This window comes from Myzus persicae, unplaced genomic scaffold (genome assembly GCF_001856785.1).
Source record: "Myzus persicae strain clone G006 unplaced genomic scaffold, MPER_G0061.0, whole genome shotgun sequence".
NCBI classification, from domain to species: Eukaryota; Metazoa; Arthropoda; class Insecta; order Hemiptera; family Aphididae; genus Myzus; species Myzus persicae.
The window spans coordinates 497,131-561,108 of record NW_019104156.1 but is presented as its reverse complement, the minus strand read 5'-3'; the positions used below and the strand labels follow the sequence as shown (position 1 = coordinate 561,108).

The window sequence follows — 63,978 nt, the reverse complement described above, 5'->3', positions numbered from 1 at the left end:
AATTGTATTATAATTCTCACATAATATATTCAACATTATTGTTATTTATAGATAGGATTACCGTAGATTGTGCCAGTTACAATTATTACAATTATAAGTCTTCTGCTGCTATTTTTCTCTTACTATGTATTTATAATTGGAGTACCAATTCTATATAGGTAGTTATATAATATATTCATTATTCATTCAGTTGCAGTATCTTAACACAACCATATAACTTTTAAATACTATAAGTATTTACTACAGAAAATGAACTTTCAATATATGCAATTATTATTCAAGTGCTTATAATTTATTTCAGAAGTGGTTGTTAGGTTAAAATGATAGTTAGCAAAACTGAAATAGACGTTTTTCTTGCTACACTTATTTTTGATTCGTGACAAACGTTAAAAGACCTTCTTGCTATAATCAGCTACTTGGGCCCTACAACAAAATATAGACAAAGGCTATGTACAAATTTTCCAACTCAACGACCAATTCTAATTTCGAATAACCACCACTGTTTCACTATTTGGTTAGTAAATGAGAAAAATGAATTTCAATTTTTTTTTTTAATTAAAGAATGTATACAAATAACAATTGATATAATTGGAAAAATATTTGACTCAAATTAATTGAGATATTTATATGATGTCATTAACTTACCCAGAATTGCATAATATTGATAATGTACTATCTTAATTTATTTTATATTATTTCTCTTCATAATTCACCATTCAGACTCACACTTTTGTTGCACTGAAACAACCATAACTTATACTTTTGCTATTCCATATAAACAGCCATTAAAAAGAAAAAAATATCAATTAATACATAACCTAACCATTTAATCTAAAAAAAACTATGCAATTTAATTATTAGACTGAAAATATATTTTACCACTAAAGGTTTTGTGAGGTACCATAGTAATAATATGGCATTTTGACTTTTCCTTATTTGTTGATTGGTTGAAAATTAAAATAACAATGGTAACAAGGCTAAAAAATTATTGAAAATTATCCAGTTTAAAATAATAAATATCACATAATATATATTTTAAGTAATAAAACACCACATTTATATATTTTATAAACACGTAGCGTTGTATATGCAATTTTGACACAAAAGCATAGCTTGTTTTAAATTATGTATCATTATCATTTAATAGAGACTGGGTTGTCTACATTTGGATCACTTTTCTGAGACTCAAAAAAATAAATCAAACTTAAAACTTAAAATATTTTTCTGTGATTTAAATAACTAATTAATAGAGCTAATATTATACTATTTAAATATAATACATTATGATTATGTTTGAGGTAAATGCATTATTCTTATTACAACATTTGTTTATTCAATATTTTTAATGTTCTTGAACATTTCTTTTTAGAACAAGAATTCAGTATCATTTACTTATATTATATCAATCTATAATTCACTAATTTCATTTTAAACAATAATCATACTGACATATTATGCATTACATTATATTACATTATTATCACAATGAATTTAGGTTTTTCGGTAAATATTATACTTGGTGCCTTGACATATGGTGCATATTGACTTCATAACAAACCAGTTACAATCTAAAATATATATTGTAGGTTAGGTTAGGTTCATTTTTATTTTTTAAATACATCTGAGTATTTAAATTGTTTGAAAAACAATTTTTTTACTTAGGGGAGCCAACCTGACCTAGCCCTCCCTCCTCTTTAACTTAGGAACAGTGTTGAGACTTATCTAGATAATTATTTAGTTATCTATTATCTTATAATTATACTATTATTAAATAGTTGCATTTTATCTAAATAATTATCTAAGATAAAAAATTCATTCATCTAGATAAATTCGTCTCTATGCAAAAAAATAAAATACCCATTTTTATTGTCAATTTATTTTTTTGATGATTAATACTTTAAATTTGAATTGTCAACAAATTTCGGTAAACACATCGAATGTTCATAATAATATTCTTTATTCGGTATCATTTATAATTGATCTTTTCGTTAGGGGCCCGGACCCGGTGTACAAATTACCCGGTGTTCATTGTTATGGCGTGTTGGTAAGGTACTCGTAAATTGCAAATTAATTGAAAAATGATTATAATTTATTTTTACGAACAGTAAGCTACTTAGTCAGGGTTATACACGGCGGTATAAATAGGCGTATTTAATTGTGTTTTCCTAGTTCATGCAATGTACATAGTATAAATTATATTATTTATATTATTAATTAACAATTTTATTTTGCCTTTTTTTTGCATATTTAAAGATTTTTTAGTTTTTACTACTTTTTTGGGGGTTTTTGAGACTTTTTTCTATTTTTACCTGCGTTTGAATCAAAATCTGTCATATTTTATGAAATTATAATTAAATGTACCTATAGATTAAGTAAATAGACCGATTACGATGATGTAACGTATAATCTAATAATACCTATATTATATGGGTATAATATAATATACTAAGATATTTTTGTTATAATATGCTGATTTTGTTGGGTTTTTTTTATCGATTTCTACTGCGATTATTAATCGCCGATTATCAACATCGTATACCTAGTGAATTCATTTTATACAGTCGTCTCTGTGCCCGTACTCGTGTGTTAAGTTGTATTTTCACCTTTCGGTTTAACGTGTAGTTTTAAAATGCCAAAAGTGAATATATACATATATATATATACATCGAAGAAACACTGAAAACACTGAATGGTGAACATGGTAAACCAATTTATCTCAAATTAAAAAACGTTTTAGAAAAAAATAGTAGTTTGTCTAAATTAAAACATATTTCAAATATCTTGGATGGTGAAGAAAATAAAAATATTGGTGAATTACTTGGTGAACTTACATGTAGCGATATTGTATATTTCAAATATGCACCAATTGTATTAGTGGACGTCGAACGTTTATTTTCGACGTACAATAAGACTTTGTTGGCAGACAACCACCGTAAATTCAAATTCGATAATCTGGCTAAGTATTTAATAATTCAAAGTAACACTCGAGGTAAACATTTTAAATCGCTTACTTTTTATTTAAAATTTGTTTAAAATAATTAAATATGTCATTCTTCTACAGAACTTCAGGATTCTTCAGGAGTGATTAAACTACGTATAATAATTTCAAACTTGTAAGTGATTATTGATTAATTAATATAGATTTCCTTTCTTTTCTTCATATTTTGTTGTTTTTATTGCATATTTTTAACGCATATTTAGAGATAGTTAAGGTTATATTATAGCTCATATTTAAGCAATTTTAAATGCTATAAAATCCGAACCCTCCTCATCACAAATTATTGTGGATTATTGCTTAACTTTTATTTTAATTTTCATTGTCAAAAACTATAGAGAAACATTGTATTACAATTTCAAATTTTTTGCCCGAGTAAATATTTTTTTATCGACAGTGGTTTTAAAAAAATTTAACGAATATCAAAACCTAATGGCAACCTCAAACATGTTTTATACAAAGTCTACTTTACAGGGTGATTCACCAAGCATGCTCGTCCCCTTTTTCTTCAATAATGCAATTATTCAAAATCTTATTTTTTAATTTTTAAATAATATACTTTATAAGACTATATTTTCAAATTCTTGAGACTTTTAAGAAGTGTCCTGAGATAACTATAAATTATACAGAAAATATTGTTTCTGATATCTTCGGAGTATCAAAATCAAAATTAGTACTAGTAGTTTTTAAGTTAATTCACTTTTGTGTTCTAAGGACAAAAGGTCCATAGTAATGCATTTATACGATGTGGGGGTTATGGTTTTTTGAAAATTATAGTAATTTATATTAATCTATTGATGTTAATAATTTGTAAAAATGGTAGAAGTATAGTAAATACTAGATCCAATTTTACGTATATTGATCCTTAATACAAACATTTTAGTAGGCAACTAAGAAACTACTCATTCAAATTTTGAATGTGGTGCATTCAAATTGTATTTGCAATTTGAATTTCATGCATTTTGTAAAATTTACGAAACAATTTTAAACTTATTGATACATTTACAGTAAAAGAGGAGGGCTCTCATTTGAGAAACAGAAGATAGTATCACAACAAGATACCCATTTAGTAGAACAAAAAAATTTGAAAATTCGAAAATATGTCTTCGAGTATATTTAAAAATTCTAAAAATCAGAACTTTAATAAATTCATTATTAAAGAAAAAATGGGGGATGAGCATGCTTGGTGAATCTCTCTGTATATTTGAGAACTTTCAAGGGTTTTTTCCATCCAAACGTATGTAACATATTATTATAATAACATTCAAATATAAGTTTTTATTTATTTTCACTCGAACTAAGACACTATAATACGTTTTAAAAGCAGACCTATTTAGTTTGAAACAAATTATAATAATTTATCGTTATTGAGTATCTTTTATATTTAATTATTTTAGATCACGAAAACGAAAAAAAAATAGTTTATGAAACTTCCATGTTAGCATGAAATTTGAATCACTATTATTTCTAGAAATACAGTCAAATATTTAAAAACAATAAGGTTGTACATAATTATTTTAATTATTATTTCTTATTAAATAATAACAAAAAAATTATTATATTTTACAACCATACGACAATAATGTGATGATCGATAGTGCATTTTATAAATTAATGTAAAACGTACTATACTTTTTATTAGTACCCTCTAATATCGTAACAAAATGACACTCAATAGAACATTATAAAAATAAAAAATAGATGAACGACGAATAAACTATTAAAACATTGTATTGTCCTATAATATTAGTACAAAAACAGCAATTCATTGAAATATTATAAATAATATTTTGCGTAGGTACCGTGGTACTGTGATGTTAGGTCTCGGATGTTTATTGCATACTATAAAGATGGATGAAATAAGCGTTTTATAAACGAACAACAATAATGATGATGATGATAAATAATAATAAATACTACTAATTAATATAATAAATAATCGTGTCATATGTACAGTGCATGACGTGCACACGGTGTCGAATGACACGTTGATTTGAACTTTTGTAATTCAAATTTTATATAATAAATTATGGCGTGTTGTAAGATCTGTAGGCCAACATCTGACTTGCAGCAGCAGCAGCCTCCGACGACAAAGACGACGACGAAGACCTCTTGTCCCAACCTCCATGGCCGCCCTAACTTCCGCCCGATGGCCAGCCGGAACCGGAAGACGAGTGGGACTCGTGGATCATGTGTTCACCGCCGCCGCCTCCACCTGACTTGGACAAGAGCTTCTTGAGCGTGATGATCAGCGACAGGACCAGCGCTATTTTGCTGATTATCAACGCCTTTCCGGCCATCAGAAACAGTATGCCGAGCGCCAGCGGTATGATCATCATCGCCTTCATGGCACCCATCGTCATCATCATTCCCATGGTTTTCTTCATTTTTCCACGACCTTTGCAAACATTTACCGAGAAATATCATTAGTAAGTTATTATTATTGTTAATTATAACTAAATTTAGTACTTTAAGTTGTAACACGTGAAACAAATAAGACTAATTCCAAATAATAAATTCAGTAAATTAGTAAAAATATTCTTGTTTGTATTTTTAAAATGCATATTTTGGGCATTCAAATGCATATTTAATGACCTCTTATGGCTATGTGTCCTCTCCTCTAATTGATATTATATTATATTGTTTGTAACTAAAATATACAAATATTGTTTTTACGTTTATTTCATCCGAATATTATAGGAAGTCTGAGAAGTTTTCAAAACTAATGAGCATTGTACTGTTACCTCGAATACATAGAGTATATGTATATTATTTTTTATAGCGTTTCCAAACTCAATTGAAACGAAACAAGTTGCTGCGGCGGAAAACGATCGGGACGAACATTCGGAAAAACCAAATACCCATATGGAAAAATAAAAGTTCGAGCCCATCGGACCAGGACGACTCGATTTTTTGCGCGCCGAGAGAGATTCAATAATGATATATTTATCTAGGTGCGCGAAAAGGAAAATCGCATAATATTATTGTAACAAATAACGATCCACAGCCCTAGATTTGTCGTTATTGTTGTCGTCGTCTCCATTGTATGTTGCTCATATCGCGTGTAATTAGCGCCCCGGCGAAAGGATAATAATATATATATTATACACACACACACACACACACACACACACACACACACACACACACACACATAATTACATATTTTTATTATTGTAAAATCGTTTAAATGTAGGTGCAAAACGTGCGGTATGTCTGTCCGAATGGAGTCCGCTCTCGTATTAGTGACGGACTGACACACACACACACTATCGCGCGCGTGCGATATTGTTGTAATACCATTTTCATATTTATGTATATAGTATTATATACAATACATACCTACGGTACACTAATTCCGTTTCGGTTTTCATTTGTTTAGTTTTTTTTTTTTTTATACATTTGCATTTGATATTTGAAAAATCGCTACGCGTCAATTGTGCTGTACCGTCCGAATGAAACACACGACGAGCCACCCGTCTGTGAAAATATGTAGCACAAACAGGCACTCATGCCTCGAAATTCTATGGTTCCCTCCCGATAGACGCATAATGCAATAACGATAATATCGGTACGCGTTGGTCGCCGCCGGCCAATCCGATAGACCAATTAATCTATGCACACTACCCTTAGCCCTATATAATATTACCATTTACCACCCCATTGTGGTTACGTCTACTGCAAATATTCGATATGGTAAACCAAATGTCCAAAACTATAATTATTTTGAATGATAAAATAATATTATTTACATTTTTTTTTATCATTGCTGCAGATGATGAAATGACTAGAAAACAATATTTTGCAGCATTAAAGATATATTCATTATATAATATATTACATTAAATTACTGTTTTGGCCGATTCAATCCATATTATTTGCACTATTTTTTAACCCAAATACATTTTTATAAAGTTATTGTGTCTTACGAAAATTTGAAGTTATCCACTATCTGAACGCTGACTAAAGCGTGAACGGACGCACGACTGTCTAAATTATAATACTAATTATATACATAATTATAATAACATCTTATTGTAAAATGTATTTAACTGTTAATGCATTAATATATTTTTCACTAATATCATATTCTAGACTACGGAACATGATATTTTTAAACATATTGAAACATTATAATATTTTACTAATTTATATTATCGATATCTATTTACCTCAATGTCAAAAATGTGTAAAATGTATTAACAATACGTTTAGACGACAATGTCAGGTTTAAAAAAAAAAAAAAATTACTTAGTTGTATATTAATATGTATGAGGAATTTCATGGTTTTTATTTAATGAGTAGTATTTTATATTTAGTAGACTATTTTAACATTATGTACCTAGATATTATATTTGAATGATTAATACTGCATATTTTTTTAATTTAATTTTTGGTAAGTATAGGTTAGTTATTTTACTTGTGTAAATACAATTAATATTTAAAGTTTATAATATTTTTCAGTAAAAATTTATCGAGGTATATTTCACTATTTTGAAACGCAGACATTTGAGATTTCCAATCGAAAGTATAAATTCTAAAACTCCGGTGAATAAAACAAATAGTAATGTTTTTTTTTTATCGTTAAATCTATTATTGTGTTTATAGCTGTGGACTGAGTATTATAAACTGAGTGTTTTATATCTGAAAACTACTCTAAATCTATTAATTAAGTTAAAAAAAAATTAGAAATCTGCATTTAACCAAATGTCAATTTTTGAAAATAAAAATAGGAGTTGTTTACACTTTTCTCAACATTTTGACTCTTTGCTTGTGAATCGTCAGTAAGATTTTTAGTTTCTACATAGATAGACATAACATATATTTATATTGCCTATGTCTATGGGACTATATACGTATTTGTTTCAAATCATTTTTACCTTCTTCCAGAGCTGTCCTCAACTGGTCTGGTGTGACTTCGGGCAAACCGACCTTGACGACTCGACCACTGAGAAGTCCGATCGCCTTGTCGTAAAGCATGCGGTTGAGTGCGTCGTCTGGTTTCGACTGGAGTTCACGTTCTGAAACCACTGGGCCCTGGTCCGACCGTTGTCTGCGGTGAGTTGAGTCGCCGTGGACCAGGGTAACTGATCCGGTTAGGGGTAACGAATCGTCTCGAGACATGCGGTCCAGTGTGACGATTGCCTTGGCTTTGAGACACGTGATGAAGTCGTCTACGCTGCCTCCTTCGTCGCTGTCGCCGGATCGTAACCCGCAGAAAGCTTTGGATCGGCCGCCCAACGCCAAAATGACCATCACGCACACCGACACCGTTTGTAACCGACTCATAATACTATAGTTTTCCAAACGAACTGTCACTGGACCCGGTCGTATCGATTTATTGCGAAAATTAATGCACGGCGTGTAGTACGACCTATAATATTATGGTAAATAATATGAGATAAACGTGAATATATCGAATTTCACTGTTGGCGGTGTGTGAAATCTCCCCAATAGTAGCTGCTGTAGATGCTTCGACGCCGGAACGTGCACTGACAGCTGGGTTTCCCGGACATTCGGTATATATACCGCCGCCGCGTCGCGGGGAGCGGAAAACGCTCGCGAGTCTCGACTACGGGCCTGGTCCGCTCTTGGGCGGCGCCCCTCCGAACGCGCACTTGACCTCTAACACTGTGCTTTCTTCTTATTCTCTCACGATCTGAGAAGTCGACGACAACGGCAGATGATTATAATATTGTTTCAGCAGGGTCGCCTCGGCGAGAGGGTGTGTGCGGGGTAATAGTTTCCGGAGTAGTAGAGTGTAATATGTTATTATTTCACCTCGGGCGCACGCCGATATACTACTTACTTGGCCGTTTTCGCGAAATAAATGTCCATTTAATTTGAGGCTACCCAATAAGCGTCTGTATGGTAGGTAATAGGTGTACTCGTATTAATTGTTTCTTGTGATGATGCGTTTTTATAACGTGTAGACGGAAAGACTTTCACTCGTTGTGAGTGTTGGTCATACGAATATTACCGAAATAAAATTCGAGAACCTCAGTAAAGTAGTATAACAGAGCTTTTTTTCCAAATGAAATGATTTCTCCCACATTGCCCATATTTATTTTACCATTTTTTCACGTTGTTAAAAGTATTAATATACGCGTACATAATATTATAATTTATAACTAATTAATTGTCTTAAAAAATTATGACAGTACAGTGGCGAGTCTATATGATATGATGTCTAGTACTTGATACATTAGGATGTAATGTAATATCATGTATGACATAAATGTATAAAAGTACGTGTTTATTCGACTCAATTATGATATTTAATTTATATTAAATCTACTTGATAAAAAAAAAATGTATAGTATATTTGTTATTTTATTTTTAAGTTGAATTAAAACCTATTTTGTACAATTTTATTGTATTAAATTTGAATTAATTCATGTTTTCATAAAAACAAAAACAAAATGAAGAAAGTTTAACGATTAAAGTTTAATTTTAAAATAAAAACTATTTTTCCCAACCCTGAGTTCATATTATAGCTCTTCTTTCACTACCGATGTAAGCACAGCTACACACAATTGTCAAAAAGTATATTTCTAGTGGACGACTAATAACATTATTAATCATTAAAACCGTATAGCCACAATAACTGTATGCGTCATTGTCGTGTAAACCGGGCATGTGAAATAAACACCGTACAATATAAGTTGTACTCGATTCAGGAAATCTGCCACGTAAATCTCTCGTTTTGAGCATTTCAGATTCCTGGATGATAATAATATTATATCTCGGATGAACATCAACCGACGACGATGTCCACACGATCACAGGTTTTCTGTCTCGTTATATTGTTTTATTTCCACGTCCGCCTGAGCGGGATCAGAATGCACTGCGTCTTATATTACCCAACCCGAAAATAGTTCTCTTCTGCTGGCAAGGTATTCGCACTGTTCATTTTATTCGGCTACAAAAGTTTGGTTTTTGTCTCTTGAACGTCGACTACCGTGTTTTGTCAGTATATCGAAACAATTTTACTGCCTTGCAATATTACAGGGTAATATAATGACGTATATGACAACATATCTTATTGATGCGTGATAGATTATTAAATAATATATCTATTAATTTGATGTAAACAGATATTCTAAATACATCTGCAGATTGATATTATGTGAGTGACTTTATATATGCCATATAATATGTACATTACTAGACATTTGAACTTGGCTATAAGTTGAATACAAAAATATATGCATAAATATATCTGATCCATATTATATTACAATAGTGTTGATATAAATTTAATATTTGTATTTGGATGTCAGTTGAATCTTAAAACATGTTCATACAAATCTATCCACTATTCGTACTATATTATGCTGTTGCCTGTTGATATAAATTAAATATTTATATTCTGATATTTATCAGATGAATAAAGTTGGTTCATGAGACATTCATACAATTTTTTTTTTTGTATAACTCGTTAATATTCACATATTGTTTATTTTATTTTGTTTAGTTGTAAGATACTTTAATCGTTGAGCTAATTTTTTTTATTAAGGCTGATAAAAAAGAAAAAGAAAAGACATTCATATAATATCTAATTGATACATTAAGTTTTGTAGGGAAGTTAAAGATATTTTTGGATATCAACGTTCAATTAATATACTAATGATATTTTATGGTTACTATACCTAATGATAATATTGTATTCTATCTGTTTATGTACCTATGTGAAACGATAATATATATTTTTTAATGATGACTTTTCATTAATATTGATTTATGTTGAATTAATTATACTACTTTTTTTGGTAATACATATATTTTAATAAGATTATTTGTAATATATTTTCTCTACTACCAAAATAATATGTTTATTAACCCAAAACACACATATATCTAATGGGTTTTTTTTTTTACAAATTCGATCAAGGTTAAGATTGTAGAACAAAATATGAGATTAAAAATTGTTCATACATTTCACATGGAAATATAATAATACAATAACATAATAGTTATGACCTAAAATAAATATATCATTTAGTAGGTAGACACGTTACCTATTATTAAACCGTAATTAAATTCCTTGGGATCGTACGTTGTGTATGCTTTACGCGTATAAACGCGCAAACTATTTAATCGAGGAATATTATAGACTCCAAAGGATGTTGTACACTTTCCATCCTGTACGGTAGTGCAGTTTTTTTATAATAGGTGGATAGGCATATTCATATAGCTGTACCTAACATTATATTATACGTTGTATTTATGCGTTGAATTGTGTTTATTCTTGGGAACATGTCCCGAAACAAGATAGGCTACCTAGCGTTGTACGAGTCTCCGACAAAGACAAACGATGCACAATATATAATATGTAATATAACTATCCTCTGTATAACAACATGTGAAAATTTTATTCTCACGTGTGCAGCGACAAAACGATTAAGAAGTGCTGTAGATGTAAGTACGAATAAGAATATTGTTATAATCGCAAGTGATTTCTCTGCGCAGGTTAGGTATAATATATTATATTGTTATAAATTATAATATAATATTACACTGGGCACGTTTATTATGTTTTTGTATTCGAAACCGCGAGCGCCCAGCTGTATACTCCTAGGTAGTAGGTACATTGTAATATTTATCAAATAATTTAAAATATTTATCGAAAATGTGCGTTATTATTATTATTTTATTATCCCGTCGAATAATATAGGTACCGAAAACGATTTCGCACAATGACACCCGGATAAAGAAGAAGAGACGCAAATAAGTACCTACACCTACGTGCACACGACGTATTGTTGGTGGTCATATACTCGTATATAGCGAAGAAATTTCTTCCGGTGAGAATATTCACAAATATAATACAAATTCAAACTGAAAGTCCGAAAACATAGTTTTATATTACACGGGCCGTAAACGGTGTACCGGCGAGATTAGGTGCCTACCTCGGAGTTGATTAGAAATACTTTCTACTGCGCACATAATACCTATACTATATGATTTTATTATAGTTATATTATTAATATCGATAACAAACAGCCGCCGTTATACTATGGGCGTACATTATACCTAATCGTAATATGTGACGCCGCCGCCGCTCGATGCATGCAAATCGGACAGCGTTATTCGTCGGATTCGATATTTTATAAACGGCTGGTACGTATATCTATATCGCCACGATACAACGCGAAATCCGTTTGATCTGAAACGGAAAATCGGAAAATGATTTTCTAGACGCCAGTTGTACGGCTGCAACTACCCATAACACTCGTTGTGTAGAAATTTAATTGGGAATCACTACGATATACCGTTATCGCCGCCGACCAGCCATCGTAATAATATAGGAAAAATATTACAATATTATATTATTATTATACTGTTCATGGTTTCCAGATGCGCGCCTAGCAATGAAATTTAGAGTAAATCGACCAAAACTGATCCGCAAAATACAAAATATATTATGTTCGACACGCTATTATTGATCTGCGTGAGCAGTTCTATAACATACTGCTGCTGGGTGAACGTACTTGTATATTTACAAAAACAATGAAAACGAAATTTATTTTCAAAAGATTTTATGACGTAACAAAGAGGTTGAACGAGTATGTATTTGAGAGTACTTTAACTCGCAGAGTAAGTTATCTAAGATGATTTAATTTTATTTCATATTATTGTAAAGGTACTATTTGAATTCATAATCAAAAACATAAAATGTGTTCATAAATTGTATTAATCAATATTATGTTTTATTGATATTGTCAATAATCTAAATAAATACGAACAAAAAAAAAAACTTCAATATTCAAGTACCTCAAATGGGTAATCGTTAATTTGATAATATTATAAAATATGAACAAATTGTGTCTATTAAGAATTGACTTGTAATAGCGGTGTGGGCAAATTTAATGACCAAAGCTTTCATAGTTTCAATAATATTTTCCATCTGTTCGGAAACATCAACGAATTCGTTGTTGGTTTGTTATAATATTTAGACACATTATAAACAAGTATATGTATATAATTCGATATAGTTATGTATTATAGCAGTATCTAGTACTTATATATTATAAGTTATAACGTATATACAGTTTATTTGCATTATCAATAATAATTCATATAATATTCAGTATCGTGTGAAAATTGTATTTATAAATTTGCAGTTGTTCGCTTAATCGCATTAGGTTATAACTTAAAATGATTTATCGCGAGCGTTTTAGTAGTTCTGACAATAATTGCGCAGCCGTCAAACAAAGACTGAAACACAAAGTGAGAGTTATGATGAACGATTTACGTTTAATAATTTTCAATGAAAACAAAATGCCCACATACGCCATAGAGCACCCATTATTATGACTTGTTAAGTCCACCAAACTCTTTAGTGGTATTTTCAAAAACATAATACAGATAACGGATGTATCGATTGGATGTAACCTACTAACCCGGAGATGTGTTAAAAAGACTTATCTACTAAACGTTGCACAGGTAATGTTTCAATCTATTAGACCACTGAGGCGTACATCAATTTTAGTAAAAGAAAAAATGTAGCGTCATGAATACGGTGGTAATCAATAGTGGGGTCTAAATTATTTTCGAGATGTTTGCAGCGCTGAACACGATAACTTGATTACTTTTCGGGATTTAATTCTTTCCTAATCGTTTTTTCTTTTTTTTAAACTGTAGAAACTCACATTCTTTACTTCACAATTTTAGTAGCCCTATACATACGATGTCTTCTCGATGGTTGGTACTACGAATAATTTTTTTAATATTACGCAACACAATTTACATTCAATAAGAGTACGAGTACCGACGTATGAGAGACTTATTATTTAAAAATCTCGTCTTAAATTGCATAGGTACTCGCGACGGCGGGATAATCATATACCTACACGGTGACTGTCCATATTTTAATGATATTAATTGTATTCGATTTTTACGTTGTATTAATATTTTTATCATGGTTAATTATGTTCACAAGTGAAGATTAGATACTGTTATAGAAATGTGTCTTCAAAAAAATTAAGGTAAGTATAGTAATCGACCGGAGAATAATAAAATTGTTTTAATCCCGACTGGGTTCCATAGAATAGGTACCTACCGGCGTGGTTCGTTAACCATATAATAATTTGTTTTTTTTTTTATTCTTGAGTTAAGATTCAAACATCTGCGATTATTAGTGTCCCGAAGTTTCTTTGTGGGTTGTTACTGCGCGGGAAAGTACGGTTATTTTGAAACACATGTGAGGATTCGACACTAAAAAACCCTGGTGGTCACCCATCAAGGAGCCAAGGACGCCGGCCGATGCTTGTAACAACTATAATATTTCGTATTATCGTTTATACGGTTATGTCTGTACATATGAATGATGAACAAAAAATAAAATACTGAACGAAACAAAATGTAGCGCCTCGTCACATTAAGCGATGATAAAATAAAATAATGATAGGCCGGAGAAAGCCCGCTGCTGATGATACGTGTTTGACTGTTAGACCAAATCCAAATACTCTGTTTGTATAATGAAAATATCATTGTACATTTATAAATATATTATTTTGTAGGTAACGTAAAAAACAGTAACACGCTGGACTACAGACCCACACAAACAATTCGCTTTTTAGTGCGACGACAGCAGCAGCAGCAGCCGGCAGCAATTAGCGTACCTCCGATGAATTCAGTGGGACGATTTATTTATTTGTTTATTTATTTTTACAACGCCGACGACGTTGAATTATTCTTTAGTGCTGGAAGGAACGGCCTGTTGTTACACGATAATATCGTACTCACGAGGTTTTTTTGTCGGAGGGGGGGGGGAGAGGAGATAAAATTATTTATAAAATATTTTCAACTCTTTACTCGAATATTTATGAAAAATAGAAAATTCGTAATATTTATAACACCACACCCAGCAAATGTCCCGAATGATTTGAAAATTCTTTTTTTTCATCTCGCAATTGCACAGGGGAAGCCGCAAGTCATATTTTCGCATGGTTGCCCATTATATTATGTAGGTAAGTACACGCGTCATGAGAACCCCGTTAAACTGGTAAAGGGATTATTGTCGGGCTGCAAACACCAATCGTGTTCGAAATTAAATCGGCAGACCGACAAACCGGTATGAATAGAACCTATGTTGCAATACGTTGCTCAGCTGCAGGTGTTGTTTGTTAGGTATGCAATAACCTGATTTATTTATTCTCTCAAATACACAACATCTGGCCCGTTACATTCATCGGGGGGCGTAGCTCAGATGGTAGAGCGCTCGCTTAGCATGCGAGAGGTACCGGGATCGATGCCCGGCGCCTCCAGTGTCAAAATTTTTGCTTACATTAAATATTGTTTTTATTTGATTTAACGTAAAATACGAGGCCTTTAATTGAATTATTCTAAAAACAGTTATTATTTTTAAGTGCCACGAAGATTTGTTTGTCCATTGAAAAAAAACCGTACATTTCGGAACTTATTAGACGAGTTGTAACAGAAAGACGGGACTACTAGTGAAAAATAGTATATTATATATAAATAATAATAATATACTGTTGGTGTATTTGGTACAGTGGTCAATGGCACTGCTATAGTTTTTACGAAACTAACTCCACTTAGAATCGTTTTTCCTTCGCAATGTGATTTGTCGCTCCAAGCCTCGCGTGTACGTACCTTCAACCTTGTGCCATCACGTTCGGCTGAAAGTTTGCAGTAGTCTGCACCTAAAAGCGCACCCACCGTGCCATACATATTATATTAATAACGTATAACATCATAATATTAACAACGCTCATTTCGCATTTTTTGCAAAACCACACTGCTGGTACAAATCGATAAAAAATCGTTATGCTAAGTGATAAATATGCATAATATAATATATTGTATTCGTCGGGGATCCTCTTCGTCGTATCGTTCCCGTCAGAGCAGACCAGCGCTACGAAACGAACGGACGATCGTCACAATTTCTTTTCCGCGAATATTTATTACTAGTATACGCATATGTTATATTATTCAGCACCGAAAGACACACTGTTCTACTATACGTCCATACAATGGTAACAATATATATCATAATATACAATCGACTACCATAATGTGCACATTATACCTATATAATCTATGCACACACATATATATATATAATATGTCCGGTATTTAATATATATATATATATCATCGTCCGTATGATTGTGTATGTAACTATATATACATATATTATACGGCGACAGCGGTGTTATATACTTATACATGGCTATATCACATATTATTATTGTGTTTATAAATGACATGCACAGGCTAGGCGTTTCTGTGACATTGTAAAGGTATCGCCAGCGAACGCGACGTTATTCGCGAATATGACTCTCCGACCGTTCCGGTACATTGGTTGGTATGTACGCACATTCGCATCACCACACGTGGGTGAGCACTATGATATGTATAACTTTGATGCTTGCCTTTATTAGGTGTCTAGGGCGCACAACAGTTTTGGAGACGGTCATTGGACTAATATGGCTGAAGATTTTTATGTACAGAGATGACAATTTTTGCATAATATTATGTTCCAACGCGGTATAAAACCTTTAGGCTTTTTTTGGATGAGAGGGGGTGTGGCCACAGTGGTTAGGTGGCTTAACCCACAACCCAACTAGTACTTTTGCGAACAGAAATACGTGCACGATAAAAAAATAAACTATTAAATAATTATTAGACTTATGAATTTCATTTTTTTGTTCTCAGAAGTTTCAAAACGAATTGTACTTCTTTTTTTTTTTTTCTCTTCGATGCGGCTTAAGATCGTACCTTAATTCCCTACGTGAAATTTAAGGTGTTAAATGACGAAATAAATGTGAATTTCCAACAAAAGATGTATAGGTGCACAATACAGCATCTGTTTTTCGACTCGACATTAGTGTTGAAAGCATAAAACGTCCTTTGAGTGTTTTTTTGTCGTAGCTATTTGATATCGAACAACGAGAACACGACCTGCAAACAGTGTCATTTTACTAGAACTGTATTTAAAATGTAAAAAAGTTAGTTTTCATTTTCAACTAGCCTACGATGACAATCGCTGTTATTTCATTTCAACTGTACATCACTAACAACGTTTAGACGAATAGTATTATTAACTCTCATTTTTTTCTGGACACACTTTTTCCAAACCGATTTTTTTACTACGATGACTATACAAACGTATTTTACAACTTTAAACATTTTTATATAATTAGTATTGTCGGATTGGCGTTCTCTTTTCGTTTTAGGGTCACATAATGATTATTCTTTAAGTTGTTTCATTTTGGGATTTTTGTACTTAATATTTTTAACATCCACAACATTTGAAAATCAATAATTTAGTTTAGTTTCATGTATACATTGCAGTCAGTTTCTAATCTGAGATATTTTGTTAAATTTATCTTTGTATTAATGATATTATTATTTATTATCATTAGGTAGGTATTATACAAATGTCGATTTTTAATCTATAAAATAAATTAATCAACTAGCCAATAACTACATGCAATGTGTAATAATTAATGGACTAACGTTGAACGGAATATCAGAAGTCAAGTTTTGAATTCTACGTGCATCATAACATCAGCGTCACTCTTACCTACTTTCATTTGATTAAATCGTTAAAAATACATTCAATTTAATTACCTTTTCTACCGAAGTGACGAAGATGTTAAAAATGATCTAGATATCTTCCCTGGTCTAGACACACTACAGTATTGTCTGACTTACACCAGTAAAAAATAAATTATAATGCACGAGTGTAGTACTGTGTACCCTATATATTTGTTAAAAGAAAATTGAAAATACTCATATGTATTCCGACAATGCATTCACACGCGTATAAAAAGAACACATGTGTGTCAGTGTATATTGTACTTATTAGTTTTATAATAATATGTTCATATGGACGATGTATTTAACATTGATAAATATAATTATTTATGTGTGTGTATATATATATATATATATAATATATATACACAAAATACTAGTACCTACTGTTATTTAAGATATTTATTGGACTAGGTAACTAATAACTATTTTTGTTTTTCAAATCATACACTTTTCCTTTTCACCTCGTACAATGGTTAAAATTGTCCATGCTTCATAAATATTTAATTTAAACAAGAGCGGTGTATTATACTGTTATACTCATTTACAATTGTTCTCTACATTAATAGTATATGTAATATATATAGGTGCTACTTATAAGTATTGAACATGGAATAAGTTTCATTTGTTGTACAATCAATATTATATTTTATGTAATACTTAAAATATTTATAATTGTATTAGTATTTTGGAGATAGGACCAAAACATTTAAAAAACATTGTAAAATAATATTCGTATTTCACATCTCATTTTTCAAACATAAATACATAATATAATCTTAAATTATTTTAATGATTATTGTAAACTTGCGATAGTGCCAGTGTGCTAATGTAAAAGTATTATTCAATGGTGTAATAAAATGCATAGTATAATATTATGATAATACAATTTCTTGAAGTACTGCAGTGGTCGCTGCTTATTGGACTCATTTTGGGACCTGACCATTTGAGTCCATTAACCGAATGAGTCAATAAGGTGAATAACATCAAAAAAATTTTTTTTAAATCTTTAAATTTTAAAAAATATTTATTGAGATTCAAAATATGTATGTACAAAAATAAAAATGTAGCTATACGCAATTGAAAATAAAATAATATGTAATATAATAATGCATGTGAAATCTAATAAATTTTTCGATAAAAATCTATCTAGGGTTGATTGGATTTTCCCTTCTTCGGCCAACTTCATAATCATATCTTTGTAGGATTTATGTTGCTCGAATACGTAAAAATCGCTTCTTTGATGAATCCCTCTACATAAAATTTGAAGCTCAAAATACCGATACCGACTTATTTCACATTCATAACAAGTTTTTTCAGTGTATGTACCTACAATGTACATATTTTATTTATTTATCTAATTTTCAAATGACCCCATTAACCGGTGTGTGAGTCGAATAGACGAATTGTTTTCTGTGTGTTAGTATATGTGCAAATTGGGACCAGCCGTTTTGAGTCTAATAGACGAATGAGTCAATTAACCGTGAGTCCAATAAGCGGTGATCATTGTATATGTATTTAAAACTGACCTTCTAAGATATATGTCAGGTTATGGTTATGCTAATATACATCTTTATAATATAAAAGACATTAAAATAATGTTATATACATAATACATTCATAAATATTATCTATGAATCATTCTATAACCGAACTTCTTATATGATTTGAACATAAAGTTTATTTTCGACAAAACTGTTGTCTAACAATGTTTAAATAAAAACAAAAATAACTTTAAAAAATGTTGGGTTTTTTAGTAAGATTTAGTATGAGTGAACAGAAAAACCAGTTCATCATTAATCAGGCATGTAAGTACATTGTGTGAGAAGTTTCTGTAAATAATAATAGAGTTAAAAACGTTTTAGAGTAAGTTAAGAACAAAGTACAACATTAATACTTTTCGATAGGATAAGTACAACATTAACTGAAGAGATAAAAAACTGGATAAAAGTAGTGATAAAAACGAAAAGCTGCAAATTTCAATAAGTTGATTTTACACACGTCTGACTCATTTTACATCAATTGTCATAAATCATAATTTTAAAATAATGATATTATGGAACTAGTTCGTAGTTTAGAGACTTTAACGGTGGTGTAAGCTTAAAAACATTATATTTGGAAATCTTTGCTTTACATGGCTTCAATATACGTATTATGTGATATCATAATTTATTAATATAAACACATATAGAATTATACTGGTACCAGAGAAGTCACTCTTTATAGTTGATATGGAATCTACTTCGTCATCGAGTAAGCCAATTTATTGATGTATGAAATATTTACATTTTAATTAATTGTTAACTGATGAATCATTGCATGCGAAAAACAATTTCAAGTAGAAACAATCGTCAACACCTATTTTAAGAGTATTTGTATACTTTAATTGTATTAAGATTACCTTATAGAAATTTATTTTTCTATTGAACGTTATACTGTGTGCTGAACTAATAGTTTCCAATAACATCAAATGTATTATATATTATAATTACAAAAATGTAAATGCTTTTAAACAGCTTAATAGCTTATAGCTGTTATGGATTATATTAAAAGCTAATATAATAGGTTTAGGAGTTAGGTTATTATAACCTAGATAATACTTTTAAATTTGAGTTTTTTTTTTGTGAATTATGAACAATAGGTCATTGCTAATGCTTATGGACGATATGAGGGCTATGGAGATTTGAAAATGTTTTAACTTTTAATATTAAATTACCCACATAAATAATTTGTAAAAATAATTCATATACGTTAAAATAATGGATTTAATATTACATCCACAATTTTATATTTTGTATAACCATTTGAATGGACCAAAAAAATTAGAACAATAATTTTAATGACAGAAAAAAATGCAGTCAAATTTTTAATTAGGTATCTCAACATTTTCAAAAAAAACTATTCACTAAATAATATAAAGTAAATAATTGGGGTCTCATTTAAAAACAGAATTTTGTATCAGCACAATGTACACTTTCAGTAGTACAAAACAATTTAAGCAGTTGAAATAAAGTCTTTGAGTGTATTTAAAAATTCCAAAATTAAGAATTTGAATAAGCCCATAATTAAAAGACAATATAGAAGGTAAGCTCCTTAGTGAATTAGTCTATATCCGTATAGAATATTATGATTTTTGTAACAGTCGAATTAGTATGTTACTACGATTAATATTTTTTTAATTACAGTTTACAACATTAATTTGTGGAGAAAACGTTATTTACCTTTAAATAATCTTCAATTTCATCAAATTTTGAAATTTTGACGTTCATGAAAAATGAAAGTGGCTGGACCTAGCATTTATTTTTAATTCCAGAAAGATTAAAGTATGAGAACACATTTTATATTACATTTTTGAACCTTGGTCTTTCAGTGTACAAATTAAAAACTGTATACATTTTTAACTATAAATAAATCAAAAAAAAATAATATTCGTGATTTTGATGAATTTTGTTAAAATATAAACTCTAAACGCTTGTAAAATGAGTTGAAAATATGTATTTCTATGATGAATGCACATAACGATCAATACACGAATTTTTAAATGTTCAAAATTTAAACTTTTTTTAAAAATGTTATCAGCATAAATCAGAAAAAACTAAAAAAAAATCATTTCAGACGTCTATGAATATATCAAAAATTATTTATTATATCCCAGTGATTTAGAAAATTGTAGTTTATCTAGAAAAGGTAATATTATTATACATAAATTTAGTGAACATTTCAAGTAAGAATCCCTGGTTATTCTTTTTTTAATTACAACAGAAATATTAAATCGATTAGTTCTGAACTAATGACTTACTTAATAAATTATAAAATTACAAGCATATTCCATTTTTTCCCTCTAGTTTTTTTTTTTAGTTATTCATTAAAAAAATTAAAATACAATGTATTTTTTAACATTTTCTTTGACGAGTGGGGAAGAAGAGTTTACTACATTTAATTTGCTTTGAGGAATCACAATCAATGTCGGACATTGAAGTAATTAGAATTTCATAATGCTCCAAAACTTGATCATAGATACGAAAAATATATAAAAATAAATACTTTCATCATTGTCAAACAAATTTATATATGAATTGCTCCGCTGAGGATCTAAAATATTTTAACGGCGCAACCACTAGACCACAAATACTTACGAACGTTGAATGTAAAGTGAATTTAAATTTGGGACAGGAAACAAATATATATTTCTAGTCATCTTAAATTAATGGTTTATTATACTTATCATAACAAACAATATTTTTTGAGTCTCGTTGGTAATATTTTACAATGTATTTGCATTTCAAATTATTAAAAAGCAAGTACTTTCTATTAATACAGATCATAGTTATTTGTTTATTTCATAACAAGATCCAAATAAATAAATACAATAATTATACACGAGAAATGTAACTTTTTAATTTTTGTAGGTTTTCAAAACCTTATCATAACTTAAAATTAAATTAGCTCTTTAACATATGAAACATATTTGAAATTTGTATTTCTTCTTATAATTATTCAACTAAGGAATATTTTTTATCATCAGAAATAATTATAAAACAAATATTATGTTGTTAATACATTTTTTTACTGATTACAATATAATATAAATATACATAAGTATAATATGTTTTATTAACATTCAAAATTTTTGCTTATAAATCCTATGAAATTGTAGATAAATCATGTAGTTGATACCTATTCGATTTTTACTATGAATTTACAATGTATTCGTAGCATCTCACTTAGTTTAATGCTTTTCGTGGAAATCTATAAACGTTGAAGTTTTTTAAAAATAAGTGATTAAAAATGATTATACTGACAGTTCAATGCATTTATCACTAGTGTATAACTCACTGATTATTTATAATTTTATGTCTTATTATTTATCTTTACCCATGGGGTTTTGCCCCTAACAAGTTAAAACTGAAATCGCCTTATCGATAATTATTGAGGTGAACACTTTTTAGACTCTCGAAACCAGATTATAATGAACGTTAGAAACATTTTTTTTACACCTTATAAACGAGTATCTATTATATCCACTCACAATAATTTTCATATATTATAACAAATATATTATAATATCATAAGGTAAATCAACAAGTATGAGTGTCATTGAAAATTTAACGCTTAGAGAGTTTAAGTTATTGCAATGCCTCGAGTTAGTAAGTCTTGGCTTAATAGGCACTCGTTTTAATTAATAATTATTGAAGTAAGTACAGTTTTTTGTCTGAGAAACAGAAAAATTCGATAACTAACCAACTCGTGGTAATTTATGTAATTAAAAGTAAAAATAATGTGTATATATTTACTCGTGGAATTCACAAGTACATTCAGCCATCCTGGCACCAATATAATTATTATGTTTTATGTTATCGTACAACAAATATTATGTATAAAGTTAAACATAGAAGAAGCATAAAAAATGTCTTAGTTGATTATCTCGAACTAATTGTATAATGTCATTATAATTGAATTATTTAATGCGTAGTTTTAAATGGTTAAGATCTGTTTTACTTTTAAGCATGTTTAGTTTATATTATTTAAATAATAATTAGTCATCTTTCAATGTAAGAAAAAAATAATGTCACGAGGTATAAATCGTTATTATTGTGGTGAGATTGTGAGTTTGCATGGAATCTATTGTTAGTAATTGGGACTCCTTGTTAATTGTTGGGATTGGAAGTGAAATTATGTGACAAATTTCAGAATAAGTTCTATATTTGTAATCAATTCATTTTCAATTTCTGTGAGGTCAACATCGTGTGACGAAGAATTGCGCTCACTGTAAATGTCGAATAGGTAAGTGACCGACTACCGATGACGTTATTGAGAATCTTCTATTGTTAAAAATATAACTTCATATAATAATTGTATTATTATGATTATTTTATAGTATATAATGAATTCTTAAAACTGATTTTGTCCTTTTTTAGCAATTGAATATTATTGTTTTATTGTGAATAATGTTAATATGATTAATATAATAATATGTTATTATCAATCATGTGAAATCTAATCATTGAGATCAAATTAATATTATGAATGTTTTCGTTAAATTTCGGTATGGGAAAAAATAATATGTTTTTTTTAAACCAATAATATAATGCTTCTTCAGTTTTATCCCTTAGTTAATAAAATATAACTGTCTTATTGATAAGTAAATTGTTGAGGAGTTTTAAATTGTTTGATTCAATGCCTACTATAATTTTCAAGACATTCTTACCATTATATATTCAGACTTTAAAGTTCATTAATAGTAATAACTAACCACTTATTGTACATTTAATTTATAATATTATTTAGAAATACTCAACATTCATGACAATAGGCGTGTTAATTCGTCTTTTAAAATTATAGGGCCAAGTGACAGTTGTACCACTTTTTAGGAAATCAAAATCAAAACCTTACATAACTTTTACACAAGTCAGTAAATCCAAAAACCATTTATAGGACTTATCTATTGGCATTTATATTAACGAATGTTACTAGGTAGTTCAGAAAAATAAAAATAAAAAATCTTATTAGCAAATGGTACATTTGAAGGCTTTAACTGTCTGTTGTCCCGTAGTGTACACCTTTCGCTTATTCCATGAACGCCACTTGTAACATTTTGTTATAAAATATAATAATTGGTAAATTTATGACGTTTTGTATTGTTTTAAAACGTATTCATTAATGATTTCGTTACCTAATGAAATATGACAAGTTAATTGTGGATATTTATTATTTATGAAGTCAAAATATGTACATAAGTCATAAATTATGTATTAATATTCAAAATGTTGAGGTTTAAAGACATCTTGAAAAAAAATTAAAGATTTCTTATAATCATGTACAATAAGTGCGTAATATAATCGCATGTAGTTTTATATGGTTATCAATAATAGTATGGTCACAAATGAAGTACTGCAGATCACAGAAATTTAAAACTGGAAATACATACTTTTCATTGTAGCATATTTGTGTAAGAAGACATTTTTTTCAAAACATATGTTCAAACAAACGAAACATGAAATATTTTCAATTTAGATCAATTTATATTATAGTAGTAAGTCTAGTTGACTTTATGAGTAGGGCGTGTAGAATCAAACAAAATGTAAATGATATTACCGATCATCGATGATCATAAACTGTATGTTTATACCATACTAACCTAACCATGTGCATTATAAAAAAATTTTAATACGGATAATTAACAAACAATTAATTTATGGATTTATAAGAATTAGTCCTTCGATTATTTATTTGTGAACACTTTCGTGTAACTCGATGGTACACATTCCATTTACTCGACTATAATACATTTGTGATCAGTTTTCTAATTATTAATGTTAATCATCACGCATAAATAAAATACAATAATGCTGTATCAAATATTTTATCATATAATTTTACTTTTTAAATAATACAAAATTTATTTTTGATATGCAATTCACCCTAGCTGATATATCAATATATTAATTGTAAAAGTAATGTATATTAAGTCAAAAACAGAAATTCTTATGCCTAACATGATGTGAATTCCTTACCATGTTTCTATATAGCTTTATATTTCCTGAGTTCAACAAATTCTCAAATGTTCAAGATTTTAACGGACTCCCTCAGCTTAAAATATTGCAGTGAGATTATTAAGTTCGGTTTAAATGATCTGATTGGTTTAACAAACGTTTGTGCAAACTGGTACTCGGGAAATTATAAGACATTAAATGCTATTTTCGTTTGACAGATATTATACTCATATTGTTTATTACAACAAATTGCTTAACGCTTCATTGTTATTTATGATTGTGAAGAGAGCCGTTGGGTGAAGAATGAGTAACGAAAACAATACCGTACAGATAGTATATCACTCTGTCTAGTAATTTGTCAAGTCATGGGACATTCACTGTCCGTCAAAATAAAGTTTGAGAAAAAAAAGAAGAAAAAACTCTAATTAAATTATTTTTGTGCTATTATTTGGTGATATATATTATTTTCTTTTTGTTCGCTCTACTTTCAAAACAGATATTCATAAATACCTACATCTGCTGAAATGTGATACGTAGGTTGTTTACACATTTAATAAAATAATATTTTATACATTTTATATTATATTGTATACCAGTATACACAATCTACACTAACCTGTACAGTATTAAATTATAATCGTTACTTGCACAAATCTCATTTATTTTTCAATAGATGAAATATATATTATAAACGGATTAACGTCGAGCAAGAAAAGCGCAGTGTGAAAGTAATGTACCTACCTATACATGAATGGAATCATAAGGTAAATATTCTATGAAAATATGTCACAAAACAATAAATTGTCCAATATTGCGCACAAAGACAAAATTGACAAATTGTGGGTAATTGCTTGGATCTACCTATATAATATTATCATATAAAATATGTGAATATGTAGTTAAATATTTTTCTTGGGTCGGTTTCAGTCCACACGTAGGTCGGATAGAAAGCGTAATCCACATTTAACCGCAATGATGACGTTGGTCATAGCAATACAGATTCGAATAAACTATGATTATAAAATATCGGTAGCCGATGTGATAATGAATAAAGCTTCATAAAAAATAATATCTTTGCCAACCGCATTAATAGGACAGCTAGGACGGTGTCCTAGACAGACGGCTAGACGTCTAGTTTTGATTTCTATTCCATGTGTAGAATGGTCTATGCGGCGTTTGTACTGTTTGTTAAATAAATTACCATAGGCAAGGTATGCAATGTTATTTTTCAAACACGCTCACTTTATTTTTATGTTTGAATTATTATGCGTAAATTAAAATGTTTGGAATTTTCAAATACTCTCGAAGACCAAATTTTTAATATTTGAGATTTTTTGCAGTTCTGTGATGACAATACAAACTTTTGTTTTTCAGAGGCTTAGATGATTTGGAAATTACTATATTAATCTTTCAATATGAATAATTTGTAAGAATGGTCCAAGTGTAATAAATACTTCATCTAAAATTATACATAGTTTATATTTTATTAAAACCACTTTTTAAGATCAATATCCTCAGCATAAACATTTTAGTAACTCAGAGACTGCGCATTAGGATTTTGATTTAGATAGGTACATCAAAATTGTCAAGAAAATCATTTGTTAAATCATTTGCAGTAAAAAAGAGATGTTCTCATTTGAAAAAAATCTCAAGAAATTGAAAATATGTTCTTGAGCTATACTTAAAAATTCCAAAAATCAGAATTTGAATAAAATATATCTTATTAAAAGAAAAAACGGGGCTTTTGCATACATAACAATTTACCTTGTATAGCCATATACTATATAGGTATAATTTTATGAATGTGAATTAATCTGAAAAAAAAAATGTTTTTTTATTAAAATATATGTGTACAATATTTAATGAATCCCTAAATACTGAAAAAATAAAAGTAAGAATATTTATAAGATTCTATATAAAATATGTGTTTACGTAAGCGAATAAATATAAGATAAATTAAGATTGACTGGGTTATTGTGGTTTAATTTTTTGTCATATTTTCAGTGTATCGAAAATTACAATACTATCTAATACCTCGATATTAATAGTAATAATAATAATACAAGCAGTATAAACATTATTTTCTATACAAACTTTTATGTACAATATTATGATATACAATATAAAAACGTTACGGTTTCTGGTTTTCTTCATAATAATATTATTATATTTGGGTTGGATAAATTACATTAACCGTTAACGTACAATATAATATTATTGTATTATAATATGTCGTCAGTATTCGCATAGGTGACACATACGCAGGACACAGTTTCCATCAATAAATAATGATATAATACATAAATAAGAATATTTTTGCTCGGTACAAACGCCGAGCTGTGACATTATTATGTTATTTATATTATTGTTATTATTTTTATCGGCTTCTTTTCTTCTCCGCTTGTCAAATGCATACCTAATAGTGTGCCCGTTCTTGAGTTTCGATCAGATCAGAGAATTTCGAACATTTTTTCCATCCAAATATGCATTAGATGGACGTTATTTCATTATACTAACGGAATGTTAATATATGTATGTATATATTATTCATCAAAATGTATCATACAAGTACGTGATTCATACCACCGGTTATAAATTGATCGATTTTAAAATTCCATAAACGATTTATTGAAAATATTTTAAAATTGAAATTCTTGTCGAAATGTGTGACTTTAATGATTATAGACTATATAGGTAATACATATACTATAGCATAGTTGATATAAAATTAATATCAAACGTGAATATTATAGGTACCTACATTCAAATTATCATAGATCAAATCGAGTGGAATTATTTTAACATGTCAATGCTATTATATAATAATATGTGCCTAATTATTTTCATATACCATTTCATTACACATATTTTGAACACTTAGAATAAGGACCAGATGCAATAATTATGAATACATTTCAGACATGTGTAATTATTGTTGTATTTACGGGTTTCAAATACAAAACAAAATAATTGTACGTAGCAAATTAAACAAAAACGTAAATAGCAATTTGAAATATAAAGGTTATTTGACCAAATATAGTATTTTCTAACTATTACTTTTTTTTCAGTTTATAATTATCATATTTTTTTATGTTTTGAAACTTTAAATTGTTGTTGTTGTTTCCAAATTTAAATAAACTGTGCCTTGTCTGTTTTATATATACAATTTTTCAATTTAAGAGAGAGCATTTGAGTTTAGCCCAAATAAGTTATTTAGATTAGGTTCTTTAGGAACTATGCATTATTTTAAAAGTTCTGAAATAATTCACAATACGTAATTACTTCTTCGTAGCATCATTATATAATATTCCATTTTTTTTTTTTTAGTCTAAATGTTTACCATTATCAGTTTAAATATATTTCATCACCTAAATATTTAATAGTGGTCGGTGATAAGCAAAATAGTAAATACATACTAAGTACCTAACAACTCAAAATTATTTTGAAAACAATTAATCTTCTATAACATTCTATAAACTATGAATACATTAATAATTAATTTGATATTCATTTTCAATTTGATTTTTCAAGACTCTATAAGCTTTATTACAGATACTATTTTTTCAACATTTATTAATTTTAGGTGACAGAAAATGTTTCAAACATTATATATGTTTAATATTCATAAATAGTCATTACCAGACACATAATGTAAGTTGGATTACATTGTAATTATTATTTACAATGTTAATATTATTTGAATATTTAAATGATAGTAATATTATAGAATAAAAGAATGCTCATTTTTATTGTCTCTCAGTGCATTCAACTTTTTATACGAAAAAGGAACTGCAATATTTTTTTCTTTCTTACTTAATTGCTTACATATTTTTTATAACAGTATACTTATATTACTATTAACATGCAGGTATAGTGTTGCACATTGTATAATAATCGTTCTGCCATTGAATGTAACCAAAGTAGAATATAACGTAAGCACACACAATTAAACATTCGTAATCATTACGGGTTTATTACGACGTCTTTGTTATAAAAACCCAGCAGATATGAAAAATTTTAATAAACTGCAAGAAACTGTAACATTAGGTTTTATTTATTTTTTACATCGATTAAATACTGGAGTAATTCAGTTTGTTTCTTACTTTCGTGTGACTAAAATGCTCCATTACATCTGGTCAAGTATTTACTTTTAGTTTTAAATTGTCTGTGTGAAATATGTTAACGATCCGTGATAAATAATTTGTGAAAAACAACTCTTTCGTCGGATGATAATTGTACCTACATAATAGTATATTTATATAATATTATGTTTCGTTTTGAAAAAAACATTACCTAGAACTAATATAAATATCTATTTTCTTTGTACACGTATCATATTACGGTTATTAAAATACATTACCCAAAAGCGTAAGTGTAGTCCTAACAGCGGCGAATATACGAAATAGGACGTGGCTTAGTGTCCCGAATGAAATCATAGTGATAGGTTAACTTTACGATCCATTAGACTCTTGGTCATCAAAAATATTACCTCCCAGTTTCCACCGTTTTCTATCATATGCCTGTTCCAACTCCTTATAATAGTTTCCTGACCCTGTCTATTCATCTTCTTCGCCATCTTGGGGTTTCCCCCTCATAATATTTACAAGTGCATCTATCATCAGGGTCTGCCATACACGACCAGGCCATCATATCCTTGTCCGTCTAATACTCTAATGAATCGAACCACATTTTCTCTTTTATATAGCTGGTATAGTGGTCCCATTAGTCCTTAATTATCATTTCTGCTCTATATTGTCTAACAATATATTTTCCTAAGCACTTTCATTTTAAATAAACGTAATTTTTCCTCATCCCCTCTCGCCTTCGTCGTTGATTATGTGGTACACGTATATTTCAACACAATTCAGATGTAGCTTATTATGAGGAGTTTTTTTTTTTGGTTTTTCTCGACGTCAAGAGTTTGGACTTGAAAAGGTTGTTTATAACATAAAGGCTCCAGGCCTTATGACTTATTCAAGTGTACATTTTTGAAATTGCCCTATGCGCGGTGCGAGTGTGTAAAATGAAACTACAGTCCCAAACGTAACGGTTTTCCCTGTTGTTCTTTACACCTTCATTACTATATCGGAGTGAAGGAAGTAATTATATTATATTATTATTTTTTATTGAAGAGATCGAGACAGTCTCGACGAGAAGATCTAATATAGATATAGGTACAACACGTATACTTTATAGACTATAGACACTATGTGCGTGCCTCCACTGACGATGACGACACGGCACCTGGACAATTAAAATTCTCATAAGACAGCCGTCGGCGTTACACAGAAAATAGATCGTTGGACGAGAACAATATGAAAATCGTAACGATCGATTCGACCCAAATAAAAATATCAGAAAAGAAATATTGAACCTACAACTATAATAATAATAATAATAATAATAATATTAATATTGTATTTGTGTGGTAATAATAATTATTGTCGGTTTTACATTCGTTTGGACGTTTTTTTTTTTTTTTTTAATTGGATCGGTCCACCGTATTATCATAGCGTGGAACTGTCGTCGGTAATGACGGTGATGATGATGATGATGCTAATAATAATAAACACATTGCGTGTGAGTGTGGAGCTCACCGTGAAAATAGCTATTAACACCGATCGGTCGGTTTCGCGCTGCAAACAATAATGTGTGTGTATATAGGTATAGGACGTACGTATACCCAGGTATTGGTATTGTACATAATATATTATTATACGGACACAGATATTTTTATCGCGGGTACGACACGGGTAAAATACGGTCACATACTATTACCATCGTCGTTGGGGAAGAGTAGATATATTATTATTATTGTTATTATCGTTTATAACGACGACAGTGGTGGCGGCGGCGGTGGCGTAGAGCGTGTGGTGTTTGTCTTCTCGTCGCGGCGCTAACAATCGAGGCACAATAAACCGTTGGACCGGCAAAACGACGGCGGCAATGGCCATCTTCGTGTTTGTGGAGGGATACCGTCGTTGATGGGGAGGGGGAAAAGCGATTTTCCGACGTCGGCGGGCTGCGCCGAAGACGTCGGCCAGTCCGGTGTCGGAACGATCTTGCTGTGCATCACCGCCGCCCGACGATTCGTTCTCGTCCGTTTCCCGCGCACAAATACGCCACCGCCAATACCGCCAGCATGTCGTCCGAAACGCCTCGGCGACACCAACGGCCGTAACCCACCGCTCGCAACAATGACCGCTGCGATGTCGCCGCTCGTGCTGGTACTGGCGCTGCTGCTGACCGTCGCCGACCGGGTTCAGCCGACGCTCGACGGTGGATCCGCGGCCGTCCGACCCGAGGCGGACGCCACGGCCACGGGCGTCTGGTCCAAATTTGGGCTGGTCGTCCAGAAGCACGTGGCCGGCCAGTCGACGCCGCACACCACCGAGACGTCGGGCATAATCATGAGGGCCCCTGACCCCCCGTCCCCCGGTGTCGGCCCGCCCTTGGCGTCGACGGCCATTGCGCCCACAGCCCTGGGCAAGTCGTGGACGCAGATATCCGTCACACACCCACCATCTCGGCTGCCGTCGTCACACCCGCCGGTAAAGTCTACGGCCGCGACCACTGCCAAGTCCGTGGTGGCCACCAGCACTCAAGAGGTCCGCCGAGACATACCGTACAGGTATCAGCCGACGATGAGCACCACCAAGCCGGTGATCACAATCACCTTCCCACCACCCCGCCTGTCCACCGCCCGACCGACCGTCGGTACGGAGGAGGTGACCTCCAAACGGGTCAGACAGTACGAGGACGACGATGACGACGACGACGATGACGATGACGACGACGAAGACGAATACGACGTGGACGACGACGAAGATCACGAGGACAAGGGTGAGGAGGAAGAGATCGAAGAGATCGTCGAGGTCCAACACATAGACTCTTCCGACGGTGAGTATAAAACGCGTCTGCAGATAGGTTTAATTGTACACGTAGTTGGGTCGGGCTGCAGGTGGGTCTGAAGTGAGAATGGATCCATCCGAATAGTCGTCTACACTTACTTTCTTGAAACCCGAGGACCCATAGACATTTGATATGTCTGACGACGGTGTTATCGTCGTATATTTACCAAAATATAGACATAAAGTTATTATATTTTATGCACAAAAAACGATTCAGAGTCTACGACGTTACGGATGACTTGATCGGGGGGCGTTCATCCGACAAATTGCATCTGATGCGAAAAAACGTTGGACGGTATTTACTTTCAATAACTCGGCTTGAAATCCATTGAAGTCGTCATTATTGCAATTGTCGCTAAAAGAAAACAATATTATACCCATTAAATGTGTACGCTGATCGTTAACTGCACGATATCGAGTTGTGGTTTCGACCTTGGACACGGTGCTGATTCGATAAGCCCGTGTGTTTACTATAATATTATGGTTCATTTGGTGGTGGCTTATTATATTGGTTTAACATATTTATATGATTATTTTATATGGAGACAAAACGCGTATCGATGCAATAGTGTATTTCCGGAATACCTGTTATTACCCGCGGTTGATTGCCTAGTCCGGTCTGAAAATCGTTAAACGTTGACCACTATCGAACGTGCAGACGTATTGATACTGCGGTTATAATGTCGAGGGTGCTCCATCCCTTAAGAACTACAAATTACCATGCGATGGTCAGCAACAACGTCAGAGTGTGGGATCAAAAATGTATGCGAGAGAGTTTAAAAAAAAAAAAAACAATCATTTAAAACTACATTATAATATGCGTCACTCCTGATGGGGCCATATAGTATTTTTTTTAATAATACAGTTTGACTTTTCGTTTGACACGTTACCTGTGGACTAGGTTGTGCTTGTGACGGAACATGGTATAAGGATATGATAAATTATAGACTGCTGCATACGTCGGTCGACATTTCAGCGGCGGCAATGTTATAATATTATTGCGATACGTACACAGTGATGTGCTCATCTGTAACATTATAGCCCAATAAACGGATGATAAATCGACTTGTAAGTCTACTTTCTAAAATCATCTTCCATAATGCGCGGCGCAAAGCGAATTCAAACGTTTTTATTTAGAGTAGGTATACCCTATATAATACACGATGTAGGTATACGACTATATTAAAGTGTTTTACTAGATTTCTGAGAGACGTCGTTACAATGACGCTGCATGTTGGCGGCTAGTGAATATTAGAAAAATAAATAAAATGCCATCGTAAGCGACGAATAATTACGGCCATCATTCGTGCTGCAGGTGGTAGAATAATACCGCGATGGGCATAGATCGCTTGAAGAACATTAACACCACGTTTATAATACGACTTTATGCATTTATACATTTCTAGCTACCTACATATAATATAATGTATATGTGTGTATACAATATAGGCCAGGTGTTTTATTTTCGGTCTGTTTATGAATCAAAATTGTATTAGCGATCACATCGGACGTCGACGATATGAAAATAAGTACACAATATACATACGTGAGTGTGGATCGTAATTGTTGGGTATATAATTAGTATTCTTCGTCCTAGTCATCTCCTAAACATCAGGGTGGATGGCGGCCAGAGATACACGTGGGTATACGTGGTTTTATACTGCCGCCGTTCTCCGCAAAATTATTTAAAACCCAGCACAGTTTTCATATTTTGGCAGCCATCATTGCATCGGGATGCTATTACTATTATTGGAAATTGTGTGCCTTTTTTTTTATTACTGTTGTGGTTTTGCGCAGGTTACGGGGAAGAGAAGCCGGCGATCGTTAAAAAGAAACGCAGGCGGAAAAAGAAGGGCAAAAAGCACAAGCCGTTCAAGGTGAAGGACTTCAAGAAATTGAAGAAGTTCATGTTGCCGCTACTGTTGGCGTACAAACTCAAGTTCTTCACGCTTGTGCCACTTATGTTGGGTGGACTGGTGCTGATCGTGGCCACCACTGGTTTTGCTGGGTTCTTTTTCGCGTTGTTTGCGGTCGGCCTGGGTCTCAAGGGACACCACTGATGGTTCTCCGATCAAATGGTATTTATAATATTATTATGCGAGCTATATACGCACTAAATATTTTGTAATTATTATTCTACAATTTGTATATATACACGAGGTATACGTTAACAGAATTCGTCATCCATTTATTGAACACAAAAAAAAATTAGAATTAATGATGATTTATTCAGTAAGCCATAATATGGTCTTGTACAAGTATATAAAACATTAGAAAACTATTACTTTTAATAAACCCATTAGTTCTACTTACCACTAGATGACATTATTTCGTAGGCATTTGTGTTATTAAATAATTACGAATTCCGAATCATATATTTTGCATAATTAAATATAAATACATCATGAAAAATAAATAGGTGAATAAATAATTTATTCAAACAAATAAAATAATAAAGCAATGTTAATATGGTACATTTGATATGTTAAAGAATGCATGTCATTATAGATTCATACTGAAAAAAAATCATTTCTTTGAATAAATATAAATAATTTCCACACTTCTAAAATATTATTCTCATATATCTAAATAAATAACCGAAAATGAATGCGAAAATTATTGTGTAAAATATGTGTTATTATTATACTAATTTGATAGATATTTTTAGGGGACATTGTTAAAATAAATACCATATCAATTATGAAAATGACTTTCCAAACTTAATTTTGTATATATTGTACCATAATTGAAATGAACAAATAAAGAATTAACAAATTGGCGCCAACATATTTTATACAATTGTGTACTTCCAAAAGCTAATATTATATATTTATATTACATTGATTATTCTAAAATAAACAATTGAAATAATAATATAATAATACAAATTAATAATTTAGTTATGAAATAAATCTTATAATATTTTGTGTGTATGTGTTCAAAAAATTAAATTAACACAAACCAACGGTTAAACTTTAATGATACAACAAATTTAAAACAGAAGTTCAAAATTGAGTTATGAAATAGTTTCGATTGGTCAACCGCACACATTAAAAGCTACCTATATTATTCAGTAAAAAAATATAATATACTGTAAATAGCAAAAATAAATAAAGAAGTGCTTATTTATATATTTAATTTTGATCATAATAATCAGGAAATAAGTTCTAGTATTAATCTTGTATTAGTGAATAGCTAATGAAATTGATTCAATCGAATTAATATGTAATAGATTTGTCAATAATTTTATACCAATGACACTAGAGTTAAAATTTGTTTTATTTTAATATTAATTTATTACTAAATTATTGGTCGACTAAAAATAATGGTTTTCTAATGTTTCAATACTATCAGTGTACTTAAAACATATTTCAATGATGATACATATTATTATGTACCTACAGTTTCTAGATTTACATGATATTAGTTGGTCTCTAAAGGAATACATTTTTTTTTTTTTGGAATTTAGGTCTGGGTAATTTAATTTGAAAGGATAATTGCATGTGTAACTCAAACACGTGCTACAAAATAAAACATTCAACACTAAATTTCGCGCATTAATGCCTCGCGAAATCACATATTATTATATTTACATGCATTTAATTCTTAATATGGGTTTGCTGCTTGCAGCACCGTGTCAAATTTTGTTACAATCCGATTCTTTCAATGCGTACCATTTTATTATTTATTCAAGTACTTCATACTCAAATTTTACTATGGCATCACCGACATTATAAAACATGTGTACTTTTTAAACTATTATGCATCATGTATCATATTATTATAAGTTAATGAAATAAGCAGCTAGGTATTTTTAGAATAATGTATCGCAGTAAATATACCTATTTAATGTGTATGTTAAGTTAGTGGAAACAAATCAAATAAAGTCATATTCAAAATTAACATATAATATGTTGCAATAAGGTACCTAATTTTGATTTGTCTAACACCTATGATTCATATTTAAGGAATAGTTTTTCAACCATGAATAAGATTATGAGCTTAACATATTTAAATAAATAATAATATGTTTTATGGCTGTTGCGTGTATAGAAGGGAATAAGACAATTGGGGCAATTTTCAATTAATATGGACTCTGGTAACTATCTCGTAGAAAAAAATTGTTCGTGTAGTTTTTTTACATCAGAATATTTTATGATTCTATTTTTTCTTATTTTAAATGCTATTATGTGAGGAAAATGAAAGAGTCATTGCAGCCAATATAGAAATGAGTTTTTTTTCGTTTTTGGAAAAGTGTATATTTTAACTTACTATACCCTCGCATCGACGCACCGTCCCTGCTAGTTGGTAGCTAATGATAATATTAAGTATAAATTAATTATGTGAACTCATAATTTAATCTCGTATCAATTATTTCCTAATATTGTATTAAGATCTCATAATATACATTAATTACTATTAAATAATAGCATAGAGCATAATATATTGTACTATATATTTTATACTCAATGATAATAGTCATTAAACCTAATAGTCATTAAGTTAATGTTTATAACTGCATGAAGGTTTTATGGGTGATCGATATTTTCTTTTATTTAATTTTTTTTATGTTTTTTATGATCATAAAACATGTTTGTACTTACACATTATTTCTCTGATCATCTGGAGGACCTGCTCAATATTGAAAAACGACAGTAAAAAAATTAGAATCATAGAATCGTTTCAGCTTATAAATATTTGATTCTCTTGGTTTAGTTCTGGTCTATTTAACACCTCGTCGGTTGTATTTGCACGACCTGGATTTACATTATATTTTGTATGCTATTCATACGCCAACACTATTATTTTGCAAAACTCTATAATATCTAATATTAGCATGATAAGTATACACATTTCATTGTACTCGTATATATGAGAATTATTATAATATTATAATAATATTTATTATACACCTCTACTCCGGCAAAACTATTACGTTTATTTTATATTGTAAGGTTTTCTCTTTAATGAAACAACACGTCATGTGCTCACGTTTCTACATATGCATAGTAGGTATGCGTATACAAATCAAAAATCTGATTAACTGAATTAAATATGCATTCACGCAGACATTTTTAGACCATTAAAATAAAAAAAACCATCCATCAAATTTAAAAACATATTTCCTTCACTCTATTTACATTGTATCCATTTTAACACGATATGTTAACAATTATGTTATAATTCCAAATGTTATATGGCAGTCAATTATATCAGTATAGAAACGTATTTTCAAATAAAAGGATATTTTAAAAATGGTAATACCTACGATAAAAACGCTTTTTTTATAAATCCTATCGAACGGGAATTTTGACAAGTACAAAATGTACATTGATGGCTCTAATTACAATATTCTATAATAGGCAATATATGTTATAGTACGAACTACAACAGTATAGTTCATAATATATTATTATACTATTATAGAACACGAACAATTGTAAATTGTATTGTTTAAATGCTTGTGTACAGATTGTATTTGTTTTTTTTTAATTATTCAAGATATAATATAAACATTAAATGAATACACCTTCAACCTTGAGAAAAGGTAAAGGTACCTATAAAGCTTGTAAATTTTTTTAAATGTTGAAACCTGTATAGAGGATAAAATGATGTATGGTTTTAGTAAATTAATTATTCATTATAGTGATATTATCAGAAAAAAAAAGATCATTACTAGATTAGATTTTGAAACCTATAGTAATTTTATAACTATTAGCTGTTATGACACTATAACAAATTTGACAATAATTTAATAATTATTATTATTATATTTTATAATATTTGATGGAAGCTCGTAAATAACTCACAGTTACGCAGTACTACTTAGTAGTAGCTTAATTGCCCAGAAATTAAAATAATAATGATAAAAACCTGATGAGATATTTATGTTCGAGCTCAATCGAATTTAAGATCGAATTTCATTCATATAATTTTGTTCAACACTGCTTATTAAGCACTAAATGTTTTAAAATTTGAATTGATTGCTAAATGTTAATTGTAGTTATAAAATACCTTTTATTTCAAGACTGAAGTGCTTAATTATCCATAAATCATTAAAACATAATGCAAAAATATACCCTAATTATCGTTAGTATAATTTCTCAGTTTACACTATTATTACGGCTTCAATATTGAGATCACTATAATATGTATGTAATGTGACTTACTAAAAAAATATTTGTTTAATATTTCATATGCAATTATTATTTAGGTGGGTACGTTAATTATTTTTATTCTAATCGTTACGAAAATAAAAGTAGTTTATGCGAAACAATTAGCTCCAAATAAAATATTGTCAATTATTATAATATTCACCTATTATATATAATTGTATTTTCTCAGAAACTCGTCAGTATATTGTTTGTTTGATATTTATATTTTTATTGTTATCGTTACCTATGTATTTAAATGCGAATATTATTAAACTGGCGTGAAAACGCCGATGTGCTATTTACAAATTACAATCGTGCCAAAAACGATTTCACTATCACTGGCATGCTTAATTTGGTTTTTAAGAAATATTGGGCTAAATAATAATAATTATTATTAACAAATACGTCGAAGTGTTTATCATCATAATACTGTCCACCGTGCGAACATAATATGGTTAATATAGACGTTATGGCAATTATCGTCTTTGTAATGTGTCCTGTTTTTTATTTGTATCATTTCTCTGGACATAAAATGCATTATTTGAAATGTTTAATATTTGTATATGAAATGAGATGAAGTGTGCTGTATTTTCATAAAGGTTGAAAACCACTGGTCAAACTCCCGAAAACATAAGTAGCTCACAGGTCATTCCCAACATGACTTTGAGTCAAAAACGATTATCTTTCATCTTTCCTAGGATTTTTACCAGAAAACAAGAAACAAATTTACATGATAAGTATTCCTTCATTTCGTATTTGGGTTTTTGTATTTTTGTTCATCTCTCGAACATCATATAATACGGCATAATAATACTACATAATTCCACCAATTTCATCTCACAGTGTACTAAAAATTTGCTAGAGATTTGGGGTGAGTCAATCATCCTAACTTTAACAAACTCTGAAGTGAATCACAAGTCTGCTAAAGTCATCAACAATAAAATGTTATTTTTTCACGATTTCACTACTTCATTATTTTCGTTAATGAGTATGAATGATAAACGATACGATGAGGTCAGAGATGGAAATCTTCATAATTTAAATTGTCACTTTTAAAGTTTTAAATGATTTAACTACTTTTTAAAGGATCGTTGCTATTTTGTTTTATTATTTAATAATTATAATTTAGGTATGTTATATAACGAAGACGATTGTAATATTGTATTGCAGTCGAAATATTATATTAATAAATGGAAACCTAAATTCGTCGAAATAAAGCTAGGTATTATAAATAATTATTAATAATTGCTATAGTGGCCTGTTGTGCTTCAGTTTCTTATGAGCTCTGAATTTACTTTCCACCGGTACGGCTAATGTTGCTAACTCCCAGATGGGTGACCATCCAGAATTATCAGCAATAAACCCTTGTCACATATACACAGACAAGTGTTCGAACTAATCGTTCCAACCCCTATAAACAGCAAATGGCCAAAGTTGCAGTTCTTGAACTCAATAAAAATTTAAAAAAAATACATTTGTTAAATTCTTCCAAGTAAATTATGGTGTCAAACTTTTTACAATATTTAATTTTTAGTTGTTAAAATATATTCATAGAACAAACAATAACAATAGTAGTTGTGTGCGTGGGTTTGAAGAACAGCGGAAGTTTGTTATAGGAAGAAGATGAAAATCAGGCCGCCGCCGCCGCCGCCGCCGTCGATAATATTGTTCACAGCCTATAATAATGTAGGCTACGCGTTGTGAATTTTATTTGTCACGGAATAAATTAATTAGCCCGAATACCCTACCCACGGCATCTATCCGACCATCGACGTATATTATATTATTCGTCCGACACGATTCGATTCGGACATCGTGCGATAACCACTCGGCACTCTATTACAGGGGGATGGAAGGGGTCCGTCATGAAGACTCGTGGGTATAATAACACTGGAGTAGGCTATAGTTATGTTGTTATTATTATCTTATTTTTATCGTTGTTATTTGCTATACTCGCGAGGCCGCGTGCGTCGTTAATCGATTATGATAATATGATAATGTGTATACATCCAAACAGACGTGTTAAGAAATTACACTCAGGCACAGTGTAGCTGATATAGGTACGCTTATAACCGCAACCGCCGCCGTAGTAAAATTATAATATACTCTCAATATAGGTAGATAATACAATACTATCAAGTCATTATGACGAGTTTTATGATGTGAGCTAATTATTTCGAGTTTTTATATTATTATTTATTTTTCGTCTCTGATTATTCATATTATATTTACTGTTCACGCGTTTACGTACCGTTACGTACGAATTTCATCGTGTGTGTATAATATTATATTACTATACGGTCAATGCTAATAATATGAGTTATAATTTGAGTGTAGTAGGTACCTATATTATAATATAACATTATACTATTATACATTGTACTATGTGAGACATCGTTGTATATAATATCATTATTATTACATACTTATATATGGAATCGGGTTGACGGGACTGGCGAGTGGGTTCCCATGTCCGCGAGAATTCCGACGATTCAGATGCTCTATGACTGCGGCCGAGTTGATAACGGTCGTCGGTGGTTTGTCGTTTTGTTAAAAAGTGTGACGCAAAAACATATTACAAGGATAATTTATTGTATTCATGGAAAACGACGAAATAAAAAAAACATTCCATGCACACACGCGTCTCGTAGGTATTGTCTTCTCAACTGTACGACGTTTTTCTTATGGTTACAATATAGGACGAAGTAATACAATTATAGTGTTGATATAATATTATGTCATATGCCTGCTATGATGATGATGATTGATGAATGAATACTTTTTCAGGTTTGCTGTGTACAACCACGCGTCACATGGAAGAAGTGCAGGGCGCAGGGTGATGGCATTCATGTCTCTCGTCAGCGGACACACAAAAGACGCGAAGAAAGGTCAACTCAAACAAAAATATACGAAAAACGACAAATAACGATGAGAAACAAATCATCGTTATAATGTATTGATATTAAATAATAGAAAATTTATTATTATTATTAATGTCGTTATCAACCTTGATTTAACATATTTAAGGCATATCTTAAAGCTCTACTAAAAAAAAAGAGGTATATCTTAAATCGTGTTATCAACTCGTTGACATACTATAATTTAATATTAATTATCCTTGTATTGCTCAAGTCCGATTATACCTTAATCAATGATCTGTATTCGCTGTGCAGTATACGGATTTAATTTTGTTTTTTTCCTCTATCGTAATGTTCTTTTCGTATTTCGTATTAATCAGGCTTCGTTCGTATTTTACATACAAACCACACGTCGATTGACGTGCACATTATTTTTAACGAGATATTATTGTTATAATTAATTATTATATTATTTATTTATTTATTATTATTATCGTTAATGTGTAAATATACAGTTATAATATTAGTATTATATAAAATATTTAACCGTGAAACAACGCATATTGTACAAACGTTATAACATTATTATCAGAACATATTATTATTTATTATTGACGGTATCAAGTTCAATTTTTTTCATTATTGTCGAAATTAATTTATCTTTTATTTATTTTTATAAGAATTGGGTGAAACGAAAAAATTATGACACATTTCGAATTAACTCGTCTTCGTGGTTTGACGCACGTCAATATAGGTAATACCGCGGACTGAATCCAATTGCCATGATATCGTAATAATTATTATATTTTGTGCCCGTTTCGGGTAAATAATGATAATATTATATAGGTAACATATTTTATATGTTTAGTAATTAAATAATGTTAATAATATTGTATCAATCATGTACATCATCTGATTTTACTGTCCGCTGCATTATTTGACGTGAATTAATACGAACATTGTCATAATTTTATCAATCATAATGTTATGTTATGTTATAATATAATTATATAATTATGTATTAATCTATTTTTTACCTTTAAAGAAATATACATAACTTGTTCTAAAATATACTAATCTATAAATACTAAATCTGCGTAACGAAGGTTAGGTTTTTGAAAACACTAAAATACTTAGATTCATATATAAAATTGCTTTATTCCAAAAATTAAATTATAGATATCAAGGTATAGGTGAATTTATAATTATAAATATATATTATAAAATAAATACTTAAGGAATAGGTTAAACATAGGTAGATAAGAAAATTATTAAACACAGTAGGAAAACTGACTAAGAACTTTTAAAACTATCCATGTGAACCTAAAATAACGAATATACGCATGTTTCACAAAAATAATTTCGCTCAAATTATGTAAATTATATTCTATCCTAGATTTCGTTTATAGTTTTTCATTTTAGATTTTAAGATATTGTGAAATGTAGCTATTAGTTAATCATCGTTATAATATATCACTTATCACAGTATATTTCATAAATTCTTAATAGGTAAATAGTATTTGAATAAATAACAATAGGTACTATATAAAAGCATCCACATGCTTTTACACAATGCAATGTGTATTGAATACCCTGATAGTTCTATAATTTTTAACATTTTTATAACAAAAATAATACAATAAAAACATTTGTTAACTCATCATTTTATGAATAAACTTTTATTTTGTGTATATTTATCTAAAAATCATAATATCAAAGTGCGTAGTTATATTGATTTAAAATAAAATACAAAATATATTTTTGACCTATTTACCTAAAATGTTTAAGTACTTAAACACTAAATAATTAAGAACGATATAATATCAATATGATAATATGTAGAGTAACTATACAAATAATAGTTTGAATTGTATTCAATAATTTTAGTTATGCTCGTATTGTTTGATTCTCACAGCGACTGGAGAGAAAAACAATAATGATAGTATGACTTGCATTTTGAAATTCGTTATTAAATGTAGGCATGATTTTTTTTCAATCAAATGTTTCTTGTTTGATAGTTTCGCAATATATAAAATCGGACCATAAAATAGTTATAAGTAGTTATAGGCCATATAAGTAACATATAAGTATGAAATATTTGTGAATGTCCTCAATTTATATAATACATTATGCATCTAAATGTATATTCAATTTTGAATGTCATTGATAATATTTTTTTTTAATTTAATGAAATGTCGACAGAAATTATTTAGGCTTTATCTCAACTTTTATTTGGAAATAGGGGAAAAAACAAGAAAAACTTAATGATCATAACAATGGATAAACAAATAATGAAAATAATAATAATATCAACAGAAATAAACAGATCACATGTGAAACACACAGTTACATTTTTAAACCATTATGAAGTATACAACTAAGGTTGGATTTGATTATGATGATAATAGGTAGGTATAGATATTTGAGGGAAAAACATAGGTGGTAATTGAGAAAAAATTGAGATCAAGAGAATAAAATGAGTTATTTAGATTTTAGATATATTCTAAGGTGTGAGAGAAAATTACAATAATAATTGGTCAGTATTTGTCCCACCACAATAAGGGAGGGTTCAGTGTTCACCATCATTGAGGCTTAATTAATTTGTAGGAGTGGTGCAGTAGCAGGTTATGTCTTCAAATGAAAGGACAACTAAATAAAACATAACCTCAACTTTTTCCAACACAGACTTGGCAATCTAAATACTCAATTGTTTGAAAAAAACAGTAACAAAATCAAAACCTGACTCTGTGTGGAGTGTGGACCCAACATTATGTGGCCAGTGCGTATCCAACTGGAGTATTTTTCTATGGCAGCACGGCTAACGATAACATTTTGTTTATTATGAACAGTTAAACAATGTATCGGTGATGTGCCTATTAACCACTCCAATGTTGTATGATAATTTAACAATTTAATATTTCCATGTTTGCATAGTTAGACACATATTGATATAAAACTTTATGTCATAATACTTTTTAGATGCATATTATATTGTGTTTTAGTATAATAAAAAAATAATTTTATAATTAAACTTACCAAATGATTCATTTTAGTTTTTGTAATTTACAATACAATATAATATATAACAATTAGTGTTTATAAATAAACTTTAAGAATTTTTTTTTTTATTGATCACTTAAGACACCAACATCAAACGTTATTTGTTAAACATTTTACAAGATTGTTATATTTTTAAAATAATAAGATAATTTCGTAGTTATAAACAACATATTTTATCAGTTAAATCTGATTAGACAGATTCACAGATTCTTTTCGAGAAGCTGACATACTGACAACAGTCAATATTTTCTGTGTTCGCGCCTTTGGAATTATAATTGTATTTAGCTATAAAAAAATTACGAGAGCATTTATTACATAATATCTACTTTTTCAATTTGTTGAACTCTAATAAAGACTTCTTAGTGAATATTTATTCCATAATGCTCATAAAGTAGTCACATACCGTTACACATTATAATAAACGTTATAAAAATGTAAATGAATCGTAATATTTTTTAGACTTCAACTATCAAAATAAACCATGTTAAGATATCAATAAATAATAATACATTTTAAGCTTATTTTAATTTAGTGTTATGACGTTATAATTTTGTATCATTTAAAATGAATTTCAAAACATTTTTTTAAATGTAAGATTTATTCATAATTGTTGACTTCGCAAACTGTTTCTTTTTAATCATCAAACATTTACATTTGTTGTTTGGATAAATAATACATTGTTGTACCGAGTGATGTGCTGTGGGTCAATTTAAAAGTCTTATTTACATTTTCCAAATTTAGATATTTTTTTAAACTGTGTTATATATTATTATTAATATAATGTAGTATTAAATATGAATGTATATTTAGGACAACGCTGTTATTTTGCCGTCTAATATCGTATTTACAATTTATTTTAATACAAACAATTAATGAATTTATTTCTTACGGGGATAGATACAAAAATTAATAATTATGGAATAACGATTGAATATTGATAACATATTTAGCCATTGTAATATTGGCATAAACTTACTAAATAATATTCCCATACGCTATAATAACCATAATTAGCAAACAATGTTGACATACAATATGGGAAGTACTATATACCAAAGTGTTATTCGGATTTTATAATCCTGGATATTTCAAATCTTATGAACTTTAAGGGTGGAAAAAGTAGGAAAGTATCTATTTACCTATTTATAAATGTATATTAATCTTACTAAAGCCTTATATCAAATCTTGTAGAGATTTGAAATTAATATTTTATCATACCTTATTATTTTTTTAAACTATTCATAACATTTTCTTATAAATGTTATAAAATTAAGTTGCGAATACGAATTATCGGCTATTATATTATACTCAATCATATAATATTAACATTTAATTCTGATTTACAATACGTTACACTGGATATTAAAATATCAAAGCGCCGGTGATTTTTTTGTGATGCTATTTTTGATAATATACCTATACTTATAGGGTATAAAACGTTAGTACATCTCCAAATAGTTTCGTTACACTACTTTTTTTATATTATAATTTATTACATAACTGCAACAGTTATGATAGGACGGTGTAACGGAAACGGTAAAAAAAATATTGTGTATTGTGATGATCAAAATGATCATAGTCTTAAATATGTACTTTAGTGATTCAGTAATGCAGAAAATCCTATAATATATTATTATCTCCTAGGAAAAAAAACAAAATGAAAAAATTTTAACATAGATATGAAACAAAAACTTGCTTGAAAAATAATGATAATTTATAAAGTAGATATATATTATGCGAATACAATTTCAAAATATCTTAAGCCCTGTTGTTATACAGTTATCAGATCAACTGTAGTTTTCTGAAGAAATCATGTAATACGCAAGTACATAAGTGTTGGCTACTTTTAAACATATTTTTCTTGTTTTTGAATTTAGCGGCAGAATCATTTTAGCGTAAATTTAAAATTAAGCTAAAAAGTTTAAGGAACTAGTAAGTTACATTTTTACAAAAAAAAAAATTCTAAAATGTTAGTTTTCACTAAGAGAGTTACGGAATCGTGTTTCAAGCTCTGTTTTTACCACTATATTATGTTTTAAAGGAGTTTCTTAAGACCTTTCAAATCTGGTTTTCAACTCGATGGAGTATTAACTATGACTTCAATAATAATTCATACATTCTTTATAATAGAATAATAAAAATGTTTTAGTAATTACCAATTATAATCATTGATTATACTAGTATTTATATTGTTAATATTTTTTTTTTCGTTTTTAGTTTTTATTTGTTCATAATTTAATATTAGATTTTAAATATTTTTCATGAAAGTTGTTTTGTTTAATTATTGATTAATATCGTTTTTGAATATAGAATATTATAGTATATTGACACACCAGTCTCCTACATTCTTTTCGAATGTCATTGGGCATTTGTTGTTCTTGATAACTTTTTTCACAGTTAATATTGTACATTTTATGGTTTAGAAATACTAGCTGCTGTATAATTTCTGTTTGTGGTTCTACTTATTATACTGTTACTTTTATAATGTCAAGTATTAATTTACAGTTGTAGCACATAATTCATAATAATACTAATATGATTGTGTGCAGTGTCAGTAAAATGGGGGGGGGGGGGGTAAAGAAATAAATGGTCCTCGCGACCTTTTTTTCCAACGTAGGTTATATTTTATAATGATATAAATTATAAATTATATTTTTATAATGATCAATTACCTATAGTGCATTATGTGTTAAAAACTTAAAAATCAACTAAATCCCTCTCCCCATAACAAAATCGTCTAACAGAAAATGATAGTGTGGATAGCTAGTGAATACGATGGATTTACGAATTAAAATTTAAAAAAAAATTACTACAACTGTCAACAGTATTATAATATTTTAATAGCAATAAAATCAGGAAAAGCGAATATTTTGGCCTAAATGTCAGTGAAACGACGTTTCTCTGGGGTTCATCTACATAGATACTTGACATAGAATCGCAATATCTATGACCGCTTCAAGCAGTCGACCGGTCAAGCGAGCACAGAATATTATATTATTCGAGTCTGTACCGACCGCGAGATCCATTGTCTTGCACCGATCTCGTTACACGTTTCAATTGTCCGAAACGTCTCCCAAAAACCACCGGGCCACGTGATAATCGTATCCGAAATTCATCCGAAGCCTCTATCCGCGACGTATAAATACTCGCACGTTACCGATTAATTGTCCATTCGAAGTCGATCGTTTAATCGTTATAAATCGTCGCCGTCGCCGCCGCAGCCACATCATCAGAATGTCGCAGTCTTGTTGGTTCAATAAGTCTTTGATCGTCTTAAAGTCGTCGTCCTCGTTGTCATTGTCGTTACTGTTGTTGTTGGTGTTGTCGATGATGCTTCAGCAACATCAGCTGTTGGCCACGACGGTGACGCGCTACAATGCCGGCGGTATAGCAGCCGCGCTACACGACGAGGGCGAGAAATGCGCGAGGTCCGCCGACCTGTGGCCGTGTCTTACCAAAGGTGGTGCAAAGGTCGTGGCCGCCATGGCAACGTATCCAGGCGAGATACCGCTGATGGGCCAGTACTTGACCCTGGTGCCGGACGGCCGTGCGCGATCCGTCGGTGACATCCGTGACGAGGGGCGAGCGGCCGTGAACAAAAACGGCAATTCGTCGTCGTCGTCGTCGTGGCCGTCCACGTCGGTATACTCGAAAATCGCGGAATTTATGGAGAAGAGGTCGCTGCGGATGTCCGTGCCCATGGACGCCGTCGCGTGGCTGATCGGCGTGACAACGTCTGTGCCCGTCACCAGGGAAGAGGGGAGGAAGAAGGACAAGGGCGCGGGCGTGCTGATGCTGGGTGGAATGATGATGATGACCACGCTCATGTCCACCGCGTTTGGGGCTCTGGCACTGATGGCCGCCAAGGGGCTGTTGACCAGCATACTTGCGTTGATGCTGTCGGCGATGGCCGTGTCGAAAAAATCTGGTGGCCACGGCCACGCCAGGACCACGTACGAAGTCATAAATAACCCTGGTCCACACCAGGCGTACCAACATGTGTCCGATTACAAATTGGAAAATGGCGCGGCCGTCGTGTCGGATGTAAGTCTCAGACCTCAGTCACTATTTATTTAATTATTAATCATCAATGTTCGCTAAAGCCAAATATACGTAAGCTAAATAATATGAAAAAAAAATGTATTGATAAAATATATCTAACCTTTAATATAAACCTACAGTATATTTATAAATAGGTATACACTAAAACAATAATTAAGTAACCCTAAACTGTTAAAAAATGCTAAATAAAAGATACACTTTTTAAGTATTTGAAATATTAAATATTAATCATATACTTGGAATGCATTGACCTAGACTCTAAAGCATCCAAAACATACCTAAAGAACTTTGCATCGAAGTTTGGGCCCTCCCTAATTAGAATCAGTTAAATGTATTACAAACACTTTTATAACCCGTAGTAGTATACATTTATACCTCGGAGTCTACAACTTGTGTATTTATATAATAGTATGTGAATAATCAAAATATTTTTCAAAATATCGAATGATAGTCCTTGTTGAATTCAATTAGGTATTGCGCTAAATGTATAAAGTATATACCCGCATATAAGTGAACTTGATATAAAATTATGACTGTATAATTATTATTATTTTAATGCATAATATATTATGTATTTATCCCCCCTCTGATTAATACTCGTATACGAAAAACCATGATACATATATCATTCTCATTGAACATTATACTCTCACTCCCTTGAACTATATACAAATGTGTGCCCCCCCCCTCCCGACAATAGAAATTCCTGAGTACGTAATCTGTATGATATTAAAGTAGTTCACTTTAAAATATTTTGATTTATTACGAAATAATAAATGAACGTACATAATATTACTATCTAAAACCATAGATTAATTTTATATTATGATGTATTTACCAAATTATTATTATTTATTATTATATATTATGTTATTATATATTAAAATATAATTATTAATCTTAAAGACAATAAGTCAACACTTAACAGACATAAAAGTATATTTATTTCATTTCAAAACACACACATAAAATATATAAAGATATAAAAAAAAAAAGTGAGGAGATTATTCTTCTTCGTAGATATTTATGATAAAAACAATAAAAATAAATAAATTAGACAGCAGTCATTAGTTTAACTTCTATATTATAGACTTAAAAAAAATGTAACATTTATTTTGTATTTTTAGATCAATGCTGGTCAATACAACGCAGCTCAAACCGAACCTATTCAATATGGCAATCAACAATATGATTAAAATTAACAATAATATTATATTATTATACCTAATGGTTCAAGATACTACATAGTATAATATTTATCAATGGGTTAGGCAAAAACTGATATTATGTATTTAATTTATTCATTGTTACTAGATAAATATAATATACTTGTAGAATATATTAATATTATTAATTTATTATGTAAATTGTAAATTATTGTCATTTGTTACTGAAAAATAAAAATATTTTGGCAGTAAAAGTTTTTTAGGTCATTACAACCGTTATGTCATTACGAGAAGATTTTTTCTTGGACGAGGATTCCGTCGATTTCCAATTTACAGATATCAAAAACTTGGCGACGAACGTGAAAAACAGCGCTTTTCCAAGCGTCACGGTTATCATGTTCAAAAACGTGAATATCACGACGAAAGCTGCCATCATGCTGCCGCCGATCATCATGTTCATAGAAGGGTTTTTGATTTTGATTTTCTTCTTTTTCTTCTTTTTCTTTTTCCTCCCTCGTCCTTCAATCAAAATATGAAAAAAAAATTACATCTAACAGACACAACCGTCATATTGAAACCGAAAAAATTTGACTGCGTACCTTCCGATAGACCTGTCGCCGACTCCTGTAGGGACGGATTTGGACCTCCGACGGCCATCTCCTGTGATCGGGCTCGGATCGCCGAACCCACGTGGCTGACAACAAAGTAACTACTATTATGTTGGTGGTGTTGTATGGTGTTGGTGGTGTTGGCGGAGTTGTTGATGGTGGTGATGGTGGGTTTGGCGGTGGTGTTGGTGGTGGTTATCGAATGGGGTTGCTCTTTCGCGCCCGCGGTGTGGGCGGCCTGGAACGACAAAGCCGCGAAAATCGCAAAACCCAACTTCTTCGAATTCATGACAGTCATCCCGTCGACGGTCACGACGGAAACTGTACTGCGTTATAGTGGCCGGACGTGTTTCTACACGGCAGGCCGCCGCGTAAGTATCGTAGACACGGACGGGTGCTGTGGCCGACAGGCGTCTGCTCGTTGCGGTCGGAAACCGTCACGCGCATCCGGACATGTGGGTCCTGATCGAAAGTATGCTCGTGGTAAGCCCACAATACTGTACCCACACATAGCATTACAATAAAATACGTCCAAGTGCACCTATAAATGATAGATATTTATGTCATTTTGCGGCAGTCTATATTGTAAATAATATATAATATCATCGCACGGAGTCCACCTCGTCAGAGTCTGTTCATTAGTTTCGCGCGACGAGTCGATCGGCCAATTAAAGACAGACGATATAAAATAAAAAAAAAAAATCGAAAACTAATCGAAAAATAGAAACGGCACCGGACCGAAGTTATATATACGCGGACAGACGTCTGCGACCGCATCAGTGCGAGTCTCGACACATCCGAACGACGACCAGGGCGACCTTATCGTTACAATATACGTATTTATAATATAAAATTATTGATTTCAAGTATACTTACGTACAAGTATACCTCCAACATGTCCACAATCATCAAGTGGTGTCTAATCGGGATCCTTGTCGTCGTGCGGTGTTCGTCGGGCCGAGGCGATTTAGGACCGGAAAGGTCGTTCGGCGCCCTGCGGTGCACTTCCGCCGACGGCCCTGGCACGTGTCTGTTCAAAGGCCTCGTCAAGAACGCCTTGCTGTACGCCGCGAGCCGAAGGGAAGACGTCTCGGCCTCTTCCGCCGATGACAGCAAAGTGGCCGATGGCGGCCATCTCCAGCAGCAGTCCAAAGGCATCGAGGAATACCTCATCGAGCAGATTCAGAACATATTCGGACTGTTTTCGTTCGGGTTCGATTTGCCGACCGAAGTTACCGCCCCGTGGTCGCTGCTCAAGTCGTCGTTCCTCAACGGTGAGTTAACCAAGTCCTCAGTTTCCTTGGATAATCCTACTCGTATATCAATGAGAGTTTCTACTATACACGATTGGGTACGATGCTTACAAATCCTTTGCTGTGATCGGTATGTCGGTATCCATGGTAAGCAAGTGATATACCAAGGTGTCAATACATAACTTTACTCTTATTTCACGACTAACCACTTTACCGTATTGTCGGATCTATATCTAGAAATTTATTGTGCGCACGGTACGCTTTATTGTTTTAGAATACTGATAATGGGATATGATAAAATGTATGTTAACACCGGTGATTAAAGGTATCAGGATTTGTTGAAAATTTGTATTTAAACTACAACCGCAAGCTACCTATAGCTTAACCAATGTGATACGCTTGCAGGGGAACTACAGATTGTAGCGAACAGACTGTGGAGGTTAATCGTACACTGTAAAGTGTATAGTCGAAACTCTCCAAACCCTCATTAAATCTTAAAATGTCCATATTCTTTTGCTACAGCGAAAAAATACTATATTAAAAAAAATAAATAAACTCAATGGAAGAAATATTGTAGGTAATTATTTTTTGCTACCCCACAATAATTGTCACTCTAGTGGCGCCAGCCCATGTTCGTACTTATTATAACCATCGATTAACACATAAAATGTCATGTCTTTACAATCATCTACGACGTTACATCCGGTTTTTTTAAAAAACTAAACAGTATTATGCTTTTAACGTGCATTTAATATTGTCTGTCAATTATAATAATATATTACCTACCTCCATAATATATTATATAATAATTGATATTGTTATCCAAATAAGTTGCAGGTCGAGGCAAAAAGAACAAGAACCTCGGCCCGATGCTGGCCGCCGGTGTGGCCATGATGGCCGGCACGCTGCTGCCGCTGGCGTTCGGCGCGCTGTTCATGTTGGCCGGCAAGGCGATCATGACCAGTCTGCTGGCCATCACCATTTCCGGGATGCTCGGTTTGAAGTCGCTATTCAGCAAACACGAACAGGGCCACGTCAAAGCGTACTCCGCCCCGTCGGCTCACTTCAGCGAGGCGCAGTTCGAACAGGAGCTGGGCGTGTACAAGGGCCAGACCGAGGCCAAGATGCACAGCTCGTCGGCCAACTACTACGCGGGCGAGTCCAACCCTCCGGGCGCGTACTTTAAGGGGGTGCGGCCACAGCAGCAGCAGCACCACGAAGAAGGGCCAGACCAACCGGCAGAGTATTACTCGTCAGCGGGTCTGATGGTGCCCAACAAAATCCCAGTGGTGGAGAAAAACGACTAGATGACTGCAAATCGTATATTTCATATTGTAGTTGGGTAAAATATTTTTGCCGTGTTACATTTATTAATTTATTAACGCTAACAAATAATTGTATTTAAAATTATAATTATTATTATTGTTGTTGTTGTTGTCGTTGTCGTCGTCGTTATTGTCCGTCCTCGCGGTGAGATTGTTATTCTAAGTATATTAATATTAAAATAATACACTATTGATATTTTTAAGACGAAATGCGCGATTTCATCTTTATTTTAGAGTAAAAATTCTTAAATTATTGTAACTACTGAAGTGTGAAGTGATGCGAAGGAGGGGGGGGCTGAAAATAATAAAAAAAAGACTATGTATTGTTAATGCGTACCAATTGTAGTATATAAGTGATGTAACATTGTAATCATATGATATTATTTATTTGTAAAATAAAGCGTATAATATTTTATATATCATTTATTTATAATTTCCACTTCAAGACAACTATTGAAGTCTTGAAATTTTTTTTTGTATCTTGAAAAGTTCATTTTCAGATGGATTTGATCCTGCACCGGTACACTTACGGATATCGTGCTCGTCTTGAAAGCTACATGCGTCTACACGAGTGGTTCTCAAAGGGGGCGATATTACTCCCCAGTGGGCGGTGAAGTGTCACCAAGGGACAGTGAACTAGTTTTGGGTGACAGAAGGGCCCCAAGCGTGTTCACGTAAAACCGTTGTACATGGTGTGACCTATAAAAATAATACATACTTGATAATCCATATAATAACTATTAGTCATTAAAAGGTACTATGTTGAGCAATGCACAATCGATTGTTGACAAAATTATTATCTTTATTATTTTAGCGATATTAGATTATGGATATTACATTTTATTATAGGTACCTATATTAATCAACCTTTTAGTACACCGTTTGATTTGACCCACGCATGTTGTGTTAGTTTTCGATATTATACTCGTAATATTCAGTCCCTTAAAAACGTGTTTTTTAAGAAATTTTTCCGTTTAATAAAATTGTATTCTCCAAAAATGTCGGATGCAAAAAGAATATGCCGTCAATATAACACGACGTATTTAAAGTTTGAATTTAAGTTTTTTTTAAATGTTTATTTTAATTTTTTAATTTTTTAAAATTAATTTCCTTATTATTAGTTACTAGTGAACTAGTTAACTATCCCACTAATCACAATTATCTTGCCATGAAGTGTATTACTGAATAGCTTCTTCAACCAAGTCATTAAATGACCTATTATGTAACCATCCGTTGTGCTTCTTTTAAATTTCTGTTACACATTGTACAAATTAATAAATATGTTTAAAAAAAAATTATTAGTTTTATAAATAAAAATAAAAATATATAAAATATAAAATATAAATAAAAACATGAATTATTAGATCATTTCAATTTTTTCTTTTAAATTTTTCAAATACCCTTAATTATAGAATTCTCACATTCTAAGGGTCGTTAAAAAATTGATTGACACTGAAGGGGATGAAAAATTTAAAAAGGTTGAGAAACACTGGTCTACAAAATACTGATGTTACTATAGTATACGGAAATCACTATTATAGCGATGAAAATCTCTGAAACATCGCTCGGGTTGTGAATGATTTTAACGTGATGTATCATATTTTATTATACCATATTAAGATAAATAAATAAAAAAAATATATATAAACAAATTTTAGATTTTTGACTATGTGTTATAAAAACGTTATAATATTATGACTCTGGAATCGAAAATACTGCAGCAACTGCAGTTAATATAGAACAGTGGTTCTCAAACTGTGTTCCGCGGAGCCCTGGGGCTCCACGAGAGTAATCTAGGGACTCCGTGGCTCCCATATATTATCTGTATTAATTAAATTCAAATTATTAAATTATTATTATATTTCTTAGTTGCATTTTTAATTTTTATACTTGTATTCATTATTATTTGGACCGTACCAATATGTATTATTTTAAGGTTTAAAACTGTAAACTATTTATAAATCCACATATTTGTTTATAATCAACATCATTTTCTATGAATTATTGTTGTCTCAAATAGACATTTCTGAATTTTGGGGGCTTCGTAATTTTTTTTTAGGAACATAAGAGCTCCGCGAACAAAAAAGTATGAGAACTACTGATATAGAATATTAAATTTTGAAATCTAAATCGTAAGATAAATAAATAACGATGGTCGGGTCATAAATTATCTGATAAGTTGGTTGACTACACTTGTATTATACGTACATTCGTTTATTTATAGATACACAGTCATGTGCTCGAGTTCTTCACATGACGTTTATGCAATTTGTCGTCTAGTCTGTTCATTCTCCGAACGAGTTCGACAATGGCTATACGCTTAAAGATTCACTTGGGACCTTCTTCAATGTTTGAAGCAGTATCAATTCATTATATCATATCGAATGTTTCAGATAAGTTTTCATTTTACTAAATACTACATTTTTCAACACTACTAATTTTAATAATACTCCGTCTAATAATACACATATTATTTGGCATAATCATTTAAGTGTCACTGTTTTTACAATATTGACAAAAATAATAATTTACAGTTCAGTAAACGAAACAGATGATTGGGATACCTACCGATCAGAGTATTGACCAGTGTCATAATCATAAAAATATCGTGTTATACATTTATACTATTATTATGGACGTTAAACTTAATGCCATTTTTATAAAAACAAGATAACTGGCGGTCAAATTATTTTTGTCATTGAATAAATAAGTATTATTTGACCTAATATATGTATAATTTTGCTTTATTTTAAGTGCCTATGAACTAATTTATTCATAGTATGAAATATATAATGACCTATACTATTTATAATTCATTGGGATGACATATTTCAGAGCGTAATAGTAATCAATTGTCAACAAATGTTTACATAATTACTATAATATATCGTGTAAGATATGTATAAACTGAAGTTTAAATAATTTGAATAAGAAAATATGAAATTTGTATTTAAGTAGTAGTACAGCTCATGAATTTGGAAGGTGGTCACACATTGTACGTGACATCCAAGATATTTGAAAAGTTAACGATTGTTTTGACACACATCACATATATTATTTACTATATAAGGTTACATTAAAATAATTTCGAGAAACTATATCGATACGCTTTATGAATTCAAAATAAATAATATTATTTGAATTCAATATTCGTTTTAAGGTTGTTAATATAATATTTGCATATTATTATGATATATTTATATAGTATATACTAAAATATATTAATATAATACCTTATTTATGAGGTAAGTATTATAATATTCATAAATCACAATCATAAAAACAAATATTGATATCACATATTAATATATTATATTAAATTAGAGTAGAGCATGAAGTTATTGGCAGGAGGGGATGTTATTTGTACCAAGTTATTTTGTTTTTAGTATATATAATGTTTTATTATGCATTTTAGGGTTATTTTCTTCTAATTATACATTAACACATCTTATGATACTGTTGTATTATCTTCTCTTTTTGTTATTATATTATTTATTTGATTGTTGGTAATTCGATTTTATAATGGAGCAGGTTAGGTGCCTATAACAGCATTTATATGTGTAATTTATGGTCAATAATCTTCTTTATCTACATTATTACAACAATCAATTAAATATTTTACAATCAACTGTAGTAATTTAAAGAACTTTTATGCTGAAATTTATTATTATTCATAATATGAGTATACTTTCATTACAAACAGTATGATTAGTTTTTGGTTTGTAGATCGTGTTTAATATCTTATAAATAATAATTAAGAAAAAAAAGTGTGGATATTTGTTTATGTATGTTTTAATGTTTGATCATTAAGTGTAAATAATTTGGTCTCAATGAAATACATATTATAATAAACTCCAAAGAAACCCCTTAGTGGCGGTTGACTAAACATTACTTCGTTAATTTTTTTTTGTGGTCTTAATATGCTCTAAAAATCTATGTTATTATATTATAGAAATGATCGAATATTTCTTTTACCAATGAGCTACATGATTAGAAGTACCCATAGTCTTAGATTAATTACTTTATAAATGCGTGTATAAAAATGTTCAATGATCAAAAAAAAAAGATAATACGATAATTATATCATTATATTGAAATTTTATCAAATGCAACAATGCTACAAATATCGAAATTAGTGTTTAATCACTGCACACTGCAAAATACCAATATAATATTTTAGATCAATGTCCTACATAATAATATGTGAATATCGAAAAAATTAAAATAATCATTGATTTGTTCGCTTGTGAGCGACCACTCTTATTTTTTGTTTGTATGTTGTAGATTTTCATAGTATCTTTGTACATCCATATTAAATGCATAAAAAAAGAAGTTTTGTGGTTTTATGGCCGAGATAATCTAAAAACTAATGACTCGATTCCAAAAACCAAATATCAATAAAACGGTATTCATATTCATATCAGCAAGAATTATACAAATAAAACCTAGCCAACTCCATCCCCGGAAATGTAAATGGCAATCATAGGAATACGCCTGTCCGAGCTTACTGTGATTTTAAAAAAAAAAAAGGTTAATCTAATAAAAGCCTAATCTAGTTGTTTAAAAATCAATATTTTTGAAATATTGTTTTACACTATTTTACAGAGTACGGTCAGAATCAAAGATATAGTGTACATATGAGGTGTAACAGAATCACCTGACAAATTGCTGAATATTAGACAATTGGTAACTGAAAGCTTCGTAGACGGCACGGACTATTCTATGTAATATGTGCATCATCATGAAATACCGAAATGCAGATAATATAATGACATGCACTCATGCAAGGTTACAGTAATGTCCTAGCCAGATATTTATTTTACTCAAGTATTTAATTTTTTTCTATATTTTGTAGAACTAGAAAAAACTTGAATACTTATCACGTGTTATTGACGCCATTATTCACTATCAAAAATTAGGGGGAGGCCATCAGTGCCCCCTTCGCTGAGTACGGAACTGGGCTGAAGTATTTGTGGACTTTGAAAACAGAAGCAATAAAAACAATTGCGAACTTCTCATTTCGAATATGATCGATTCGACTAGACTATCACTAGTGAAGTAGTAACACTTAATACAGACGTGGATTTGTATCCCATCATACTCTCCACTGAACCGATGAGAATGATGGAGATGGTTTAGAGAAAATCAGAGTACTTTATTTTGTTTTCTCTATCCCTAAAGCACGTAAGATATATTGCATTCAATCTAACCAACCTTATATTGTTAAATTTTTTTTTTTTTGTTAAGTTTAGTATTAAATTAAATTTCTATCACATACATATATATATATATATATATGCTGGATAGTTGACGATATTTTGATATTGACACCATACCTTCATTAAAATAATGCAAGTTATGAGTATAATATGTAAAAATTCACATTTTAAAAATATAATTAATAAAGCAGAAAATATGAAATATTGTAAGAATGCCAATGTACAAACACTTATTGTAATGTTCTCAAATTTGACGATGAGTCACTTATTGTTCATTCTTATACTATACATACAAATCGCTAACTATTCAAGATTTCGGGTTCTACAGAATTCAAACTTACAAGTGGCAAAATATCACTAATGTGTCGGAGAGTGAAAATAAAAAGGTCGATGACATCTTCTTAAAAAAAAAAAAACTACGATCGCGAAACACTCGAGCACCTGCGTACACCACATAATAATATTATACTGATCTACAACAATAGTATCTTAAAATATTTTATATTACTATTATAGTATTCTCTATATTTTTCCATATCAATGCAACATGATGTGGTGGCTACGTTATTATTTTATATTGTGCACTCCACACATAATTTGGCATGTCGGTTGGGTGGCAACACATATTATTATTATTATAGATCGCACGTATCATCAAACTCAGAAACTGTGATATATACAATATATAGTTATTACGTAGTAAAATATATGTCACTGAAACATATTATTACGAGTGTACGTTATGGGTTAGATCGATAACCGTGAAATCCGTGGTTTTAATAAACCAGTTACCAACGCAAATACGTACATATCTAGGTATACGTTTGAATAATGATTTTTCAATTTTATTTGCAACAGAAAATGTATACATAATTTATAATAGGTACTATTGTTTATGAAAGGTGTTTATTATAATCGATTATAATAATACAGTTATAACTTTGCTGACCACACGACAATGTCGTCGTACAATAAATTATTAATATAATAAATAAATATTAAAAATGCAATAATAAATTATTAAAAAAATATGATGCGCTGTACAATTATTTTCTTAGCGTTTACATAATTTTACAATAAATAATAAATATATTTGGCGTACCACGACGGGTGCAAAAAATAAAACAATAAAATGGCCCTAAAATGTGTTATTATTGTCCGTCGATCGATGGCGTGGGCGTCGGGGGGGTTTCAGCGGGCGGCGGAGGGCCGTACGCCATGGCGTGGCCGCTCAGCGAACGGCCGTGCGGGCCGTGGCCACCCTGCGACGGCACGTTGATTACCTCGTACGTTGTACCGCTGTGGCTGCCACCGCCTGACGCCAGTTTCTTCAGCGCCAGTATGGCGGACAGCATGAGCGCCAGCATGCTGGTCATCAGCGCCTTACCGCTCATCATAGCCAGCGCGCCCAGCTTGATCGGCAGCAGCGTGCCGGCCACCATCATGGCGCCCATCAGCAGCGGTCCCGCGTACTTGTCCTTCTTGCCCCGAGCTGAAACGGCCACAAAAACGGTTTATTATTATTAATATTATCGTCTGGGTGGTCTTATCAGGATTTCTCGACGACTATGCACATCAATCTCATATCTCGATAACTAGATTTTTTTTCTCTCCCTTTGAGACTTGTTTCAGGTATTTGAAAACCGTAATTTGAAAAATATTATATTATTTTAAGTTGAAAATATATATATTTTTTTTTATTATTTCCGTTGAGATTCGCTTAATCGAGACTTTACCATATTAATAATACTATCGTTGTTGTTTTTTGTAGAATCGATTACTGATGGTGTGAACTAATAAATGCATAGTGGCTACTTTACTCGATATACAGTATGTGCCTAGAGAGTACCTAAGTAGCCTAACGAAAGCAGTTTTTCCAATGAGGGATGGGTGAGGGGTTAGTAAAAACCTATATGGCTTATTATATTTATATTAGACATGAATGGTTGTTTTCATAACGACTGTGAAATCTTTTCGACACCACTAGCACATGAAAACATAATATAATTACTTATGAAATATATTGTGAGGATGCAGATAAATATTTCTAGTTGCTTAAAAATATATTCTTACATAAGCCCTATCAGCTTATCGTATTAGACTAGGTTCCTAATTTAAATACCCTAAAAACAATCAAAAAATGCTCTAAGACATACCGAAAACCCCCGAAAAATGCAATTTCATTTCGATTTTATTCTTCAAACTGGACACTAAAATTGTTCAATACAAATGAAAATACGGGCTTAACGAAATAAATGCTTTTCGTTTTGTGTAGATGTACCAATTGACGAATTAGTTGTTACTGGTTTGTGTCCCGGACGTATCATAATCGCATTTTAAATGGAAAAAGACGGTATTGACGTATCGATATTTTAAATATAGCACAATTATCGACAAATAATTAAAAATAGGAATACAATTTCTTGAGTTTATCTTTTGAAGTACTTATTAAGTTTAATCTATAAATGTATATTTTGCAATATACGCTAAAAACTATAATATATAGTTGTAATGTGCATCAAAATTAAAACAATTACCGAAAAATTACAAGCTTAAGTTTTTAGTTCTCTGATGCATGAAACGGATTTTGTACTCGAAAATCATTGCCCCGGGAACTTTCCAAAAAATAATGCATTTTGCAATGCGCGCCCTACTCGTTGCAAAAATTGTTGTGAACTTATTTTTGGATTCAAGTACCTTCGATGAGGGTGCTCTTGAGCGATTCCAACAGGTGAGCTGGCGCCCGGACGCTGATGGCACGGGACTTGACAAACGCCGTCAACGAGTCGACGAGCGCCGATTCACCCCCGACCGGCGCCGAAGTGGCTTCGATGTTAGCGCTTGTCTGCGGCGGTGGCGGTGATGGCGACGGCTGTGGCGGCGGGTCCGATTCACCGGCGGCGGCATTCTTGACGAGCGTCACGCAACCGGGAATCAGGTCGACGGGATCTGCGGACCGGGCCAGGGCGTCGACACCGGCGGCCGCGGCGTGCATCAGACAATCGACGGTGTCTGGGGCGGCCGAGCACTGGGACGCCGCCCTCACCACGGCCAACGGGACGACGGCTGCACCGGCCACCTGCAAGGACGTCGTCTGCAACAGCACCAGCGACGCGACAACGACGCACAAACACCCTGACCGGACCGCAGCGAACATCAACGACGACGACATGTTTGTTTGTCTGTTTGTTTGCTTGTCCGTCCGTTACTGTCCGTCCGGCTTTGCGTTAACGTATGACCCGTGTCTGCGCGGAACGTCCATATTTATGTGACGACGACCGTTTTTTTTTTGTTCTCGCCCGTCGACGATGTGCACATAATCATCACTCTGTGTTTGCTATCGCCGGGCCGCGATAATCGCCTGCCGCGTCTCGGCGACCGCAAACAGAAACGGAAGAGAGAGAGAGACAGGCAGACGGATTATTGGCGAAAAAAAAAAGAACGTATCCGACCCTCCGTGACGGCCGATGCGAAAGTACAACAATAATATTATGATAAACTGCAGTGCACCGACATCGTAAAATATTATCGCTGCACTCGAAATTGCATCGTCCCGAGTCAACTGCTGAGTTATTACAATGTGGCCGGGTAGCACGAAGTAAACATTAATTAACGAATCGATGGTGATCTATTATAATGGTCCCTTAGACATAATTTGGAGTCCCGTGATCGGTCCCTTAAACTAACACATTTTTCATGGTAACCAACATAATATGAAACTAAGAGATTTATCGAACCGGGACAATTCGCAACAAATTATGGGGTACATAAATATTTCAAATAAGTTTTTGTCGGGATGGATTGCGTTTGCATTAAAATAGTTACTATCCCATATTGTTACACGATGAGTTTTTATCGTTACATTTACTCATCGGCTCTAATATTGTTATAACGGTGACTGCCGTATAACTATGAGTACAACATAATAACTCAAATGCTCATAATATACCTAAATATTTCTATAAGAAACTATGTACTTCCATGCCATTAAAACAATTAACTTCCCTACAGAAAATTAAATCACAATCCACAAACGGTCTAGAAAAAACTGTAACCAAGAAAAACATGAAAAACAATTTGTCAAAACTTTTAGTACTCCAAACATTTAATACGGATGTTATTTCACCACTTGATTGAAATTATTGAGGATTCAAATGATAGAAAATACTCCTGAATAAGTCATTGCCCATTGGAAATTAGCAATTGTATTCAGCTGCAGTCAGATGTATTGCTTGTTGTACCAGTATCATTATCTATACACATTTTACAAGCCACCGTCGTTAACATAGTATATCATAAATGTGTATCATTTCGAAGTCGATTACAGTAGGTTAAATTTGTTTTGAGACGGACACTCGTGAAAGTTTACGCAATTAGATCACGCCGACTTCGTCACATGTGCGGTTAAAACGATGCTCGTTGTTCGATTGGTATGCGATATTGTTATAATAGAAAATTATTGGTTTTCTTTTTCTTTTTCCATTTTTTTTTTTCATTTATAATATGTCAGTGAAAATAATATAATGCATGCCACCATGTGTAATATATGTGTTATACATTATATTGTTCTCACGTAGAGTAGCTCAAGTCGTCATTAAGACATTAACATTATTAATTATTAAGTTTTTGTGTTTTAGATCAACAGTTTTTAAAGACCAATGATGTCAATTTATTACTCTGTAAGTCCATAGTAATATAATGTAACATAACACCTGAACTTGGACGCATTTAAAAACATGAGAAGTAGCTCGGCTGCTTATATAGGAATTATTGTGTGTGTCTCAGTATTGAGTAGGTCATGTGATAAAATAAATATGATAGTATGGTAATTAATGTGTTAAATTGTAATTCAATAATAAATACAAATACAAAATATACCAAAAATGATTCTGTAAAACGAAAATTGAACTGAAAAATACTATTTATATTTTTAAAATATCTTAAAGGTATACATTATTTATTTTTATTTTTAATATACCATACTCCGCAACTGCTAAGGCTATTAGCGTTTCTGAAATACATTACATTCTGAGGATGTATACATGAAAGGTTTATGTTAATTTAACAAGATATTGTGATTAATCTATGTGTATATGTCATATTTTCTGCATCAGGTTAATTTGAGTAGTTGAAGAAAAACGATGTCGTCTCTAAATTGAGGTGATTTCACATAGGTTGTAGGGGAGCATTTATCTATCTATATGGTCCTTCGTCTGGAGGCATTCAGTTAGCGGTCTTAATGTAGTTATAGTGTTGCATGAGATGCATTTCCGTTGTTCACTAGAAGTTAGTGAGTGAATAAGGTGTGAATTCTATTGTTCTAACAGTAAGTTAAACTCAATTTTAGCAAAAAAAAAAAAATTGTATTGATGATTTATTTATTATTTTAGGTATAACTAAGTACGTAGCTGTTATTAATTCAAGTCGATACCAACTTGCCGTAAAAAAATATGCATTGGGTTCGTAGAAATATCTTAAAATCAATCTAAATAAAACGTTATTTTTGTTAGTTAATAATAATACGTATAGTGGCAAAAATCAAAGTAAGAATAAGTTTACATAATATATTAAGTAAAAATATTTTTTCTTATTTCAACAAAATACTTATTCTCGTTAATTTTTATTTAATATCCAATTTTGTCAAAATTTGAACTTGGTTTGTTTATAAAAAAATGAAGGTACTAATATATTTATTTTATTGTCAAAAATCTTAAATTGTTTTAAATAACAATTATTTATGTGAATCCTTGTATACCTACATTTTAAAACCTAGTCGTATAATAGTTGAAAAAAAACAAATGTTTATTATAAAATACCTATAAAATATATGGTGTAACATTAGTAAAGATGTTCTGAAAATTGTTGTGTATTTAATAAAAAAAATGATAATTTAAGTAATGGTTGAATTTTTCAAGCTTTACATTTAAAATTAATTGAATAATATTAAAAATTAATAATCATAACTGAATAATCAATGTAAAAGTTGAACATAAAGCATGAAAAATACTGTATGGCTTATGATTATCATTAATTAAAAAATACAAAAAAATGTATGAGGAATTTTGTTTTCAAACATTTAATGTAGGTGTTAAATTAAAAATTGAATGTATTATCCAAAACAAAACATTTTAAATATTTTTGCGATTTTTATGAACTTTGTAAAAATTTGAACATAAGAAATGTTTTCTAATTCCAAATGGTGAATATTCCCATCTCTCCGCAAAAAATCTAAAATTATCAAAACACTATCCTTTTTTTCATTATTATTAAATTATTATGTTTTTTTTTTATATTCCTTCTGT

The 63,978-nt window shown here is 31.1% G+C and overlaps 6 protein-coding genes, 1 long non-coding RNA gene and 1 other non-coding gene across 8 annotated transcripts; 5 read left to right on the top strand and 3 right to left on the bottom strand.

Moving 5' to 3' along the window:
* Positions 1-4,708: 4,708 nt before the first annotated feature.
* On the bottom strand, positions 4,709-8,510 carry LOC111039451. The gene is made up of 2 exons (XM_022322980.1): positions 7,876-8,510; positions 4,709-5,393 (listed from the first exon to the last, which is right to left on the bottom strand). Exons 1-2 carry the CDS (start codon positions 8,282-8,284, stop codon positions 5,131-5,133), a joined length of 672 nt encoding a protein of 223 aa, XP_022178672.1. The 5' UTR covers positions 8,285-8,510; the 3' UTR covers positions 4,709-5,130.
* A 6,684-nt stretch (positions 8,511-15,194) lies between these two features.
* On the top strand, positions 15,195-15,267 carry Trnaa-agc. Its single transcript has one exon. It is a non-coding gene; the product is annotated as a tRNA-Ala (tRNA).
* A 15,835-nt stretch (positions 15,268-31,102) lies between these two features.
* Positions 31,103-42,593, top strand: LOC111039453 (uncharacterized protein C14orf37 homolog). Its single transcript, XM_022322983.1, has 3 exons — positions 31,103-31,959; positions 33,768-34,048; positions 40,913-42,593. The coding sequence occupies exons 1-2, from the start codon at positions 31,257-31,259 to the stop codon at positions 34,028-34,030; spliced, it is 966 nt and encodes a 321-aa protein (XP_022178675.1). The 5' UTR covers positions 31,103-31,256; the 3' UTR covers positions 34,031-34,048; positions 40,913-42,593.
* Positions 42,594-47,064: 4,471 nt separating this feature from the next.
* On the top strand, positions 47,065-49,381 carry LOC111039443. Its single transcript, XM_022322967.1, has 2 exons — positions 47,065-48,087; positions 49,233-49,381. Exons 1-2 carry the CDS (start codon positions 47,278-47,280, stop codon positions 49,299-49,301), a joined length of 879 nt encoding a protein of 292 aa, XP_022178659.1. The 5' UTR covers positions 47,065-47,277; the 3' UTR covers positions 49,302-49,381.
* A 106-nt stretch (positions 49,382-49,487) lies between these two features.
* On the bottom strand, positions 49,488-50,236 carry LOC111039452. The gene is made up of 2 exons (XM_022322982.1): positions 49,871-50,236; positions 49,488-49,790 (listed from the first exon to the last, which is right to left on the bottom strand). Exons 1-2 carry the CDS (start codon positions 50,175-50,177, stop codon positions 49,531-49,533), a joined length of 567 nt encoding a protein of 188 aa, XP_022178674.1. The 5' UTR covers positions 50,178-50,236; the 3' UTR covers positions 49,488-49,530.
* A 250-nt stretch (positions 50,237-50,486) lies between these two features.
* Positions 50,487-52,852, top strand: LOC111039429. The gene is made up of 2 exons (XM_022322948.1): positions 50,487-51,153; positions 51,970-52,852. The coding sequence occupies exons 1-2, from the start codon at positions 50,775-50,777 to the stop codon at positions 52,437-52,439; spliced, it is 849 nt and encodes a 282-aa protein (XP_022178640.1). The 5' UTR covers positions 50,487-50,774; the 3' UTR covers positions 52,440-52,852.
* A 3,386-nt stretch (positions 52,853-56,238) lies between these two features.
* Positions 56,239-57,661, top strand: LOC111039441. The gene is made up of 3 exons (XR_002605097.1): positions 56,239-56,987; positions 57,063-57,251; positions 57,313-57,661. It is a non-coding gene; the product is annotated as an uncharacterized LOC111039441 (long non-coding RNA).
* Positions 57,662-58,740: 1,079 nt separating this feature from the next.
* LOC111039428 lies at positions 58,741-60,897 on the bottom strand. The gene is made up of 2 exons (XM_022322947.1): positions 60,374-60,897; positions 58,741-59,168 (listed from the first exon to the last, which is right to left on the bottom strand). Exons 1-2 carry the CDS (start codon positions 60,846-60,848, stop codon positions 58,828-58,830), a joined length of 816 nt encoding a protein of 271 aa, XP_022178639.1. The 5' UTR covers positions 60,849-60,897; the 3' UTR covers positions 58,741-58,827.
* Positions 60,898-63,978: the final 3,081 nt, after the last annotated feature.

What these genes read in the sequence shown, in the direction of transcription:
- LOC111039451 (XM_022322980.1), bottom strand. Translation starts at nt 8,284, where the DNA reads ATGAGTCGGTTACAAACGGTGTCGGTGTGCGTGATGGTCATTTTGGCG. An exon ending in GAGGACAGCTCTGGAAGAAG is followed by an intron (nt 5,394 to 7,875) that starts GTAAAAATGATT and finishes ATGTTTGCAAAG; the next exon opens with GTCGTGGAAAAATGAAGAAA.
- LOC111039453 (XM_022322983.1), top strand. Translation starts at nt 31,257, where the DNA reads ATGACCGCTGCGATGTCGCCGCTCGTGCTGGTACTGGCGCTGCTGCTG. An exon ending in ACACATAGACTCTTCCGACG is followed by an intron (nt 31,960 to 33,767) that starts GTGAGTATAAAA and finishes GGTTTTGCGCAG; the next exon opens with GTTACGGGGAAGAGAAGCCG.
- LOC111039443 (XM_022322967.1), top strand. Translation starts at nt 47,278, where the DNA reads ATGTCGCAGTCTTGTTGGTTCAATAAGTCTTTGATCGTCTTAAAGTCG. An exon ending in GCGCGGCCGTCGTGTCGGAT is followed by an intron (nt 48,088 to 49,232) that starts GTAAGTCTCAGA and finishes TTGTATTTTTAG; the next exon opens with ATCAATGCTGGTCAATACAA.
- LOC111039452 (XM_022322982.1), bottom strand. Translation starts at nt 50,177, where the DNA reads ATGACTGTCATGAATTCGAAGAAGTTGGGTTTTGCGATTTTCGCGGCT. An exon ending in GGCGACAGGTCTATCGGAAG is followed by an intron (nt 49,791 to 49,870) that starts GTACGCAGTCAA and finishes TTTTGATTGAAG; the next exon opens with GACGAGGGAGGAAAAAGAAA.
- LOC111039429 (XM_022322948.1), top strand. Translation starts at nt 50,775, where the DNA reads ATGTCCACAATCATCAAGTGGTGTCTAATCGGGATCCTTGTCGTCGTG. An exon ending in CAAGTCGTCGTTCCTCAACG is followed by an intron (nt 51,154 to 51,969) that starts GTGAGTTAACCA and finishes AATAAGTTGCAG; the next exon opens with GTCGAGGCAAAAAGAACAAG.
- LOC111039428 (XM_022322947.1), bottom strand. Translation starts at nt 60,848, where the DNA reads ATGTCGTCGTCGTTGATGTTCGCTGCGGTCCGGTCAGGGTGTTTGTGC. An exon ending in CAAGAGCACCCTCATCGAAG is followed by an intron (nt 59,169 to 60,373) that starts GTACTTGAATCC and finishes TGGCCGTTTCAG; the next exon opens with CTCGGGGCAAGAAGGACAAG.